Consider the following 72,089-nt stretch of genomic DNA (forward strand, 5'->3'; position numbering starts at 1 on the left):
CATAGAACCAAGGTGGATTGCTATGATAAGGCCATTGAGTGCTTGGATGACAATGGAGAACCCAGAGTCTTACAGGGAAAGAAGAAAGCCACATCAGTTAGGATGGTAACAGCTATGCAGGAAAAGCCTAATCGCATGAAAGGGTGTATGTTATTCAGTGCACATTTATAGTGACAAAGGTAAGGAAGTTGAGGATGCAGATGTGTTGAGAAAGTACCCAGTTCTACAGCAGTTTCAGGATGTATTTCCTGAAGACATTACAGAGTTGCCACCTCATAAGGAAGTATACTTTTCTATTGAGTTAATGTCAGGCGCAGCTTTGGCATCAAAAGCACCTTATAGGATGAGTACACCTGAGTTGGTAGAGTTGAAGCTATAGTTGAAGGAAATGTTGGACAAGGGATACATTAGGCCAAGTGTATCACCTTGGGGCGCACCGGTTTTGTTTTTAAAGAAGAAAGATGGTACTCTCAAATTATGCATGGACTACGGCAGTTGAACAAAGTGACCATCAAGAACGGGTATTTGTTACCGAGGATTGATGACTTGCTTGATTAGTTGAAGGGAGCAGCAGCGTTCTCAAAGATTGATTTGAGATCCGGATATCACCAGGTACGCATCAAAGAGGAGGAAATTTACAAGACAACTTTCTGGACCAGGTATGGGCATTATGAGTTTGTTGTAGTTCCATTTGGTTTGACTAATGCTCCAGCTACATTTATGTGCTTGATGAATAGTGTGTTGTGTCTGTATTTGGATAAGTTTGTTATTGTGTTCATTGATGACATATTGGTATATTCTAAAAATGAGGAAGATCATGTTGAGCATTTAGCAGCAATGTTGAGGTTGTTGAGAGAGCATCAGTTGTATGCTAAGCTCAGCAAGTGCAATTTCTTTTAGACGAAGGTACACTACTTGGGACATGTTGTCTCCAATAAGGGAATTGCAGTAGAACTAGAAAAGGTAAGGGCCATCATGGAGTGGGTAGCTCCCAGGAATGTAGATGACGTGAGATCGTTTATGGGATTGGCGAGTTGTTACAGGAGGTTCATCAGGAACTTCTCACAGATCGTTTATCCTATTACATCATTGCAAAGAAAAGGTAAGAAGTTTGAATGGACAGAGGAATGTGAGGCTAGTTTTCAGCATCTTAAGCAGTTGTTGACACATGCAACAGTTTTAAAGATTGTGGATCTAGACAAAGAGTTTGTATTATGAACCAGATGCTTGCAAGAAAGGACTTGCTAGGTCCTTATGCAGGATGGACAGGTGGTATGCTATGAGTCATGAAAACTAAACGAGCACGACCAGAACTACCCCACATATGATCTTGAGTTGGCATTGGTCATACATGCATTGAATATGTGGAGACACTATCTTCTGGGCAGGAGATTTGTGTTAACGAGTGATCACAGTGGGTTATGGTATCTATTTGACCAACCGAACCTAAATGATAGGCAAGCTTGGTGGTTGGCCATGATTAGTGAGTTCAATTTGGAGATCAGATCTATCAAGGGTAAAGAGAATGGGGTGGCAGATTCTCTTAGCAGGCAGATACAGGTAAATCACTTAGCAACTATGAGCTCCTATGGGACAGACTTACAGGATAGGATCTTGCAGGGAGGTTAGCAGGATGTCAAGTATATGGAGATTATGCACAGGTTGCAGCAGAGTACAAGTACAGGTGAAGGTCCAGGTGCACAGGATGTGGACTATTGCCTTACAGTAGATGGATTGGTTAGGTTCAGAGACAAGATATATGTGCCAGATAGCAGTGAGATCAAGAAGGTGATCTTGAGGGAGTTTCATGTGAAACCTTATTCAGGTCACCCAGGTTATCAAAAGACATTAACTACAGTGAAGAAATTTTATTATTGGTCGAATCTGAAGAAGGATGTAGCAGAGTATGTGGCTAGGTGTTTTGATTGTCAGCGTGTGAAGGCAGAATGTAAGCATCCAGGTGGAATGCTACAGTTGATTGTGATTCCATAATGGAAATGGGAGGTCATTTTCATGGACTTCATCATAGGTTTGCCGAGGACAGTGAGACAGCATGATTCCATCATGGTTATTGTGGACAGGTTGACAAAGGTTGCGCACTTCATTCTAGTGAAGTCTACGTTCTCAACTAGCGATGTAGCACGGGTATTCATGAGAGATGTGATCAGACGACATGGTGTTCCGAAGAAGATCGTTTTAGACAAGGATGCAAAGTTCACTTCCAAATTTTGGAGGGATTTGTTTGCGGTTTTGGGCACAGAGTTGGCCTTCAGTACAGCTTAACATCCGCAGACAGATGGAAAGACAGAATGGGTCAACAGGATATTGGAGGACATGTTGAGGATGTATGTGATGCATCTGTAGCGAAAGTGGGAAGAGTATATTCCACTGGTAGAGTTCGCTTATAACAATGGGTATCATGAATCTTTGAAGATGAGTCTATTTGAGGCATTATATGGGTGGAGTTGCAATACTCCCATCAGTTGGAGTGATCTAGTTAATAGGGTGTTGATTGGACCAGACATGTTGGCAGACATGGAACAGGAGATGCAAGTTATAAAGAAGAATCTAAAGGCATCACAAGATAGGCAGAAGAGCTATGCAGATCGGAACAAGTTGTTCAAGGAGTTCCAGGTTGGGGAACATGTGTACTTACACATCAAACCAAAGAAGAGCTCCTTACGGATTGGATAATGTGCCAAGCTGTCACCACAGTTGTGTGGACCCTTTAGTATTGTTAAGAGGATTGGGCCAGTAGCCTATCGACTTGCATTGCCTCTGACAATGAAATTACATGATTTTTTCCATGTGTCATTACTTAAGAAGTATCTTAAAGATGTTGATCATGTGATTCACTGCTCTGTATTGCAAGTGGAACCAGATGGAGAATTCCATCCGGAGCCTTAGTGTATATTGTAGAAAAAGGTGCTCATGCTCTGGAATCGAGCAATCAAACAAGTTAAAGTGCAATGGAATCACTTTGGGCCTAATGCAGCTACATGGGAGATGGCGGATTAGGTGCGGGCTATGTATCCTTCCTTCTTTTTCGGTTGAGGCAAAGAAGCTTTGGTGTGGTGTTTTGGTATATGTCTTGGTATATGTTTTGGTACATGTTTTGGTGATGTTTGGTATATGTACATATGTATATGGATGTAAATACCGCCATGAGTTGTGTTATAAAGCTCCAATAAGTAGTATGGGTGTCATGTCATTATGATGTTATGTTTGTTATGTTTTCATGTTGGTTTTCTTTTCAGCAGGTTGATCATCGTAAATACCTTAACGAGCTAAGTTATAAAACTTCGTCGGCAATATATTTTTCCTACAGCAATCTTATGGTTATATGTGTTGTTGAACACTGAGGATGGTGTTCCCCCAAGGGGGAGGGTTATGTAACAGCCCTGGTGAAAATTCCATGTAATAAAAGTCAATAAAGGAAATTGGCAAAGGCAATGGCTAAGGCTTTGGAAAGGAAAATGACATTTTTGGCACATTTATTTATGAAAATAATGGAAATTAGGAGAAAAATACTGTGAAAGGTCACAGGTTGCATGTGAGGAGGAAAATGAATGAAAATAATGGAAAATGAAGAAAATAGAGGCCTCATTCATAAAAAGGCTTCTAAGGATCAGTTGGTAACCTTTTGTTAGTTCAGTTTTGAAGCTCTCTCATTATTCTCTCTCTTTCTCATACTCTCGGATACTTAGATTTTTCTTGAAGCACTCTTGGAGGGTGTGGCATACTTGGATTTTGGAGCAAGAAGGCAAAGGAAGAGCAGGAAGGCACAAGAGAACATTGGATCAGCAGCTATAGTGGATTTTGCTTGCAGGTACCGAGTTGTGTGTATGTTTTTCCTCACTAGTTTTGGCATGCATGGCATATGCATGTGGTTTGTTGGTTATGATCTGTCATGGGCATGGAGGATGGCCGGATTGACAGTGGATTTACCTAGCCTTGCCATTTCCTGGATAGCCATGGAGATTGTGGGTTTATTTCCTTATTTTTTTTTGGTTGGTTCTCATGTTTCCTTAGCTTGGGTTGAGTTACTAGTTCCTAGAGCCTTGGTTGGAAAAACACTCTGGAGCCCTGTAACAGCTTGGGTTGAGTTACTAGTCTCGTAGCCTTCGTTGGACAAATGCTCTGGAGGCCTTGGTGGGTTGAGTTACTAGTCTTGGAGTCTTGGTTGGACAAACGCTCTGGAGCCCCGTAAAAGTTGTGGGTTGAGTTACTAGTCCTGAAGCCTTAGTTGGAACAAACACTCTAGAGCCCTGAAAGGCTTGGATAGAGACCAATCTAATGATGGTTTTGTGATGTCCGACCGTGAGGTGGAATCACCATTTTGATGGGTTGAGGTGGAGGGCCTCTAAAAGCCCTGGATGGTTTTGGATTGATGTGTTCTATGAGATCCCACATTTGTGCTTGGAATATGGCACGAGGGTGAATGGATGAAGAGATATTTGGCTCAGCCATTCTACGGTCGGGTGGAACGTGGAAGTCCCATCCCGAGTTTGGATTTTGCATCATCAATATGAGGTTATTTCTCCTTGTATTTCTATGAGTATTATACTGGTTTATATGTGGATCATATGGTTGTGATTTCATTGGTATTTCTGTTGCTATTATGTTGGTTATGTATGTGTTTTATGACAATAGCTATGTATGGCTCTCATCATGTTTTTACTTGTAAATGAATGAATAATGTATCTATGACCTAATGGATGAAATGGCAGTTAATGTGTTGAGGCATCAATACCTTAGCGATTCTCAACTAAGTATGAGACCCCTATGCTTAGATCTGTTATTTAAACTTGTAAACGACATATTCATGATATGTTTGACGAAATTTCTATCATGGCTAGTACGGGTCCATTCAAGGTCTTATTCAAGTAATTGCATTTGTACTTTCATTTCCGGGTTATCTCATTGTTCTGAAGGTGGCTCAATTCTGGGCAGTGGCCTAGGCTCTGGGCCTAAAAAAGTGGCTCAAATCTCGGGGACATTGGCACAGCACTGAGAAAAATAGTCCCTAGACATTGGCATGCCTATAACATGGGAGTGTCCAGATCCTCTTGGCCACTAGCAGGCCTATAGCATGGGAGCGTCTCGGGTCAAGTGGTCCAAAATCTTAGTGGGACCCAAGCGCTGGTTGGCAGAATGGTTGGGATGGTTCCTGAGGGTCCTAATGCTAATGTTCAAGGTTTGTATGGTGTGTTTCCGTCGGTTCCACTTCCTTAACGTGACTTAAGAGGTTGAATCATATCATAGTGGCCTCTCATTGCATGTTTGCCTCGGCTAGTCGATTCTTGCATAGATGTGGGAGGACAGTGTTACACTCTTGCTCCTCGTCAGTCATTTGGCATGGTTCTAGATGTTTGTACAATTTCTCCCTCTCGAACACAAATCACTCTTGCTGAGTTCATGCTCAATGGGAGAATCCTCTGAGATTTTCTTTAAATATGCTATGTTAATTTCTTATAAACACTAGTGGATTTATGTCGCTATTCACCCCACACATATTCTCTAACCATTTACTCATTGGTGTTGTGAGGTTAAATCTCTCCTTATATTAAAATTTGTATTTTACTCCATTGGAATTAGGCTATAATCCACCCACATAGCGTTTGACTATTAAATTGTTCTTCCATAATTTATGTGATCCTTGCATAAATTTAGGTAGAAGTAACAAGTAAATATGCAATAAATTCTTTATATTTTGGCAATTAAATATATTTACCAGGAATTATTCTCCACCATAATTTATGCAATTATTTGGATAAATTTAGATAGGAGTACAAGTAAATATGTTGTACATAAAGATTGTAACAACCCCCAAAAATTTAACACTAATACCATGTTGATTTTCTTTGTTTTAATTTAAAATTTAATTTATCTTTCTTTTAACTTGTGTAGCGAGGGAATACCTCTGGAAACTACCCAAAAATCAACAATTTGTGGCTATAAATGACTTAATTGGTCAACTTGCTTTCTTCTTAACATTATTCAGGACACTCCTTTCCCTATATTGAACAATTGGTTACTCCTTACCTTTTGACCCATCTAAGCCACATGTTTTCTTGGGACCAATAAAGCTACTCAAAGCACCTTCTATCTCAACACCATGAGGGGGACTTCTTTTTGGATATCCAATGGCATTGGATGCAATGAATAGAATCTCCAATTTTTTTATACTAGGTTTGGGAGCTTTCCTTCATGTACAATCCTTCACATGATGAAATAAATCCTAACAAGCAAAACATGAACTAGGTAGATTCAAGTATCTTACCCATTGCACAAATAACATATCCCCATCCATCAATTTAATACAATGGGAGAATTACTTGGTGAGATTGATCTACACACATAGACATAGACTCAATTACTATGTAGAGGGTTATGGGTGACATATAAGAACCCTTCCAAATCTCTTAACAATCTACTTAAGGTTTCATCACTAGAGCATATTAGTCAACTCCATCAAAGGGAGAAATAACCCAATCTAGCATCGTTGGATCAAAAACATCCCTTCAATATTGTGCATAAGAAATCACCCCCTGATTGTGCAAGTCCCCTTAATCAATACTTATGATCAACAAGTTGCAAAGCAAATAGTGAAAGATATCTACATCCAAAGCCAAAATAGGGTCCAAACTATTTTCATTCTTGTTTCTCTAGTGTTGATCTCATTATTTCTAAAAAATCATATTCTAAAGGCATTTTTAAGAGGAAGCAAAGGACCATGCCCTATTTTAAAAGTGCTTACTTTTTCTCATTGAAGACAAGTACTTGATTTAAAATGAAAAGGATGTGAATTCATCTCATATTCCATGTTTGTAATTCAAAATCCCATTGGTCTAGCACCTCACCATGGTTCATACCTTGATCAAGTAACTCTAGGAACATTGGCAGATAATCCTTGTAATTAAATCTCATGATCCTCTAAATTTACTAAAATAATGTCATCTTCTTCATGTTGATGGCTTACAAAATTCTTCAACCCATGATGATAAAGTATCTCTAGGAACATTGGTCAAATAATCCTTGTAATTAAATCTCATGATCCTCTAAATTTACTAAAATAATGTCCTCTTCTTCATGTTGACGGCTTACAAAGTTCTTCAACCCATGATCATCATTGTGGTCAATCATCAAATCTTGGCTTATTTGGAAATGCTATAAATGAGCCTCCAAAACATGCATTTTTGTCTAAACCATTTGAGGGTGTGCAATTGTTTGTTGATCATATTAGGCAACATGATTGATTGTTAGGCAAAACCCATTGTAAAGGACTACTCCTTGGGACACATTATAAACAAGCTAAGGAAAAAGTACAGGGTTAAAAGCCACACCAAATTATCTATGGATCCTATCCACTAGGGATAAGGTCCTAATCCCCAAAGTGAACACACCTTGAATCACCAACTTAGATGAATAGTTTGTTACTAAAGGTAATATATCATTCCTACTAAGGTGGGTCCTAGGATGCAAAGAAGAGTATCAGAATTTGCCATGGTTTCCAAGCCAAGATTTATGACCACCACACCTAGCTCAAGGTTCATAGTTTTTGCAATATGAATCAATACACTCTACATGACAATTGATGTACTATAATTTGTCATAGGTGAGAGACAAATAGAGGTTTTTTTATTAATGGTTACATCAATTATGTTGTTGGGAAGAAAAGGTCAAATTGGGTGCACTCATAAGATAGTTTGAAGAGTTAGCATGGATGAGGATATATTAAATTGTTAATGAAGAGACACTACAAGTATAAATTCACTACTAGAAAATGGAACGTGTCCAATCAGAGTAGCCACTACGTTGCACTTGTTCCCTAACAACTAAGTAAAAAACCATGCTTCCTGTGGAAGAATCATACGAGTGACTACAAAAATGACCCAATGACAATGGGAATGAAAAATGCCTCTAATCCAATAGCAATTTAGGTCATCATAGCCTAATCATTACAGAAAGGGTTTCAAATCCCTTACCATTCACAATTAATGTCTACATATCAAGGTATTACCAAATTAGGTCATCATAGCCTAATCATTACAGAAAGGGTTTCAAATCCCTTACCATTCACAATTAATGTCTACATATCAAGGTATTACCAAATTAGGTCATCATAGCCTAATCATTATAGAAAGGGGTTCAAATATCTTACCATTCACAATTGATGCCTACAAATCAAGTTTATCAGGAATCTTAGCTTTTATGCCTTCATGATCTACATATCTATAAATGGAGGTTTGAGTCCTTTTGAAGGCCACAAAATCTCCACAAATTTTACCAGGGTTGGCAATTTCACACCAAATGTGCTTTTTGCTTTATCAAAAAGCACACACTACCATTTGCTAGTTCAATTCTCACCATTATATGAGGGTTTTGATGATGTTGCATTCAACGTTTTTACTAAAATCAAGAACAATACATTTCACTAAATTTACATATTTTAAAATTGAAGTTTAATGTATTTGTTTATGTTTTGGTAGCGCATACCAAGTAAAAAGCCTTATTGGTTATTTTGCTTCAAACAAGACATATGTTGTATTGAGGTTAATTAAGCTAAAACATTGTATTTAATTACATTCAGAGTAATTTTGTTTTTCATCTAGTAACAAGAAAAACTGTACTTAAATTTATCCAAATACATTTAAAATATTATAAATGTTTCTGTCATCAATAATAATAATAATAATATTATAAATGTTTCTGTAATAATAATAGTAGTACTAATAATAGTAATAGTAATAATAATATTATTAATAATGGTAATAATATTAATAATAGTAATAATAATAATAGTAATAACAGTAATAGTAATAATAGTAGTAATAATAATAATAGTAATAATAGTGGTGGTGATTAAAACTGATACATTGCCATTATTTATATTAAGAACCTATCCAGAAACATTCTCTGCCCAAAGAGTTTTGAGAAAAAAAAAATCCCGCTGTATCTCCATTACCAAATTAAAAAGCTCATATTTTTGGTAGCGTTGTAAATTACATGATTTAACACAAATATATACTCAGAAACCATCCAGAAACATCTGTAACATTATTAATTTCTCTACCCCCAAGGAGCTTTAAGAAAATATACTGTTGTGTCTCCATTACCGGAAAAGCTCATATTTTGCCCCAGCAGAGTTGGCGGACTGCTAAAGATTTTAATCTACTCCTATGCATAGGAGCAAGATTATTGAACGTGCTATGAATATTTATGAACAGACGGTCTGTATCTTTAATATAAGACCATGCTCTGCGTATATGCTACAGCATAGGGTTCTCCCTCGGAGGTTTATGAAAAGTAAAACGCTCATATTTTTAGGTGCCAGTCTATGAAAAGTATATGCACAACTTCAATTCTTTAAGCAAGTTTGCAATATTAGTACATAAATTCCCAATTTAACTTGAAGATGACTCGAACCATAGTTGCAATGGTTAAGACTCAACCCGAACTAAACATTCAAACAAATTCAAACAGTTGATAATTGAGTCACACTTGAAGGGCCATGCTCAACACAATCTACAGGAAATGTGGCTGTACCTAATCCCATAGTCATATAGCAGCACCTTCTCTGCCTCGTCAACAAGTCATTTATTGGTGCTTACTTTTGATAATGATTCGATGCCAGATTTCTCATAGCCCCCTTCCCAATTCTTTCCATCATAGTATTTGAATTCGACATGCTTGATGGTACCAGCGTCAACACAATTAACAGTCACAGCAACCCCATCCGGATTGGATCGTGGGATATAGTATGAAGTTATGCCACAGATCTTGCAGAATATATGTTTTGCTTTATGTGTGCCGAAAGTGTAAGTTGTAAGCCACTCTCTACATTTTTCTTCCAGCTGGAAATTGCAGGCTGGGACAATAAAATGGACATTTCCCCGCATGGAACAATCAGAGCAATTGCATTTCCACGCTACAATGCTAGCAGGTGCCCGTGCTTGCCATCTCACGCGTCCACAATGACAACCGCCCTTATGGAGGACAAGATCATCCATTATCGGCAACTGAGGGTGAGAACCAATCTCCTATTATCTAGTGACAAGCTAATTATGCAATCTTTACGAACTTCTAATGAAGACAGAACGTGTCCTGCATTGTTAACGAGTTAGATCATCTAATTAGCTTTCTTGAGTCTAGCTCTTTCAACAGCAATATCCAGAATTTTGCTGATGCAGTTAATCAAACTTTTTGATTCAATGGCTTTCAATAATGGCAGTGCAAATAAAATCCAGACATTCAGAAATAATCAGATCTAATGCAAATGTGTGTCAATCAAAGAAAAAACCATTATAACCCTTTATATTTATGTGTCTTTCATGCTTCCAAATCACGTCAAATATCCAGGGACTTCAAAAGCATTTGAGGAATCAAAATATTTTGCTAAATCATGGATGCCATTTCATAACTGCTTCCCATATGGCTTTTCAGGATACATTCCTTGAAAGTTTTCTAACAGAATCAAACATTTTGTTCCAGACATGTTTCTACTACTAATCCAATCTTAAAGTATAAATCAATGTTGCACGAAGCGGGAGCGAAGCGGAAGCGCGAAGCGGAAGCGCGGAGCGCGGAAGCGTCATTTTCCAAAAATCTAGGAAGCGAAGCGTCCACGGAAGAGTCTGCTATATATATATATTTTTTTATATTTTTTTGCATTTATAATCAAAACAAACATCCCAAATACCAAATTAATTGTAGAAGACATGAAAACATGCATATTTTTGCATAAATCAAGATAGATATGGCATCCATGATTCCATTGTAGTTACTAGTATGTACAACAATCATCTATATTCTAGCTATTACAAACATACATCAAATTTTTAAGCATATTATAAAACATAAAACATTTAAGCATATTATAAAACATAAAACATAGAGCATATTATGATTTATCTAGCAAGTGAGCAACTGTCAACATTTGTCATGTCCAAAATTCAAATAATAATGTTTACAAAATATGTCACTTGGTCACCGCCAAGCCAAAAAGGTTCAAAATTCAAATTCACAAGTCTACAAGTCTAATGAGTAATCTATGACAAAAAGAAGTAGATTGTGAATATATCTACTAATCTCTCCTCCTTCCACCACGAATAGAACGTGATGGCGGGCCTCCACGTGGTGGCAATGAAGAAGATGGTCCCTGTGTAAGTCGTGGCACTGGAACTGATGAAGAAGAACCCCCTGCCGTTGGTGTTGAACCATGGAACCTAGAAACCAAGGGACCAGATGGGGGTGGGGGTTGTGGCATATCAACACCCGTGTCATCATCCTAGAATCGCTCAAAAAATTCATGCAAAAAAAAAAACACTAGTTAACAAAAAAATTAAAAACATGAATTAGAGAAATGCTTTATAAGGGAAAATTGGAAAATTCATACCACAATGGACATACCTGGATAAGAGAATCCTCTAATTGCTCTAGTCGCAACACTCCATCCTCCAAATTGGGCTCCTCTGGATTCTTGTCCCAAGTCAACAAGTCTTTATTAGACTTTGCATCTTCACAGTAATGGGACAACAATCGCAAGTTGTAATGAACATAAACCAAGCTCTCTGCCCGGTCTAAATTCAACCTGTTCCTTTTAACACTGTGGATGAAAGAATAAGAGCTCCAACACCTCTCTGCAGAAGAAGTGTTTACCACCTGTGATAGCACCCGCAATGCCAAACTCTGTAGAAGTGGAGTAGGCCCTCCATGCATGTTCCACCACTCAAGAGCAGAAAAATGCTCTCGATCTTGAATTGCATGCATGCTCCCAAATGGACCAGTGTTGCTCGTATAGTTGCTCACCTGTCTCCGTACCAATGCAGCCTCCTCATTATCAGGGATTAATCTACTCAATGCAGCCATATATTTTTCGTGAACCTCTTTATCTTGGTGTGGTTTTTTCCTGCTTCCCCCCCCAGGTGCTGGTTTTGAAAGCCATGATGGATGATAGTATTTAGGTGTCAAAACATATGCTAATGCATGCAATGGAACATTTAGCATATCCCATCGGTTTTCCACCTCTTCACGAATATAATTGTACAAGGTGGTATCTCTAGGCTCAACAATGTCTTTAATCTGCCCCAACATGCTATCCATTTGCTCATACACCTCCCCAATTACTAGTCGATCTGAATCTGCAAACTTGATCATGTAATAAATTGGTTTGGTGAATTGCAAAACATATTTAACCTGTGACCAAAAGTAACTGTCAAGAACAGTGTCCTTGACTTCATTAGCACCATCTGTGTCAGTGTTAATTTCATCCCATGTTTCAGCACACACCAGATTAGTTAAAGCTTGTCTCACCCTCACTAGCCGCCTAAAGGTGAGGTAATAACTAGCAAATCTTGTCTTTGCAATTTTAAGCAATTGCAACTTGGAGTAAGTGCCATAGAAGTAGTTTACCCTTGTATGCCCTGTGATGAATTTAATGAGCTGCTTCCCTTTCCTGTAAACCTCAGCAATCCACCCACAATCTTTGTGTTTCACAATATCATGCATCAAAAGGTTCAATGTGTGAACCAGGCACCCAGACCAAAAGATGTGTGGATGAGTACGCTCAATAATTTTTCCTGCTAACTTACAATTTGCTGCATTATCTGTGATCACTTGAACCACATTATTCGGACCAACATCTTTGATTGATTTCAATAGGAGATCTGCAATGTTTTGTGCAGTTGCACTGATGGAGGAGGAGTCATGAGATGCAATAAATACTGCACCACTAGAAGAAACACCAAGAACATTTATCAAATGTTGATTTTTAATATTTGTCCACCCATCTGATACAATGGATACCCCAGAATCCACCCACTCATGTGTAAAACGTGTCAAAGCTCTTTGAACCTTAGCTTTTTCTCTTTCTAATAACACTGTTCTAGCTTTCTCATAGTTGGGGGCCTTGTATCCTTTTGGGGCTTCATTGATGGCCTTTACCATTTCATGCCAATAGGGAGAGCGAAGCACATTGAATGGTACACCGCAAGCACAAAGAAAACGGACTATCTTTCCATCCACATCATCCCTCCCAGCAACATTAAGGAAATCCCCTATTGTTTTTCTACCTCCAGAGGTTGCAAAAGTACCATGAGGAGATGGGCAACTACCAAATTTAGAGGTTGCACTTGATTCAGAATGAGTTTTTTGTTTCTTGTTTTTTCGTTGTGCAGCCATCTCTATTTGGATGTATTTTTGTCTTTGTTCACTTGAAATGTTTGGGCAAATGGTTACCCCCACAGAACCCTTTTTTTCATCACTCTCCAGCACCCCACAAAGATGCCTCCTCAGACGGGTATATGAACCCGTATATGGTTTTCCTCCATGACAACCATGAGGGCACAAAAATTTGTAAGATCCACCACCCTTTCCCCCTTCAAGTTTGGTCACATAGTTCCACAAGGGATTTGATGTACCTTTCCCATCTTGTGCTTCAGTGTCCCCTTCAAGTTCATCCCCTTCCTCTTCAAACCCTTCCTCCTCATCATACATTGGGTCACTACTATTAGGACCAAGTTCATCCCCTTCCTCTTCCCCTCTATTCCTCACCCTTGCCATCATTAAAACCAAAAGTGGAATGATACATAGAAGCCAAAAGAACACCATCTTGGAATATGGATATAGGTGGTGGACAACCTGTAAATAAAGGAACAAGTAGAAACAATGGGAAAGAGTAGGAGAGGGAGGAGAAAAATACAATTTTTTTTTCAAAAAAAAAGGGAGTTTGGGGTTTGAACTTACCTCTTTAGCTCTTGTAGATGAAGTCCTCCAAGCTCTTGCTCCAAGCTCCTCCTCCTTCTCCTAGCTCCTCCTTCTTCACTCCTCCAAGCTCTCCTCTCTTCTCCTCTCCTTTCCTCTCTTCTCTTCTCCTCTCCTCTCTTCTCTTCTCCAACTCTCATAAACTCAAAGTGAGAAAATGAGAAGAGAATGGGGGCTTTATTCTTTTCTAAACTCACCCTAAAGTGACCCTAACCCACCCCCTCATGCTTAGTTAAGTTAAATTTTAAATGAAATTAAAAAAAAAATATGTTATCCGCGGGTTGCGTGCGGGTTGCGCCCGGGTGGCGTGCGGGTGGCGTGCGCTTCCGGGCAGGTTGCGTGGCGCCACCTCTTGCCAGAACCGCATGCCGAAGCGCGATTCCGGGGGCAACGCAACCTCATTGGCAGGAATCGTTTAAAAAACATGGAAGCGCGCAACCTCAATTTCGGAATCGCGATTCCTGTGGAGATTCCGGAACGCTTCCGCACGGGTCGCGGTTCCGGGTTAGGATCCGGGGGGGGGGGGGCGATTCCTGCAACCCTGGTATAAATTTACTTCTGTAGGTGACAAAATGAAATTAGGCTTCTGTTTCAGTTTTCAATCTCAAACTAGCCAGGCATTCCAGTGACATTCCTTTAATTTTTTGTGGAGTGCATAAAGAAGAAAGGAAACCACCAGTGATTTCAGTTATTCCAGGAGCAACATTTATTCCTAAGTTGCTACTGTCTACATCTGTATGATTTTAGTGATCACCATGATTTGTGGATGCAACATATAGCTTGATCACATCCCTCTGCTCATGCCAATTACAAAACCGTGATACTAATGATAGTGCGTGCAGATTGCTAATGCCTTCAGGTGGATACGAACCTATATATGTACCTTTAAAAATGGCTTGAATATCCTTAATAGTATTGAACTAATCAGCTGGGGCCAATCAGAAAATTTTATTATTATAGATGAAGTCCACAAAATGTCCTTCAAAATACTTTAGAGAAGGAAAATAATGGAAAATGATTGGAAAATAAAATTGGTGACAAAGAAAGTAGGTAACATAATGTATTATGGGCCATTTTTAGTTCATAAACAGGGCATACATTGTTTTCTGAAAATGAAATAACTTGGAGAATATATTTGCAACTCAATAGTTTGCTTATAGCATGGACAACCATGTTGCAGGAAACGTGGGGCAGAAGGGCGTTTCTGTACGGAAACGGGTACGAAACACTGAAACGCATTTGGTACGGCCCTGAAACGCGTTTTAGGCCGTACTGTCACGTTTCACGAAACTAAAACGTGGCCTTTTTTTTTTATCTATTCTTACGTTAGCCTAGTGACTTCTAGGTGCTTTCAGATGCCTGTCTAAAGTTATAAAAGTGAACTTTTGCCCTAGTGTTGATATGCAGTTCATGGTAATGTTTATATTCTCCTTTATTTTTCATTTTCATCATTTTACTTAAATTTTTAACATTACCATGAAATGACTCAGGATGTTTGAGAGTGGTTTCGCCCTCATTGGATTTCATATGGAGAAAGTAGAATTTTAGATCTCACTCAAAATCCAGCAGACTTATCTGTTTTTCAGGATTTCAGGATTGGGGGGATTGCAATGTTTCCATTGGATTTTATCATGTACTAGGGTATGGAACTTGTATTTAATCAAGAGAACCAAGCCCTCTATGCAGGGGAGACTCCCAATAATCAAGAGAATGTAGGGTACTAGGGTATGAAACTTGTATTTAATCAAGAGCATTAAGGTCGTTCGACTATGTAGGAGGAGACTCCCAATCAAGCACGAGACAAGAAATTAGAAATTTCTCATGGCTGATTTTGGATATTTCTATTTTCATTATGTGATTATCCATGAGTAAATGTGATGCAAATTTAGATACTTATAGTTTATGCATTGACAATTGACAATTTTATCATAATGTAATAAATTAGAATGTATCATATATGCTTTATGATTGCACATATTTCTTAAATGTCCTAATATATCTATATATATATATATATATATATATATATATATATATTCGCGTTTCCCCGTTTCCAAAATTTGGGGAGGTCGCGTTTCGTATCGCTTCCCGTTTCGGAAACTCGTACCCGTTTCCCCGTTTCGTGCAACCTTGATGGACAGCAACAACCAAGCTTTGTAGCCCCTGTTGCCCCCAAGGGCTAATACTCCAAGAGGCATCCCCACAAGGGTGTTGTGTTGCTGATTGCATGAGTTATTTGCTCATATTCTCCAGGCTTACACAACTTTTTCACCTTCTCCTTCAAATATGTGATTGTGCTAGCTCAGCCATGGTATATTACAACCCGTCCCTGGCACCTTAGATGGCAGATGCACTTATGAATGGTACGTTATGCTTCACTTAATATTCCACTCTGCGATTTGATACTCAGACATGGTGTTATACTTTTCGAGCTAGTCGTAAAAGTGGTAAATACTAAAATGAGATCTAATAACACATCATGGCATTTGCAATTTTATTATTTGCCTCGTTGTACCATAGGGGACATAATTATCCTTTAGAAGTGTCATCATTTCCTGGGTCAGATTTGTACTACTAGGAATCTCGTTGAGGTAGCACATTCTATTGGAATGTGTCACTTTGGAAAGTAATAATGCTAGTATTATGTCGGAAGAAATTGTAATCTTGTGTAAAAGAATTATTCCACATTCACATGGAGTAAAATACACATGTTATCATTTATTGTATAAAGAGGTGAAATTACATTTATTCCATGTATTATTGGGATGTGATTCCTCCACATATCTTGGTATATAATACAAGTAAAGGAGACCCATGAGACATACACGAACATAAAAGAAATATTTTTGTAAAAGGAAAGCATTTGCGGAGGTTCTCTCAAAGTGTGATATTGGATATTTCTTCACATTGGGGTTTTACAATGCATATCTAGCATACTCGTTTTTTCTCTTGTCCCTTTCTTACTTTGATTAAATGTTGTTATTGTATGGATAGGAGGATAGTCTAGTAAAGTTTTGGTGTTTTAATATTGTTGTATGTTTATTCATGTCTCAATATTCTAGCACATTCCACATCCTAACCATACTTAACGCTTTCCATTCCCCCCATTACACTCCATTCTATCGATAAAATGTTATTCCTATTTATGTTTGACTTGTCAATTGTCACCAGAAAAGTTTAATTGAGAAAGCTTTAGTTAAATAAGCCACAAAAGGCTAGAGATGGAGAGCTAATAAAAAGTTAAAAGCCAAAAATCATAAAGCTTGAGCCAAGCCACCTCACTATGAGGCCAATGCCCCTACTCCCATGCTTGCCAATGAAAGAAAATGAACTTGTAAAGAAAAAGGAAAATAAAAGGTGTAGTAAGAAACAGTGTTGAGGAAAGGAAACTCAATGCTAACACTTCCTCTTAAAGGCTTCCATCTAAAATCCTAGCTCTTGAAAACTAGTTGAACTGTAGAAATTTCTAAGTTTAACCCGTTAGAAATTCTTCTTGTACTATCTGATTTATTTCTTCCTACTTGTTCAATTACTTAACAAGTTATTTACCATGTAAATACTGAAAATAAATACAAGTACAGTATCAACACATACAGATCATCAACTGAAAGTAAACAAGCACACAAGTGACACCGTTGTTTTTGGACTAATGTCCCTAGAAAAACCCAATGCGGGAAAACTGATGCAGCTATTCAGAGGGTTTTATTATTATGCAGTTTCAGAATACAACCTGGGTGCCAAAAATGGCTCACCCAACAGAGAATGCCCTCAGCAGTAGTACCTCTCAGTCGAAGACAGATATTCTGGCTAAAACACCAGATGAACAATCCCACAGCAACAATGCAGCTTCTCTTGCTTTGCGTCACTCTGATAGGGACTGCGTCACCTTATTCAGCTCTCCAGCTCTCAATCTGTCCCACGAAATTCTCCTAGTGCTGCCTCTAGGCCCTGTGTCAGCCTCTCTAGCCCAGCGTCAACCTTTCTGGGCTTTGCGTCAACTTCTGGAGCCTCTGCGTCAGCCCGTGGACCCTTTGTGTCTCACATGATGGCCCTCTCTGGCAATGCACAACTCCTCGCTGCCTCTGCGTGGCCTCTAGTTGGTTATGCGTCCCTCTCCCAGCTCTGCAGTGATCCTCCTGGTACTAACTCTGCCTCTCTACTATGTATTCACTGCCCCTCAGCTGCAACTCAGATCACTCACTCAATTTCCTCAACAAACTCTGCCCCAAAAAATCGAGTTCTCGATCTCTCTTGGTGTCTTCTCCAACTGACCCTCAAGCCTCCTCTTATACTTTTCTCGTTTATCCATCAATAGCCGAGATTAAATCTCTAATCAACGGTTAAGATTAGATTTGGCTTGATCCATGACTTTTGGACCATTTTAATCCAGTTTTATATTAATACCCATTAATATTTTATTTTTCTTAAGTTTAGACTCAGGAACTCCATTAAAAATATTAATTATTTTAATATCTCCCAAACCGGTTAGATTTTGCCCAAACCCTTTCGGGGTCTTGGAGATCTCATGTGCTTTAGCCTCTCCACCAATTTTCGTGGCTAGAGCATATTCGATGCTACCCCAAATCAACACTCCCTCTTAGCGAGGATTGTGCTCTAGTAATACTCCTCATTGAGGATCACCCTGATCATCCAGCATCGGTCCTTATGCTGATGTTAGGCCTCCCTGCCCAACATCCTCTGCATTGCTGCATGCTATACCGCTGCCCATGGCCCTGCCACTGCCACTGTTGCATTTGTACAACATCTCCCTCTGCATCCGTGTTGCTGCCCATGGCCCTGCCACTACCACTGTTGCATCTGCACTACATCCCCTCTCATCATGTTGCATCGTGTTGCCCATAGCACTACCACTACTAACCGTTGCACTGCAACTCAATTACTGAGAAGTAAGTAACTGATCCTCCCAACTCTGACATCTCTGTCAGGTTAGAAACACTCCCGATGTTGAAGCTCCCTCTATCGTTGACAAGTGCTCCCTCTACTGACCTCTGCGCTGCTGCAACAACTCCATGCATCTCGCACTGTTGCCTCACGCTGTCTGGGGACTCCTGCACTATAGCACTCTTTGTTGCTTCATCTGCATCCGTCTCTACCCACATCCGCCAGTCTTGCTACTCCTCTTCGAGACTATCATAGCAAGGTATAATCCAAGAGGTTGGGTACCTCAAGGATCATGCCCCTCATCATCTATAGTCCATCTAACTACAACTCGATGTCTCCCCATTTCCTCTCAAGTGGCGCATGAGCACTCATGGCACAGTCATCATCTATCTCCACTTCTTTCTCTGCCCTTGTAGGCGCTGCCTTGGTCTCAGAAGCCTCTCCCTTACTCTTCTTCCTCAGACACTGGTTTGCATAGTGACCCAGTTCCCCACAATGGAAGCATTTGACCTTGGAGAGGTCCTTCTTCTTTCTCTTCTCCAGCTTTCCTGCAGATGCAAGAGCCGCATCTTCTTCCTCCTTTTTTATTCTGGCCCCTTTTCCGCTACTCCCCGCCTTGGTCACCCGTCTAATCTCTTCTTGACGAAGAGCGGCCCATAATTCCTCCCAATCTGGAAGGCTCGTCCTGCCCAGTATGCTCTGGACAAATACCTCCCAATCCTCTGAGACTGTGTTCAATGTGGTCCTCACCATTAGTTCCTGATCTGGCGTGGCCCCTATGGAAGTTAGCTGATCACGGATCTCCTTCAATCCACTGAGGAAAACATCTATCTGCTCTCCCTTTTGCATCTGGTATGACCGCAATTGATTTTCAAGTAACATCTTCCTCTACACGGAAGTATGATGGTACAATTTCTTCAGGGCCTCCCACATATCATTTGTCATGTCCTTATCGGCAATATGCGGCACCACATGATCCTTGATCCCATCAAGGATGATGCACTTTGCCCTGGCCATTGCCTCCTCATACTTCTCATTTTCAGCTGGGTCAACTGGGATCACTATCATTTTCAAGGCGAAGTGCTTGATGCGATACCTGTCTAGAATGGACAAGATCCTGGCCTTCCAGACTATGAAGTTGGAAGCTCCGTCCAATTTATCCTTATCTCTCAGCCCATTCACTGCCATCTTGCTGCTCTTCTTCTGACTCCTCTAAGTCTCTTTACTTCCCTCCTGGAAGTCCTCGGTTCGACTCCCTCTGAGTCTCGATTTCCTTTCTGGAAATCCTTCCTCCTTGGTCTTGCCCTGTTAAGTATTTTTCTGACCACAGTACCCCACCAGCTTCGCTCCGCAAATTATCCACAACCCCCTATACCTCAGCAACCTAAAGAACTAAGCCTCTAGGCTCTGCGGAATCCCATCACCAGCAAAATTCTGCACCTCCTGGCCACAGCGTCAATCCTTCCTGGCTGACAAAGATGACCGGGCACTGCATAGGTCAGGTCTGCTCCTCTCTGTCACTGCGTTGATCATCCTCCTGGCTTGAACTGATAACGCAGGCACTCTGCGTCACCGCTTCCTTGCTGCTTTCTGCTAGGAACAACTTCTGTCACTCGGGACAGCTGTTTTCTGCCGCTACTGCTATGCTCGGTTGATACCTTCAGTTATCCTGTGGTGTGTAACTACGCTCTGATACCATGTTGGAATTTCTAAGTTTAACCCGTTAGAAATTCTTCATGTACTATCTGATTTATTTCTTCCTACTTGTTCAATCACTTAACAAGTTATTTACCATATAAACACTGAAAATAAATACAAGTACAGTATCAACACATACAGATCATCGACTGAAAGTAAACAAGCACACAAGTTACACCATTGTTTTTGGACAAATGTCCCCGGACAAACCGAATGCAGGAAAACTGATGCAGCTAGTCAGAGGGTTTTATTATTATGCAGTTTCAGAATACAACCTGGGTGCCAGAAATGGCTCACCCAACAGAGAATGCCCTCGGCAATAGTACCTCTCAGTCAGAGACAGATATTCCGGCTAAAACACCGGATGAACGATCCCACAACAACAATGTAGCTTTTGCTTCTCTACGTCACTCTGATAGGACTGCGTCACCCTATCCGGCTCTCCAACTCTTAGTCTGTCCCACGAAATGCTCCCAGCACTGCCTCTAGGCCCTGCATCAGCCTCTCTGACCCAGCATCAGCCTCTCTGGCCCAGCATCAGCCTTTCTGGGCTCTGCGTCAGCTTCTGGAGCCTCTGCATTAGCCCCTGGACCCTCTGCGTCTCACACGTTGGCCCTCTCTGGCTCTATGCAGCTCCTGGTTGCCTCTGCGTGGCCTCTAGCTGGCTCTGTGTCCCTCTTCCGGCTTTGCGCTAATCCTCCTGGTACTAACTCTGCCTCTCTACTATGTATTCACTGCCCCTCAGCTGCAACTCAGATCACTCACTCAATTTCCTCAGCAAAACCTGCCCCAGAAAATCGAGTTCTTGATCTCTCTTGGTGTCTTCTTTAACTGACCCTCAAGCCTCCTCTTATACTTTTCTCGTTGGTCCATCAACGGCTGAGATTAAATCTCTAATCAACAGCTAAGATTAGATTTAGCATGATCCATGACTTTTGGACCATTCTAGCCCAGTTTTATATTAATACCCAGTTTTATTTTTCTTAAGTTTAGACTTAGGAACTCCATTAAAAATATTAATTATTTTAATATCTCCCAAACCGGTTAGATTCTGCCCAAACCCTTTCTAGGTCCTTGAGGTCTCATGTGCTTTAGACTCTCCACCAATTTTCGTGGCTAGAGCACATTCAATGCTACCCCAAATCAACATGAACAAAGTTAAAGACTTAGGCATCATTTTATATGACTTGAGGGCCAGCACATGAAATTTTCCCCTCCCCCTTCCATAAATTATTCATCACATTTCCTACCTTTCACTTAGTGACTTAGGAAGTACTCCTAGTCCTAGGATTTGTCACATGTAGAAGGGTTAAGGTTGTTCCCCCATTGTAAAACTTAGGCAAATTCTAAAATTAACTTATGTTATATTGTGCTAGAAAAAATCACTATGTCTACATCGACTAATGACTTGCAAAGGAGTAGAATTCACCACTATAAATGGGTGTCTTGCATTGGAATCCATGTAACATGCCTCAAAATTCATGACATTGCATTGGGATCCATGATGTTTCCTTGGGATTTGTGTCTAATTTAACCATATCTATTAGCATTGGGATCTATGTCATTTTTCTTGGGATCCATGTACTTCATTGGGATACATGACAGTGCGAGTGATGACAAGTATGCTACATCATCACAACTACCACATGGGTCATTCCAAGATAGTGCCCTTGGCCAATTGGACTAGTCACTCATATGTATGATTCGATTTCTCAGTCATGGACCACACGTTGGAGGTTTGTTGAGGTTGTTAAAGGTGGTTATATTTGGTCACAGGAGGTTACAGGTGGTTATGACATTGGTTATCATTAACTACATTATTTTTATTGAGTGCCTAGCTTTTAGGTGCCACATGCTACTCTTCATTTGATCCTCACCTTGGGCGTTCCATGTGTCACATGATGTCACCAGTCTTTGGATGTCTTTTCACTTGGAGATGCCTTCTCCCGCACTTCATGGGGTTGGTTAGATGAGTGCCCTGTTCCTTGGCATTTGGTTGACCATGCATCACACATTTTGAGGGGTTGTTGGCACATTTATGGAGGATACACTTATCTTCATGCCCATTTGGGCCACACATGTGGCATATTGTTACATCATTCACCATTTTGAAGAGGGCGCTCTTGTATTTGAGGTGGATTTGTCACTACACATGGTATTTGCTCATGGATTTGACTTGAGCTCATGGTTTGAGCTAGCACATCATATTGAATCATTGAGAAGACTCTTTATCTATATAAGGAGGGAGCCTCCTCACTTTTCATTTGTTTGAGAATATTGAGAGACTTGATTATTGTGCCTCTATTTAGTATTAAGTATCTATTTTCTTTAAGATGTGTTTCGAGGGTATTGTTTTGCAAGGCTGCTTGTTTCCTTTTTAGGTATGCTGGAGGAAGGAGCTACTATAGGGTCAAGGAAAGGAACCATGCTCCACTGAGAAGGCGATTTGAGGTATAAAATTCTTATTCAATCCCTTGTAATCATATAACCCCTCGTATTTTTGCATTGAGTGTGGACATCTTAGGATTCTCCCCTCTTGCATTAGGATAAGCTCAGAGTTCACATAGTAGTTCTTGGAGAGGATTCTCAGGGACCATTCTCCACCAATTTACACAGGGAGGTGCACATGTATTCCAGAATCCAGATACGAGAGTATCCCTCATTCAAGGAGGCCTATGTTGATGAATCTGCTCAACATTTATGATCTCATGGTTTAGACTTCAACATTATAGCTTGATTGATGTGCCATCAATCAAGAAACCCCTGTAGAGTGCATTCTTATAGTGTTGGACCGTTGCTGACCTTCGCTCTAGGAAGAATGCATTCACTGCAGAGCTGAACTGGAAGAATGCAAAGGGTACATCACCTCCTAATTTGTATGCAAAATTTTGTAAGTGCATTAGACCATTTGCTTGACGGATGAGTTGATAATGGCAAGTTTGAGGAGGTGTGTTTCCAAGAGACTAAAAGGAAGGAATTGATGATTTTTAGCAACTGACTCAGAATTAAAATGCTTTACATCACCAGCATCAATGCTATCTCTTCATCGAATATTCTCAGATTTGACAGCCTGAGCATCCTGGATGTTCAAAAATAGATAATAAAGGGAAATTCTTTTAAATGAGGATGCATCAATCCAATTTCAAGAGTTTTCCAGCCCAGAACAAGAAGTGAGTGCTCCCTTATTTCATCTTGACAAGACCTATCTTGACTGTCCATAGATTGTATCATGAAATTCTGATTAACTGTTTAGCAGAGTACATAATGTGACCAGAGACTGATATACCAAAACAATAAGCACAATATAAATTTGATAAGCCAGCAATATGGAAAAGGAGCACTGTGCTATCACCTGTGTAATCAGGAGCCTCCAATCATTTCTAGGCTAGTTGGAGATGTTTACAACATTAATACAAGGTTTTTTGAGGCATTTTGAGCAAATATCAGTAGCCGAATTGAAAGTAGATGTTCCAAGTTCCAACTAATCCTATGCCAGATATCAAATTGTGTTTAAACTTTAGATACATTCCCTGAAGACCATTTCAGCAGAATTAAACTATTGCAGGGTCTCTATCCATAGTTTGTATGGTGTCAATGTTCAGGTTCTGTCAAATGTTGGTGATTTCAGAACAGCGATACTTCTACCTATACAGAGGTTCTTTCATCACTGTAACAGACTTCTCTTTGAAACAGCAGATTCACAGTTTCCTGAATTGGTGTGGAGGCCTAGAGCGAAGTTAAAGCAAGCAAAAAACATGATATATGTGTGTGTGTACATTATGTGAAGAAAGAGTCTGACTGGGGTTGACCTGTTCATATGATATTTAGGGCCAACTTTTTGAGGCATAAACTTTTCAATAACTGTTGATGGGATTTAGGGCTTGTTACCGATCCAGGGTTGCAAAGGTCTGTGCAACCTACTAGGATGGGCTCACACAGGGTAAGGGCCCACTGTCACCTTGACCCAAACCTCCACTCTTTAGGCCCAACTTCCTCCTAAAAGGCCAAAGAAGGGTTCCCACTCAATACCTCAAGCAATGCAAGTAAAATTAGTGACTTAAATGAGGCCAAATTGTGGGGTGGAGTTAATTTGGTACCATCTTACTGATTTCTATGTAAAAATCTGCAGCAGAAATTTGAAAGAGAGTATGATATTGCAAGGAAACAGTATGATGGAATTTGGAAGGCCTTGGATGATGAGGCACTGGATGTTGTAGAAAAAAATCAATATCTTGAAACTAACAAGCAGATTGTTGCACCCAAACATTAGATTTTGAACTTACGACAAATGGTGATGTATCCAGTTCCACCTCTATACAGGAAAAAGGACATGATCATATGCATAAAGAAAACATCAGTATTCAAGTCAACTGTCGTAAATCTTACATGGTGGACTTCACTAGTCTTGTAAATGACTATGGTGATTGCTGTGATGAAGAAGGGAATAGGTCTGTGCCTGTAGCAGAATTGCCCTATGAAGTGCAAGCTGAGAGAATTGTCCTTCTAGCTGCCAACAGTCATTAAAAAATGGTGCCCATGCTTTGTAGGTGAACAGGTATGCATTACAAAGTCCAAGGAGATATCTAGTGCAAATCTTTAGCATTAAAAATATGATACAGACTCAACATTTAATAATAAAGTGGATGGTGAAGAGGTTTTCTCAGATTCTGTATGGTTGGAGAACAGATGTCACAAACTCACTCATGATAATACTTGCTCTGATCTGCATCTTGAATGCAAACAACATAATAACAAAGAATTCTTGCTAAGTATCAATGATCTTCTTGCATTCAAACCTGGAAATAACTGTGCTGAAGAGTAGCCATTTACACTGCTTCCAGAAAGCTTAGGTGACTCCCTAAACCTGGATTTGGGTATGGCACATGGTTCGGATCAATTGATTAATGAAAATTTTGACGAGTTCCAGATTGCCAGTAAAAACAACCAACAGAGCTGAGTTTATGTCCTCTCTCAATATGAGATAGTTATTGAGGATGAAAGTGACATCTTTTGGTTTGGACAATGCCGGTATTCACATTGAGAACAAAGGATCTAGTATCCATGTTTGGGTTCAGCAGAAAGATAATGGTCACCTGAAAATTTTAAGCAAAAACTGTTGATTTTTTAGTAGAAGGATAGACTACAACAATTTTCAATCTGATAACTACTTCCAATGATACAATTTTTACTTCTTTAGAGCATTCCAATCATCAAGCAGTTAGACTTAGAAAATTTCAACCATTAGCTTGAAGAAATTTCAACCCCCACTCCGGTTATCAGTTTTCCTTATCACTCCATGCATTTCGTTTTAAATCCAAGCATGATAAAAATTCTAAAATCTGGAAATGACAATAATTTTCTTAAAACACAAATTTAGAGATTTCACAACTACTGAAATTGCAGAAATAAAACACAACAAAATTATGACAGCCACACACAGAAAATAACACAGTGATTTTTGGTCAATGTGACCCTGGAAAAACCCCCTACAACTGATCTGATATTCACTCTATAAGTGTCATCAGTTAAAGATTTATTAAACTAAAGGTATTACAGACTCATGTGCTGGTGTGTGTATTCTGTGTTATTGAAACAACAGATCGATCAGATTGCCAATACACAGAAAATGAAATGGAAAGACAGCAGAGAAATACAGTAAGCAACACAAAGACACAAACAGTTTTAATAAGGAGTTCACCCTATTCTCCAGGGCTATGTCTCCGGTCCAGCTTCAGTGGTGGCCTTGTTTTATTGTGTCTTTCAGCAGAGAAATTACAATACAGGGACTCAATATGAGTTCTCCTGAAGCAGATTTTGCTTGGCAGGGTGGTTCTTGGATTCCCCAAGCCACTCGGAGTACACAGACTCTTCTTCTTCCTACCAGCTCTGTGACCCTTGGTCTACAGTGGAAAGAGTCGAATGTGATGCTCAGTATGGATAGATTCCTCTATGGGAAGGCTTGAATCTTCAAGCTCTCTGGTGTTCGACGTTGCCTGTCGTCAGCTCGGCCCTCTGTCTCTTCTGCTTGGCTTTATTGTTCTCTATGTTTAGTCCTCTCAGGGTTCACTGTTCACTGTCTCTCTTGGTCACTTGGACTCATTTCAATTCGGATTCCAAATCAACTCTTACTGGTTCAATTGTCTCTGTTCATGGCTTTAGCCATTCGATCCCTATGCCTGTTCGGTTCCTCTTCCGCCTGTGTCGATTCACCTTCTGCAGCTGTGCTTGGAGTTCCCTGCGTTCGGCGTCATCATGAACGCTCAGGGAGTGGCCACTTGTCCTCCTCTAAATGGTGCCAGCATGCTTCGTCGGTTCGTTTCTTCAGTTACGCCGTGGATGCGTTCTTCCTCCACCGTGGTGGTCAAACGGATTCCAAATCCCTTTAGAACGCGGCTTAATTCCCTGTTGATTCCGCTTCTTTCCATCGGGTGCAATCTCAGCCGTCCAATCTGGGCCCTCCAGATCCGACGCCATACGCACGTTTTGTGTGGTTGACTTGCTCGACCGATAGCGCGCGATCAACGACGGTTTTCTCTCACCTCCGCCTGCCACGCATCGATCGGTGTATGGAATCGCTCCACTCCTGTCCAAAACCTCTTACCGTTCAAGGGCACCCCAATCAAAACCACTGGTTTCCAGAGCGCGGGTCTCGCCTTTGTACTTTAGCGCTTTTACCTTTTCCCGCCCGTGGTCCTCTGGTTCCCCCCGCAACCAGGTGCTCGAGTTTTCCCATTTTGGCCCTGTTCGCTTAGCGATGCGCGATTAGTGCTAATCGCGCATCAAAAACCTCGCCCTTTCTCCATTTCGGGGCTCCCAGGGGCTACTTTGGCCTCCTGTGCAGTCTCCATGGGCCTCGATCAGCGCGCTTTGACCGAGGTCCTCATCGTTCCACGTCAGCTACCATGGCCACTGGTTCAGAGTGTTTTTGATACTGTTTAGGATTTCATTAGAGATTTGTTCGAACTGATTCAGTCATGGTTCTTGAAAGTCTTTCTATGGATCCAATTTGAATCACAGCCTCCCTACTGAAAAAGCTTTTGGACCACCAAAAGTTGGTTTTTAAGCATTGACTAAGTGAGGATACTACTTCTTCACTTGTCCAATCTCAATCCACTTTGCGTTGCTCAGCTTTGAACCTTTGAGCCCAATCCTGAGGTATTCAACTTCTCCCCTGTGCATTGTCCTCACCTTCCTGTCTAGCACTGTGTCTTCCTGCAACTCATTGAGGTATTTAGGTAGCAGGTCATCAATAGAAGGAAATTGACTTTGCTCTTCAGGGTCCTCAATCATTGAAGGTTCAAACAATCTCAAGCAATCTGCATTTACGACTGAGTAGATGTGCATGAAAGTTGGCAGATCAAGGCGAAATGCATTTTCACCAATCTTCTCAAGTATCCTGAAAGGTCCATACCTGATAGGCTTTAGCTTTTTACCTTCACCTTGCATCCTATCCTTGCTGATATACAGCCAGACTTGGTCTCCAACTTGAAAACTATGCTCCATCCGATGCTTATCATGCCTAGCCTTATACTTGGCCTGGGTCTTTTCCAGCTATCCCTGTACTGCCTGATGGATCTCCTGGATCTGTTCAATGAACCTGGTTGCCTTATCCACATCACTGTGCCCATCAACTATGGTATCTTTACCAAAGACAAAATCCAAAGGAGACCTTGGTGTGAAACCCAAGCAGGTCTCAAAAGGAGATCTCCGTGTAGAAGAGTGTTTGGCTCTGTTGTAAGCATGCTGCACATAATACAAGTGTTCATCCCAGAGCTTAGGATGTTTACTGCAATATCCTCTCAGTAACTGGATCACAATCCTGTTTACTACTTCTGTCTGGCCATCTGTTTGTGGATGAAAAGTTGTGCTTTTCTTTAACTTGGTGTCCATCAGTTCCCACAGACTAGACCAGAACTTCCCAACAAATCGGGTGTCTCGACCAGATAGAATGGAAGTGGGTAATCCGAAATGAACCCATACATGTTCAAAGAACAATTTTGCAGTCTGTTCAGCTGTGACTTGTTTACTACAAGGTATCAAAACGCACATTTTGCTGAACCTATCTACAACAATGTATAGATAATCATGACCTTTCCTAGATTTAGGCAGTCCTACAAAATCCATGGAAATGCTTTCCCAAGGGTGAGAAGGAACTGGCAATGGAGTGTACAAGCCTAGTTTTCTATTGCTGGGCTTGCTTTTAGCACACATGGCACACCCTCTTACATATCTAGAAACTGTCTCATTCATTTTCGACCAATAGCAGAATCTTTGCAGTTGTGCAACTGTTTTGCTTACCCCAAAGTGACCTGATATCAAAGAAGTGTGTGCTTCCCTAATTATCTTTATCCTCTCAGTTTGTGGAATGCAGAGTTTCCCACAATGGTATAAGAGTCGGTCCTTTATATGATAGTCCAATTCTTCTACTCTTTTGCCTTGACTCAAAGTTGCATATACATCTTTAAAATCCATATCCTGAGCATATTGTTCTATGTAGCTTTCATGTAGTACAGAATTATGCTTAAGTATGGTAGATGCATTCATAATGGTTCTAGATAACATATCTGCAACCTTGTTATGTATGCCCTTTTTATATCTGATGACTAAGTGAAATTGTTGTAGAAAACCCATCCACCTGTAATGTCTTGATTGTTGCAACTTAGTTTGGGAGTGTAGATATTGGAGTGGCTGGTGATCAGTATGTATTACTGTCTCTTTGCCCATTAAGTAATGTTTCCACTTTTTCACACTCTGAACTAATGCATACAATTCTTTATCATATGTAGGATAGTTAACTACTGCAGGATTAAAAGTCTCAGAATGATAGCATATGGGTTTGTCGTGCTGTGTCAACACTGCTCCCATGGCATAGTCACTGGCATCAGTTTGGATCTCAAATGGTCTTTGCAAATCTGGCAGTGCTAGTATAGGTGTTGTACTTATTTTGTCTTTCAAGGTGTCGAAGGCTTTCTGATGTTTGCCTCCCCACTGAAACACCTTATTCAATCCTATTAAAGCATGTAAGGGAGCTGCAATCGTGGAGAAGTTAGAGATGAACTTCCTCCAATATTGTGCTGCTCCTAAGAAGCTTCTCACTTCTGTAGCAGACCTGGGTTTAGGTTAGTTTATAATGACTGCCACTTAGAGGGATCTATTTTCAATTCACCTCCCCCTACTATGTGACCCAAGTAGTTTAGAGATGTTTTGCCAAATTCACATTTTGGGAGTTTAACATAAAGTTTTTCTCTTTTCAAAACATCTAATGTCTGCTTAACATGCTTTAAATGTTCTTCCCATGTTTTACTAAAAATCATAATGTCATCCAGATACACAATAACAAAATCATCAAGAAAAGGTCTGAGTACATCATTCATTAATCTCATGAAAGTAGCAGGAGCATTAGTTAAGCCAAAAGGCATAACTAGCCATTCATACAATCCCTGCTTTGTTTTGAAAGCAATCTTCCATGCATCTTGCTCTGCAACTCTGACCTGATGGTATCCATTGTGCAAATCCAGCTTGGTGAAATAAACAGCTTCTTTTAATTGATCTAAGAGATCATCTATGCGAGGAAGGGGATAACGATTCTTGATTGTTATCTTATTCAGTGCTCGGTAATCAATGCACATTCTCCACGAGCCATCTTTCTTTCTCACCAAAACGATTGGTGACCCACATGGTGATGTGCTAGGCCTGATGAAGCCCTTCTCGAGCAACTCCTGCACCTGCTTCTTGATTTCAGCATTCTCTAAAGCAGACAACCTGTACATCCCAATGTTAGGCAATGGAACATCTTGCTGCAAAATAATATCATGTACTATTCCCTTTTTGGGTGGCAGACCTTTAGGTTCCTGAAACAAGACATCATACTCTGAAACAACCTTTTCTATATCAGCTTGTTGTTCAGCATTACAGCCCTCAAATACATTGGTTTTATCAGGTTTCTTTTCCTTTACAACCATCAGTAAGAATTGTTTGCATGAATTAATCATTCTTTTCATCTGTCCTGAGTTTATGAGAGTATAATTATTCTTGAGCTTATGAGCTCTTACAAAGTATTTGATTCCATCTTTAACCAATAGATACTTGTTCTCAGCTCTATAGAAAATAGCCTTTCTATCGTACAAGTAAGGACTTCCTAAAACAATTCCACATATATCCAAAGGAATTATGTCTAACTCAACCTCATCTACAAATGTTGACCCAAAAGAAAACTTGAGTTTGCACTGTCTAGTCACTTGTAGTTGTGCTTTATCATTCAACCATCCTAATGGGTATGGTTTCTTGTGAGGTGTAGTTGCTAATCCCAATTTCTTTACAATTGCTTCAGAAATCAAATTTACTTGAGAGCCACTATCAAACAAAGTATCAATCTTTTGATTTTTGGAAATAACTCGAATATGGAAAATCTCATGTCTTTTTCTCTCATTTTCTTCATCAATAACAGATTGAGCAGAATTACTAGTAGATGCTTCAAAATTCTTACCTTTTATACCTGTGACTGCTATGGTTGTTTCATCTCCCGAGTCTAACCCAAAATCTCTCTAAATAGTTGTAGCCGTCTCCTTCTTCTTGCCCTCGGACTTCTTAGGTCTCAACTCTGGATGCAAAATCCAACAATGCTCATCATCATGCCCCTCCTTTTTACAGTGAGTGCATGAAGCTTTGGTTTTCTGTGCAGTGTTAGCCTTCCTTGCTTTCCACTTCTGTTTTCTTTTCTCCTTGCTCTTGCTTACAGTGGGTTGGGATGGTCCCCCAACTTCTGGATTGCCATTCTTTCCTCTAGCCTCTAGATGAGTAGCTTGTACAGATACCTCATCTATACTAGTGGGATTAAACATGAGGATGGTATGCCTCATGTAGCTGTGTAGACCACCAATGTACTTCAAAAGAGTCTCTGGTGAGTCTAGTGAGATACCCAACGTCAATGCTCTCTTTCTGAACTCTTGAGTATACCCTTGTACACTTTGCCCCTTCAACTGCCGAAGAGTTTGCCAACTCATCATGGCCTGCTGCATGTAGGCCAATGGATAGAACTGTTTCCTGATTGCAGAAACGAAGTCACTCCAGATAGAGATGGTCTTACCATGGCTTTTCATATCAACTTGGGTTCTACCTTCCCACCAAACCAAGGCAGTGCCTCCTAGGCGTAGGCTTGCCAGCTGAATCTTACTTTTGTCTAAGTTTATGTTTTGTACCCTACAATACACATCAATTTGTCTAATCCAATTGTCCAATTTTTCAGCATTTAGCTCTCCATCATATATAGGCAAATCAAATTTAACATCTAACTTAATCAAAGATGCTTTCTTATCATGTACAGGGCTATTAGGAGGTGTGAGAAAGTTTTCCTCTTTCCCTTTTCCTTTGGAGTTGTCATGGAAGTGAGACTCATCTTCTTCTTTCTCTTGCTTAGAGCCTAATGCATCTTCCACCTTTTGCTTTCTAAAGTCTCGGTACATTTCTTCAACCATGGACTTCATAGCTAGGAAACTCTCTATGAATTGAGGGTCTGGCCCCATAGAACTTTCTTCTGACATGGTCTTTTGAGGATAGACTCTCCCAATTTCAGGATTAGTTTCCACCAACTCTCCTTCTCCTAATTTGAGCTTTGATCTTGTGAGCATTCACAGCTATACCAACACAAGCTTGTCTAACCTTACAACCTTGAGCTCTGATACCACTTGATCTGATATTCACTCTATGAGTGCCATCAGTTAAAGATTTATTAAACTAAAGGTATTACAGACTCATGTGCTGGTGTGTGTATTCTGTGTTATTGAAACAACAGATCGATCAGATTGCCAATACATAGAAAATGAAATGGAAAGACAGCAGAGAAATACAGTAAGCAACCCAAAGACACAAACAGTTTTAATAAGGAGTTCACCCTATTCTCCAAGGCTACATCTTTGGTCCAGCTTCAGTGGTGGCCTTGTTTTATTGTGTCTTTCAGCAAAGAAATTACAATACAGGGACTCAATATGAGTTTTCCTGAAGCAGATTTTGCTTGGCAGGGTGGTTCTTGGATTCCCCAAGCCACTCGGAGTACACAGACTCTTCTCCTTTCTACCAGCGCTGTGACCCTTGGTCTACAGTGGAAAGAGCCGAATGTGATGTTTAGTCTGGACAGATTCCTCTATGGGAAGGCTTGAATCTTCAAGCTCTCTGGTGCTCGACGCTGCCTGTGGTCAGCTTGGCCCTCTGTCTCTTCTACTTGGCTTTACTGTTCTCTGTGTTCAGTCCTCCTCTCAGGGTTCATTGTTCACTGTCTCTCTTGGTCGCTTGGACTCTTCTCAATTCGGATTCCAAATCAACTCTTACTGGTTCGACTATCTCTGTTCATGGCTTTAGCCATTCGATCCCTATGCCTGTTCGGTTCCTCTTCCGCCTGTGTCGATTCACCTTCTGCAGCTGCGCTTGGAGTTCCCTGCATTCGACGTCATCATGAACGCTCAGGGAGTGGCCACTTGTCCTCCTCTAAATGGTGCCAGCATGCTTCGTCGGTTCGTTTCTTCAGTTACGCCGTGGATGCGTTCTTCCTCCACCGTGGCAGTCAAACGGATTCCAAATCCCTTTAGAACGCGGCTTAATTCCCTGTTGATTCCGCTTCTTTCCATCGGGCGCAATCTCAACCGTCCGATCTGGGCCCTCCAGATCCGACGCCATACGCACGTTTCGCGCGGTTGACTTGCTTGACCGATAGTGCGTGATCAACGGCGGTTTTCTCTCACCTCTGCCTGCCATGCGTCGATCGGTGTATGGAATCACTCCGCTCCTGTCCAAAACCTCTTACCGTTCAAGGGCGCCCCGATCAAAACCATCGGTTTCCAGAGCATGGGTCCCGCCTTTGTACTTTAGCGCTTTTACCTTTTCCCGCCCGCGGTCCTCCAGTTCCCCCACGCAACCAGGTGCTCGAGCTTTCCCATTTTGGCCCTGTTCACTTAGCGATGCGCGATTAGCACTAATCGCGCATCAAAAACCTCACCCTTTCTCCATTCTGGGGCTCCCAGGGGCTACTTTGGCCTCCTGCGCGGTCTCCATGGGCCTCGGTCAGCGCGCTTTGACCGAGGTCCTCGTCGTTCCACGTCGGCTACCATGGCCACTAGTTCAGGGTGTTTTTGATACTATTTTGGATTTCATTAGAGATTTGTTCGACCTGATTCAGTCATGGTTCTTGACAATCTTTCTATGGATCCAATTCGGATCAAAAACTCTTGGGGAAAACCAGTTTGAGAGCTCTTCTTTATTTTTGAAAATGCTTTTACAGAGAAACTAAAATACATAGCAAAAATTCCAGCAACCACAAATTACAACTTATCTCGATTTCCGTGCTTGAATTCCACCTCGAAAATCATGCCAATCAGCAAACAGCGAAAACAAAAAAAAATTACAACAATAAAACAGCATTAAATGTTGTACGGTCAGACTCGAAAAACGTGCCCAAAACTTGTCCCTCTTCCTCGATTTCTATGTCTTTCTCCTGCTGTACGGTTTTTCCTTGGGATGCGTGCCAATAAATGTTGCCGCCCAGATTTGCTGAAATGTCTTCTTGTTGCTCTCCTTCACTTCCTCACTGCTCAGAAATTTTCTCCTTACTCTCTCTTCTCTTTCTCTCAAATGCTAATGAAAGAATGAATTGATCTTTTCCTCTTCTCTTCTCATTTTATTCTCTAAATGACCTTTTGAGTTACCCTAAGATCTAATGACTGAGATTCATTTAAATCTAGGGATGAGAATAAATGTGCATTTAATTCTCACTTTCTATTTTTTAACTCACCCACTTAGCCTTTTATTTCCATAGTCACTTTTTCACTTTCTAATTCTTCATTCACTTTGATAAAGTCACCTTTAAATTAGAATGTAACTTTACCACTTATAAAGTCACTTTTAAATTAGAATGTAACTTTATCACTTATAAAGTCACTTCTAAATTAAATTGACTTGACCACTTATAAAATCACTTTAGGAGAAAAATAAAAAATAAATTTGGACACTTTTCCCCAGGCCAAAGATCAAAGCCTTAGGGAACCACTTGTCCTCTGGTACCCAAATTTTAACACTCCCTCTTACTGAGGAAAGTGTTCCTCACCACTCCCATCTTGTCTTTGAAGTAGACATGCTTGCCTCGTGGTAAGGCTTTGGTGAAAATGTCCGCTACCTGCTCATTTGTGGAAATGTACTCAAGCTTGACAACTCCCTTTTGGACATAGTCTCTAATGAAGTGATAATTGATCTCAATATGCTTTGAACTGTCATGAAAAACTGGATTCTCCATGAGTTTTATGCAACTCTGATTATCACAGTAAATTACTGAAGGCCTCAATGCCTAACCAAATAGACCAAACAACATCTCGCGAAGCCATATGACCTCACAACTAGCCAAACTAGCAGCCATATACTCTGCCTCAGCTGAACTCAATGCAACTGATTGTTGTTTTCGGTTGATCCACGACACAATTGCCGAACCCAACCCAAAACAACACTAGGAAGTACTCTTCCTATCTAAAGCACAACCTTCTCGACCTGAATCCGTGTACCCTGCCAGTCTCACTCCATCACCTTGTCTATAATCTAGACCAAAATCCATTGTCCCCTGCAAGTAACGAAGAATGTGTTTTGCAACGACCCAGTGCACTCTCCTGGGCTCACACATGAACTGACTCATAGTGTTAACTGCAAAACATATATTTGGTCGAGTGTTGACCAAATACATCAAACAACCAATCAACTGTCTGTGTAGAGTATGATCCACCAACTCGGAATCAGAAGCGTGAAGCTTCTTCCAGTTAGTAATCACAGGTGTAGACATGGGTTTGCAATCCTCCATGTGAAATCTGCTAAGAATATCCACAATGTACTTCTCTTGTCCCAGGAAGAAATGCCCCTCCTCCTGCCACACCTCCAATCCCAGAAAATAATGCATCAAGCCGATATCTTTCATCTCAAACTCTGAAGCAAGATCTCTCTTGCAGCCCTCAATGAGTCTCTCTGCACCAGTGATGATCAAGTCATCAACATACAACACCAGAATGAGAGGCTCCTCACCCACCACAATGAAGTATAGGTTCGGATCAGCCTCACTCTTTGTGAAACCCAACTGCTGCATGTATCAATCCTAGAGTACCAAGCTCTAGGAGCTTGCTTCATGCCATAAAGTGCCTTTTTCAATCTGCATACATGGGACTCCTTCCCATGCATCTCAAAGCCCTGCGGCTGCTCAATATAAACCTCCTCTTGAATGAAGCCATTAAGAAATGCGATCTTCACGCCCATCTGGTGAATCTTCCAACCCATCTCTGCTGCAATCGATATAATGGAGTGAATAAATGTATACCGAGCTATGGGAGCGAAGGTCTCCTCATAGTCAACTCCTTCTACTTGTGAGAACCCTCTCGCCACAAATCGAGCTTTGAACTTCTCGATGTTGTCATCTGCAGCATGCTTTATCTTGTAGAGCCATCTGGAAGTAACAACTAATTTACCTTCAGGCCTCGGCACTAACTCCCAAACACCATTCTTCATAATAGAAGAATACTCCTCCATCATGGCCTCTCTCCAGACCTGTTGGCTAGCTGCCTCCTCATAACTAGAAGGCTCGGAGTCAACAATGCTTGTTACCAATGCCATGTAACTACAGAACCGCTCAGGTGGTTTACTCTCTCTAACCTGTCTCTTTGGCCCAGCAACTGATGTGGCCTCGCGCAAGGTATCTTGAAGCCACTTGGGCTTCCTCTTCCTTGAGCATATTTCTCCCACTAGAGTGAAAGAATCCTCATCATCATCAAAAGCCTGAACTCCTGAAGGCCTGCCCACTGACCTCATGCTTGAATCTGTGCCTGTAGATGCTGAAGTATCGTGCAAACTGTCCATTAGTGGACTACACTGTGAACTGCTCTATGGATTGCCCTGCATGCTGCCTGAAGAAACACCCACCTGACTCTGAGAGCCACTGCTCATTGATGGACCTAACACTGTAATCGATGTACCTCCTGATGTCTGACCACTAGATCCCTGTGACTAACTCAACTGCTCCTGAGGGTCTGGTGACTTTGGATACTCTAACTCCCGTGACCTCTTGAAAGCACTCTCCTCCTCGAACTTCACATCCCGCCTGACAACCACTTTCCTCTGCGCAGGAATATAAATCCGATAAGCTTTCGAGATCTTGCTATAACCCACAAAGATGCCCTTGTATGTAGTAGGTTCTAGCTTGGTCGTGTTCTCATTGGGGACATAGGAATATGTAAGGCACCCAAAGATACGAAAGTGCCCAACATCAGGCTTCTTCCCAGAAAAAGCCTCCTCCGGAGTCACATTCCCCAAGGCACGATGTGGACCCCTGTTCTGCAAGTACACAGCAGTGTTGTAGGCCTTTGCCCACAAAAATAAAAGTAACCCCTGATCATGAAGCATGGATTTGGCAGCCCCTGCAATGGATTTGTTCTTCCTCTCTGCAACCCCATTCTGCTGGGGGTAGTAAGGAACTGTGAACTCCCTCCTAATGCCTGCCTCAACACAAAAATCAACAAACTCACTAAGGATATACTCCCCTCCATTGTTCGACCTGAGGACCTTGATCTTCCTACCTGTCTAGGTCCCAACAAGAGCTTTGAACTCTTGAAACCGCTTGTAGGCCTCACTCTTGGTCTTCAAGAAATAAATCCAGGTCTTCCTGGAGTGGTCATCAATGAATAAAACATAGTACTCATAGCCACTCAATGATACATGAGACATCCAACCACTCACATCGGTATGTATCAAGTCAAGGATCCCGGTCGCTCTGCTGTCACTGCTGGGAAAAGGGGATCTGGCAAACTTCCCCATAGCACATTCTCTGCATACATCAAGGTGATCAGAACTGAAATCTGGTACACTAGTGGTGATCTCCCTCAATGTACTTAAGGCCCCATGATACATGTGCCCCATCCTACAGTGCCAAATCTCACACAACTCTGAACTGCTAGATCTGTTGTCGGTCCTGTCTCGGGTGCTGCTACTCAATGCCATTAGGGGCTGGAATGAGAACTTGTACACCTTGGCATGGCGCACACCAATCTCTCTAGCTAAAGAAGCTAGAGTTCCCCTAGGATATATAACCACCTGCACTCTCCTAAACAACACATTATACCTTCTGTCCTCAAGTGCTGAGACGGATATCAGGTTCTTCTTCATTCCAGGCACATATAGAACATCTGACACTTTCAAGGGAGGTTTGGGTCCCCTATCAAATGTCAATGTCCCCACACCGACTGCTCTAACAATGTTGTCATCACCAAGTACTACCTCCATATTAGTATCACCCTCTAAAAGCTCTGAGAAGTACTCTCTGACTCCTGTCATGTGGCGGGAAGCGCCACTGTCAACATACCAAATGCTAGAAGATGCTCTGCTAGTAGCGGGGAATGCACACTCCCTCTGAACCTGTATGGCAGGTGATCCTGCACTAGTGGCCTCACGAGCTATGAACCCAAACTCCCGATCAAATCTCTCTGAGAAGCTCTCTATCTCTGCAGAAGCTGCCATGGGTTTGTCTTTCTCTTTCTTGTTCTTCTTCTCCAGACACACAACAGCATAGTGTCCCAACTTTTGATAATTCCAACGTTTGACTTTGGAATAGTCCTTCTCCTTGTTCTGTTGTTTGCCTTTACCTTTGCTTTTGCCTCCATTGTTGGAAGCTTGCTTCTTTGCTCTGTCCTTCTTGCCCCTTGCTAACAATGTCACATTGTCATCCTCCTCCACCTGTTTGGCTGCCCCAAGATGGTTCTTTCTTATCTCATTCTGAATGCAATCATCCCACAACCTCTCCCAATTGGGAAGGTTTTCCCGTGCAACAATGCCATCCACAAAATTCTCCCAAGTCTTGCGAAGACCATTCAAAGCAATCCTCACCAACTCAGTGGGTGCAATGATCTCACCTATGGCTGCCAACTCATTTCTCATTGAAATGATCTTTGTGAGGTATGTTGTAGCACTGTCAGTCTTATCCATTTTAATGGCCTTCAGTTTCTCCTTTAGGACCATTTTCTGTTTTCATTTGAGCTATGGTAAAGACTCATCAAGTTTGTCCACATCTCATCTGCATAAGTCTTTCCTTTTTATTAAACTCTGCCAACTATACAGGGTCAACAGGCACTACTACTGGGTTTTATGTGGTATTTACCATAATTCCCCAGACTTCTGCTTCCTCAAAGATGCTCTGGATTCTTTCCTTCCATGCACTATAATTGTTTTGCCCATCCAACCTGTCTTCAACTCTCAAACCCAAAGACATGTTTCATTATCCTACCAAACTGAAATTTTCAAATCTGTGGTAAAGGTTTCTGTTTTCTATGCAAAAATCAGCGTGTTGTAAGTTTCATTTTGTTGTCCCAAACTGCACTTTTCAGCCAACCAAGCTCTGATACCATAAAGAAATTTCAACCCCCACTCCGGTTATCAGTTTTCCTTATCACTCCATGCATTTAGTTTTAAATCCAAGCATGATAAAAATTCTAAAATCTGGAAATGACAATAATTTTCTGAAAACACAAATTTAGAGATTTCACAACTGCTGAAATTGCAGAAATAAAACACAGCAAAATTATGACAGCGACACACAGAAAATAACAATGATTTTTGGTCAATGTGACTCTGGAAAACCCCCCTACAACTCTTGGGGAAAACCAATTTGAGAGCTCTTCTTTATTTCTGAAAATGCTTTTACAGAGAAATTGAAATACACAGTAAAAATTCCAGCAACCACAAATTACAACTTATCTTGATTTCCGTGCTTGAACTCCACCTCGAAGATCGTGCCAATCAACAAATAGCAAAAACAGAAATTTTTACAGCAACAAAACGAAATTAAATGTTGTACGGTCAGCCTTGAAAAACGTGCCCAAAACTTGCGTCCCTCTTCCTCGATTTTTGTGCTTTTCTCCTACTATACGGTTTTTCCTTTGGATGCATGCCAATAAATGTTGCTGCCTAGATTTGCTGAAATGTCTTCTTGTTGCTCTTCTTCACTTCCTCACTGCTCAGAAATTTTCTCCTTGCTCTCTCTTCTCTTTCTCTCAAATGCTCATGAAATAATGAATTGATATTTTCCTCTTTTCTCTTTTTATTCTCTAAATGACCTTTTGTGTTACCCTAAGATTTAATGGCTAAATTTCATTTAAATCTAGGGATGAGAATAAATGTGCATTTAATTCTCACTTTCTATTTTTTAATTCACCCACTTAAATAAAGACCCACTTAGCATTTTATTTCCGTAGTCACCTTTTCACTTTCTAATTCTTCATTCACTTTAATAAAGTCACCTTAAAATTAGAATGTAACTTTACCACTTATAAAGTCACTTTTAAATTAGAATGTAACTTTACCACTTATAAAGTCACTTTTAAATTAAACTGACTTGACCACTTATAAAGTCACTTTAGGAGAAAAGTAAAAAATAAATTTGGACACTTTTCCCTAGGCCAAAGATCGAAGCCTTAGGGAACCACTAGTCCTCTAGTACCCAAATTTTAACATAACTTCAGTAGAGCGATAGAGATCACAGTAAAAACAATGAAATAAGAGACACCAAAATTTCTTGGGACAAAACCCCACAGGGGGAAAAACTGGTAATATTTCCTTATGAGAGAGAGCTCAATTCATCCAAATCGTACATCAGAGTATTCTAGTCAAAGGTCAACCATTGACCACATTAAATGCCAAATCAAAATCAGTCAAAAGGAGAGAAAAGTCAATGATCTGCGCACTGATCAAAGTCTATACAAGGGGCTGAATTTCGGCCTGAGGCTGCTGGTCAAAGGGCCGAAATTTGGCCCTCCAATTCCACAAAAAGGTTCGGTCAAACCTCAGTCAATGCCAGAAACTGATCCAAAACTCGGTCAACAAAACCATCAAACATCCTAAGAATATTCGTCCTCCAAGGCAGTCAAAGATTTGATCAACCCGTAGCAGAATAGTCCAATTCAACGTTGGTCAAATCAGAGTGGAGAAAAGTCAAACTTCACCGGTCAACAGATGTCTTCTTCCCTTGCAAGTATGCGCAGATTGCTTGCTAGAACAGGTTGAATGATTGATGTGATGTCCAAATGAGGAGAACCTTTTGTAAATATATAGCATTCAATTCAAGGGGTTTTGACCAAGGGTCAAACCCCTTCATGAGGTGGGGCCGACCTGACAAGATGGGACCAACTTGGACAGCTAAAAGACAAATTATTTTCCTTTGACTTTGATAATGAAAATACCGGCCACAACTACAATTTTCCAACACTCCCTCTTAGACAGGGAGGTACTTTTCATTCTCTCTATCAGATGTACAAATCTCATCATAGGGAAAGGATGATAGCATCAAGCTTGTCCGATAAGCCAAAACCAATGGCTTCAAGGTCAAAACCAAACTGACCATGGGATCAATCAATATCGTTCATGAGGCCAAACTCTCCAACCATATGAAATGGTTTCTCAGTCAAGCACAATGACTCAAGGGAGTAATCAAGATCAAACTCTCTGACCATACCAATGGTCTCCTGATCAAACCCAATGACCTAAGAGAGTACACAGGGTCCATCTCCCCAACCATAAACAAAGGTCTCTCGGTCAAGCTCAATGACCTAAGGGAGGAATCCCTATCTCAATATCAAACTCCCTGACTATATAGTCTCTCGGTCCATGACCCAAGGGAGGAATCCTGATCTCGATGTCAAAAGAGTCAATCTCCTCGACCATATGGTCTCTCAGTCAAATACAATGACCCAAGGGAGAGTACTCAAAATCAGTGTCCCCGACCAAGCCTATTGGTCTCTCGATCAAACACAATGACCTAAGGGAGCACTCCAAGCCTCAAAACCAACCTCCCCAACCATAAGGTTTCTCAGTCAAACTCAATGACCCAAGGGAGTAACCAGAACAATCTTCCCAACCATAAACCATGGTTTCTCAGCCAAGCCCAAGGAAGATTCATGATGCTATACAATCAATGCTCTATCTCTCTCCAAGAGGAATTCTCAGCCACTCCAAACTTCTCATAGAAGCAAGCAAACTTCATTCGGGATAGTGCCTTTGTCAAAACATCAACAACCTACTCATCAATAGTATTTGAGCCTCACAACTCTTCTTTGGACAACATCCTGAATATAGTGATACTTGATCTCAATGTGCTTCAACCTGTCATGAAAAAGCAAATTCTCAAAAAGCTTCACACGACTTTGATTGTCACAATATATCACAGTCGATTCCAACACCTAATCAAACAAACCAGCAAATGAATTTTGAAGCCAAACTGCTTCACAACGTGCTAAACAATCAGTTGTATACCCAGCTTCAATCATGCTAAGTGCAACAGAGGTCTGCATCATACTCATCAATGATATCCAGAAATGCTCTTCTTGTCTTCAAAATATCCAGCCCAATTAGAATCTGCAAATCCATGCAGTCCATAGTTCAACGAGCCAATCAATAGGATCAACCAAGTCAGACTCAAAGTCTCACTGCTTCTTCAAATTTGTCATCATGGGAGTGTCCAAGGACTTGCAGTCCATCACGCCATATTTCATAAGGATCTCAACAAGGATTTCACCAATCTTCTGATCCAATGCATTAGACCCAGATCCTTCATTTAAAATTCATCTCCCTCTTACACAGGATAAAGAGGTCCTCGGTCATTGTCTGAAACATGTCGTCAACAGATAGTAGAAAAATCAAGAGCTCATCTTCAACATCTTTGTAGTATAGATTAGTATCAGCATCGCTCTTTAACAAATATCAATTCAAGCTCGAGGTGCCTGACTTCATAGTCTTCTCCCTCTTACTGAGGTAATCCTTTGCTTTGTACTTCTAGCAATCTTCATCTTGGAAGTCACAACTGACTTCTTTTTGACATAGATCAAGAAACAAGCTTCAATTTAGTTGATCTGTCTGCTCCCTCTGAGTCCAGAGCTCATCCAATACAATATCTCTCAACACGAGTCTTCTTGTCACAAGCTTTACTTTGTTCTTCCAATCTTTTCATCTATTGCCACAACCTTGGCAGCCTTCATTAAGTACCTGCAATCCTTGTTAGGAAGCCATGGAAGAACAAATACAACCAAGCAAGATATGCAAAGATAAGAGACTTATAAAAAAATAGTAATAGTAATAAACAAGAGAGATATCAAATACTTATCTTTTGAGAACATGTCGGCTCCCTCTTGATCTTAGCCTTCTTGCATCCAACTTGCAAGTCAACCTTGTCCACATCATCATCAATATGTCATTCTTTCCTTGCAAGAGCTAGGGATTCTTCTTTCAGCGAAAGCGTCCAATCCTAGGGTTTTTTCCATAAACCCTTCATCCAAGACTTTTTAACTTGCTAGGGTTTTCAAACCCTAGATTCTCACTTTCATATTCAAATATTAAGACCTTAGAATACTTCATAGCTAAGAGTCTAAGACTCTCAATCTTCCAAACCCTAGAATTTTTACCTTGCAAGTATTATATTTTGACATCTGCAAGATCATAGAGTCTCAATTCTTCAGCAAATAAAGATGTCATGATCAGGGATCTTCCAATGAGAGGTCTTTATCAAGACAGACCCATTATCACATAATCTTGGCTTAAACATGGTTTGATCTCCTTAACCTGAGTAGTTTATACTTCATCGAGTTCAGCACATGTCTTACTTTTCTTAAGAGGACTTCAGCCTTCAACCTTGAAGAGGAACTCGGCCTCTACTCGTTTCAACAAGCATAAGTTTCATGTCAGCAAATGGTGTTTTTGCAATTTATGCAACATTTTCAAGCATCCAAATTTGATCAATAATCTGATTTGGGATTGCTACACATCTTTCAATGGAGTAAGACATAACAGAGTTTGCATCTTTAGCACTTTATACACAGGCTATTGAAATCAGCCCAAATCATTCTTGAATACATCATACCACCCATCATTAGATGTATGCACAACTGTCCTTCATATATAATTTTTGTAAGGTATGACATTGACACAATCTTCAGATTGGGTCATACTAGTAAATCATTAGTTCCAAACAAAAATATTATGATGCAAGTATCAGACTCGTATTTCGTCCTTCCTGACAGAGCTCTTTCCCAATCAAGGGTTATACATATCTCATATCCAAGGAGTTCAAGGAGGCAACAAACTTCAAATTAGCTTTAAAAATAATTATCCTGCTTCAGAAGGACAGATTAGTTATGCCATATATATAGGTCACATATTTCTTATGTTAAAATTGGCAACTAGGGCCAAACTCCATGTGGGTCATCTTATTTATGGCAGCTGATATTTTTCTTGGATCCCTCTCATCAAGAGGTGTAGGAGTGAAGGAGTGATCTAAAGATCATCCGATTCCAATAAGTATTCATAGAGTTATGAATTTATTTGTGTTATAAGACAATTTGTCAAGGTCGGCCAGCAACCAAATAAACCCCACATGTGCTCAACGTTTTAGTATAAATAGAGGTGGCCTTCAAGTCATTTCAACACACACTTGGGATCTTTTCCTCTCTCTACTTGTCTTTGGGTTTTAGTAGGAGGAGAGATCCTAAGGGATAACGCTGCCCTGATCCAGAGGGCAAAAAGGCGAAATTGCCAGAAAAGCCGGAACTGCTGAAAAAGCCAGAACTGTTGAAAAAACCAGAACTGCCAAAAAAGTCGGAAAAGCTGAAACTGCCAGAAAAGCTGGAACTGCCGGAAAAGCTAGAAAAGTCAGAACTACCAGAAAAGTTGGAAAAGCTGAAAAAGCTGGAACTGTCAGAAAAGCCGGAACTGTCGGAAAAGCCGAAAAAGCTGGAACTGTCGGAAAAGCCGGAACTGCCGGAAAAGCCGGAACTGCAGAAAAAGCCGGAACTGCTGTTAAAGCCAAACTGCCGGAACAGCCGGAGCATCTGTCTCCGAAGGAGAGTAGCATGCAAGGGACAACTAACTAACATTGGGACAGTTGTATGGTACTTAGCAGCAAATACACCAAGCATGCAATATTACAGCTAGCATGCAAGGGACAACTAGCATGCAACAGCAAGCATGCTAAGGACAACAAGCATGCTAGGGACAACAAGCAAGCAAGGGACAACAAGCAAGCAAGGTGCAACCAACACATAGGTCAGGATGGCAACATGGTGCAGCAATGGCACATAATGCAGTACAGTGATGGGTACAGTCATGATTAATGAAGCGTGATGAGATGCAGCATAGTGATGATGGGTGCAGCATGGTGCAGCGCGGTGAGGTGTAGCATGATGATGAAATGCAGCTCAACGATAGGTGAAGGAGTCACCTTGGAGAATCAGTTGAAGCAACATGTCTTCAACTGATCTCATGTATCATCTTCTTAGAGATGATCTATGCTCTTATCTAGATAAGTCAAAGTGTTGACTTCTATTGTAAACATACTATCTCTCTCTCTCTCTCTCTCTCTCTCTCTCTCTCTCTGTTGAACTATTGAAGAACATATAAGAAGAATTGATCAAGGGTTTCCCCACATTGGGGTTTTTCCCTGGCTAGCGCCACATCTTGTGTCCTCTTGTCTTGGCTTGTCTTCTGCGATTTATGTTTATGTTCTATCTGCAGTTTACTTTAATGCTGATGTGATTGCTAATCTGGAAAAGATATGGAGCTAACTGTGAAAATTGAAATAAATTGCTCTAAGCATAGAACATACCTAAAATTAACATGGTATCAGAGCTGAGGTGAAGGCAATGCCCAAGCAAGAGTGAAAGAGCAATCACCGAAGACAGTTGGGAAAAAAAGGATCAATGGATTCCTCATCCCTCTTCAAATTCACCAAGGGTGAAGTCGAAGCAGAGAAGCGCAGTGGAATATGGCCTACCTAAAGATCACTTCATTGGAAGACCGGATCTCAGGGTGGAAGGAAAGGCAGATAACTAGTTCGGCCAGTATGAGAATGAGTGTCCAAATGGCAGGGACACATCACTTGATGATGATAACAATCATTCCAGGGACATCTTCAATGATCAAAGGAATGATAGGTAATGCAGGTCATCAAGGAAATGGCCTACTCTTCAAAGAAAGCAAGGAACCCCGGGTATGAAGAATCAAATGTTGTTTCTGATAAGATAAAGAAGCGTTATCTTGTATTGGCCCTCTACTTCAGATTCTTTGGGAATCTGGCTTATTGATTGTAGTGCTTCAAGGAACTTCATCGGATAGATGGGTGTATTCTCTAATTTTGTAGAGATGGAAACAATCGTGGGATTATACTTGGAGTCGATGCCACCTACGAGGGTAACTTGATTCATTTACAAAATCTCTTTTATGTACCTGATCGCAAGAAGAACCTGGTGTCCATCTCGGAAATGGAAGTCAAAGGTTTTAGGGTGGCATTCATCGATGGAAAGGTACGTGTTAAAAAAAATAGAATTTTCAAAGATGCTTTTTCTCATGGGTTCTAGGTTGGCAATTTGTATCAAGTTGTAGGATGGTCCATTGGGGATCATGTCAATTGAAATATCGCATCTATAACACTAGAGGTCTACCTATGGGGCCCTACCCGATGTGAGTCAGATGGTGATAGGGATGTCTGAATTCAAGTAGAGTATGATGGTACATGTTTGAGATGTACCGAAGGAAAATTTTATAAGGGGACCATTCCCCTCATGCAACAGGTCCACAGGTTTGGAACAACCCGAGGAGTTTGAGATTCATGATCAGGAATCTCATGTATACAAGTGGAAGAAATCCCTCTATGGCTTGAAGCAAAACACCCTGGGCATAGTATGAGAGGATTGATAGCTATCTGATGAAACTGAGATTCACTAGGAGTGAAACTGATCCAAACCATTACCCGAAGGTTGTGGATGATAAACCTCTCATACCGGCACCTTTTGAGGACGACCTATTTCTAATAGGTGCAGACCCTCTCATTTGCAGAAGTAAGAGGGAGTTGGATTCCGAATGTGGAATGATAAACTGCAAGCCTGTGACTACCTCGAGGATCTTAACTTTCAAAAGTTATATGGTAGTGATGTCGGACCAGATTTGGGAAATGCCTCTGAGTTTCATAAACTCATTTGCGTTGATGTTCTTGGTGAACTTCCCTCTGGATATATGTTTTGCAATTAGCATGATGAGCTCATATTTGGTTGAGCCTCACTGGATTGGTGCCAAGAATCTTCTGAGATATCTTCGGGGCACAATCTCTCATGGATTGAGATACACTGCCGGAAATATGAAACTGCATGATTATTCGAATGCTAACTGGGTAGGCAGTGTGGAGGATCACTAGAGCACTTCTCAGTGCTGGTTCTCTTTGGATTTTGCTTCGATATCATGGATGAGCAGGAAGCAGAAGTCGGTTGCTATAAGCACCGCCGAGACCGAATACATAACTACAAGTATGATCTCGTGTGAAGCTGCATGGTTGCAGAAGCTCTTAAGTGAGATGTTTGTACACATGATGAATACCACTGTGATTCTCTGTGACAACCAGAGGTGGGATTTGATTATTGAGGAATCCCGTATTCGATGATTGCTCCAACAGATAGACATCAGATACTACCTTATCTGGGATATGGTAAGTCGATGAGCAAGGAGGCTCCATCACATTGAGACTGATGTACAGGTCGCAGATATTTTGTCAAAACCCCAGGGAAAGGTCAAATCTGTGACTTTCCCGAACGACTTGGAGTAATTGAGAGACCTTCTTATAAGGGTCCTAAATGTTGTATGCATTGAGCTTTGGGAGCTCTAAGAAGCTTGGGGTACTTACGGGAGCAACATACGACCACAGGGCGACTCACCCTCCCCTGGTGGTGCACTATGTACAAGATGACAGGTTCAACCTTCCCCTGTGATACCCCGTGGCGACTATGGAACAGGATGATTAGTTCTCCTGTGGGTCGGGATGATTAGTTCTCCCGTGGCAACTGTGGAACAGGATGATTAGTTCTCCTGTGGGTCGGGATGATTAGTTCTCCCATGGCAACTGTGGAACAGGATGATTAGTTCTCCTGTGGGCCGGGATGATTAGTTCTCCCATGGCAACTGTGGAACAAGATGATTAGTTCTCCTGTGGGCCGGGATGATTAGTTCTCCCATGGCAACTGTGGAACAAGATGATTAGTTCTCCTATGGGTTGGGATGATTAGTTCTCCCATGGAAACTGTGGAACAGGATGATTAGTTCTCTTGTAGGCCAGGATGATTAGTTCTCCGTGGCATCCACTGGACAGGATGATTCGTTCTCCTGTGGACAGGATGATTAGTTCTCTTGTCGAGGCATCCTACCCATGCAGTCTGGGACTCATGGGAAGTACCTCTCATTTGATCAATGAGCAGGGAAATGAGGATAGGGACCATAGTAGTTCTATCAATGGACGCATCATTGTATCTACCATACTCCCTATGCTAGGATGACCTCCATTGATTTGGGATCAATGAAACTAATCTGGGATCAGTATGAGTGGTTTGAGACACTCTCTTGTGACATTGATCTGGGATCAGTATGAGTGGTTTGAGACACTCTCTTGTGATATTGATCTGGGATCAATATAACTGACTTTGGGTCAGTAAGAGTGATGTGACACACTCTCTTCAGATGAAACTGACTTCGGGTCAATGGAGAATGGTATGAGACATTCTCGATCAATTCTTCTTTTTCATGGTTCAGCAGAGCAGAGCTCAGTAGATCAAAGTAGAGCAGAGCAGAGCAGGGCACTGATGGCAGAGATAGTACAGTTGGACAAATGGATCAACGAATGGAGTTCTCCCTAATTGAGAGGGAGTGTTAAAATTGGCAACTAGGGCTAAACTCCATGTGGGTCATCTTATTTATGGCAGCTGATATTTTTCTTGGATCCCTCTCATCGAGAGGTGTAGGATTGATCTAAAGATTATCCGATTATGATAAGTATTCATGGAGTTATGAATTTATTTTTGTTATAAGACAATTCATCAAGGTCGGCCAGTAACCAAATAAACCCTACATGTGCTCAACGTTTTAGTATAAATAGAGGTGGCCTTCAAATCATTTCAACACACACTTGGGATCTCTTCCTCTCTCTACTTGTCTTTGGGTTTTAGTAGGAGGAAAGATCCTAAAGGATAACGCTGCCCTGATCCAGAGGGCAAAAAACCGACACTGCCAAAATTGTCGGAACTGCCAAAAAAGCTGGAAAAGTTGAAACTGTCGAAACTGTCAGAAATGTCGGAACTGCCAGAAAAGTCGAAACTGCCAGAACTGCCGGAAAAGCTGGAACTACCAGAAAAGCTGGAATTACCAGAAAAGCTGGAAAAGCTAGAAAAGTCGAAAAAGTTGGAACTGCCAGAAAAGCCAGAACTGCCGGAAAAGCCGAAATCGCTAGAAAAGCCGAAAAAGCCGAAAAAGCCGACATTGCCGAAACTGTCGGGAACTGCCGGAACTACCGAGAACAGCCAGAACTGCCGGAACTGCCGAGAATAGCCAGAACTACCAGAACTGTCGGGAACTGCCGGAACAGCCGGAGCATCTATCTCTGAAGGAGAGCAGCATGCAAGGGACAATTAACTAACATTGGGACAGTTGTATGGTACTTAGCAGCAAATACACCAAGCATGCAATGTTATAGCTAGCATGCAAGGGACAACTAGCATGCAACAACAAGCATGCTAAGGACAACAAGCATGCTAGGGACAACAAGCAAGCAAGGGACAACAAGCAAGCACGATGCAACCAACACATAGGTCAGGATGGCAACATGGTGCAACAATGGCACATAATGCAGTACAGTGATGGGTATAGTCATGATTAATGAAGCGTAATAAGATGCAGCATAGTGATGATGGGTGCAGCATGGTGCAGCGCGGTGAGGTGCAGCATGATGACGAAATGCAGCTCAACGATAGGTGAAGGAGTCACCTTGGAGAATCAGTTGAAGCAACATGTCTTCAACTGATCTCATGTATCATCTTCTTAGAGATGATATATGCTCTTATCTAGATAAGTCAAAGTGTTGACATCTATTGTAAACATACTATCTCTCTCTCTCTCTCTCTGTTGAACTATTGAAGAACATATACGAAGAATTGATCAAGGGTTTCCCCACATTGGGGTTTTTCCCTGACTAGTGCCACATCTTGTGTCCTCTTGTCTTGGCTTGTCTTCTGCGATTTATGTTTATGTTCTATCTGCAGTTTACTTTAATGCTGATATGATTGCTAATCTGGAAAAGGTATGGAGCTAACTATGAAAATTGAAATAAATTGCTCTAAGCATAGAACATACCTAAAATTAACATCTTGTGACTTTGCCATGCCAGGTTTCAAACTATTATCACCCCCCTTCTTGACTTTGCCATCCCAGATTTCAAACTATTATCACCCCCCTTTTTAAAATATTAATTTGACTTCAAGCTCTTGATCTCTTATGCATCCTATCACTGAATCTTGAAGAAGAAGGTATTCATAGCTAATTCCTCCAAGACTAATGTAGGGAATCAGATAGGATCTTTGTTACAAACCCATAATCATTCTAATCTGAAAAATTTTGATTCATTGTTACTCACATAATACAGGGGTGAGTTACAAGTTGCAAATAATGTTTTTTCATCCTTCAGGGACTACTGAGATTAGTCCTTTCATAGAGATCAAACCATACTTTTATATTTGATCTTCTTTGACAAGGCTATACAAAAACTTTGATACATACCTTGCATTTTTGCAAACTTCAATGGTCTCCTTGAGTATCAGGCTTTATATTAGTCATAGAACAGATCTACAACACTTCAAAATGTTAGTCCTTTTTAAACTTGACTTAAGTACAGTGCCCTCCATCGTAGATGACATGATCCGAGCTTCATAGAGCTTAAGTGAACTTCGGCCTTTCATAAAAAGTTGAATCAAAGGCTTAATAGGCCTCTTCCTTTGCACATAATTTGTTTGATGGATCCTCTTTAAAGCACAAATTATCCATAGGAATATGTCATACAATTTGATGACAGATCAAGCCATAAATCAAGCTTCCTTTTCATTCTCTGTCACAGTTTGAGATTCTTGGATCTCCTGATATTATTTCAGCCTTATCATAGATCTTCAATGCATCACAACCTTTTTATACTTTATCCAATTCTCTTGTCATAATTTGAAGGCTCATATTCCACTGACAATTTTGAGAGGCATACTGATCTCCACATTAAGAGATTGTCAAAAAGAAAACATCCTTAAGAATTTCAACAAGGGGTTTTTGTTGAATGGTGTTGTCATTGATGCCAACATCGGGTCTTGAACGCTCTTAATATTTGTCTGATTTACATTAATTAAAGCTCCAAATGACTAAAAACCCTAGATGCCCTTGAAGCTCCAAATAGCCCCGTACTTGTTGAAGATTTTTGAAGACAAAGATCAATGCATTTGCCTCCGTTACCATTGTCAATTGAAGCTCCTCGTTGTGCCGATTCAAATGGTATATTGCACACCATGGGATTCCTCACGGGTTGAAAGATATGCTTGTTCAAATTTAAAAATCCCCATCATGTGGTCAAAACCCCAAAGTGAGGTGACATGGCAGCTTGTCATTGGTGCATGGGCTTAGAAGAAAGATATTAAGGTGGAAGGGATAATTCTTATGATCAAAAGCCCCAACATATGATAGTATGACACATATCAAAAAAAGGACCCTCTTTAAAGAACTAAATATTTGTTGAAAAAGGTTAAGGTTAGCCCATGAAGATGTATTAAATATATGGACCAAAAGTTGGAGGAAATTTATTTGGTCCAAAAAGTAGAGGGTATCATAATTTATATTTCAAATTAATTTTTGGTCTCCCGCCAAAAATTATTTCAAGTTAGATTCTTAAAGAAATTTGACCCCAACAAATTTAAAAATTTGTTTTTCCTCCTTTGGTAAGTTGGCTTTCTAATCAATCTCAGGGGAAGGCTCCAAGCCACATGCCACAGTACAAGGGTAGCCATAATAAGGGAAGCCCACACTCGGGTGTATAAATGTAGGAGGGAGTAATCGTGGTATATGAGTTACCCCAGCCTTTGGTTTTACACCCTTCTTCATAAGCCTTTTTCCTTTTATTGCTTTTTCTTTGTCATTGCTCAGGGCTCCAGGGGATGAGAGCATGACATGTTGGATATAGCAGTGGGGAAGTTCATCGCCCACTAGGGGTTGGGACAATCATGGGTTCCTAAATGATGTAAGGGGCCAATGTGAGGGACCCTAGAAACCAGGGTGATGGTCATGATGAAACGGGTAGAACTCATGTTTGGCTTTTGCCCATGTGCTAAATTTGTATGTCTCGGCCATCTTTTGCATTTTATGGTATATTTCCTGTTGAGAGTGACCAAATTATGCTTTTTCTTTTCTTTTAGGTACATCAACCTCTAGAGCATCGTTCCAGGCCTGACCCAAAGTATGGACAAGAGGAAGGGGAGGTTAACTCCTTGTGGACCTAGATGGGAAATATGGTGAATGGGGTTATAATTAGCATTGGGGAGTTGATGTATATCGTGTCAGGAAGCAGTACCACGCAACCAAAATTGAGGTTTCCCATGTAGTGCCACCCCTAAAGCTAATAGCCAATAAAGGAGATCCCATGGGACTAGGATACAAGGCTAACCATCAAATTGGACAAAGGATACAAGAGCACAAACCAATCCCACTCTTTCTGTCGAATCCCCCCACCAATCCATGCCCAAGAGTGTTCATGATAAGTAAACAAAAATACCCAACCAAATAATGAAAAGCCATACCTTCGAGGTTGGAAGGCCCACCTTCAAACATATGATCACGGAAAATGGGCGAGGGAGCATATGGCTAGCTCAGGTTGCAGAGATAGTGGCACATCAAGCTATTTGGTGGCTTCAAGGGGCTGTTGGCTGTTAGCTGAGGACCATATAGGGGAAAAAAATTCTCTTATGTATGGATACCACCCACGAATGGTGGATAACAGGGACTTCACCATATTGCCCTTTAGCAATGAGAAAGCTACTTCAACATCACTGCTCTTAGGGTCTTCACACTCAACCCTCTTATCACTAATCAAATCAATGAACTAGGACTTCAAGTATTTTCCCACTAAACATCTCCTTGTTGTTCATAGGATGAAAGAACTTAGGGCTACTTGAATAACCTCCCACATTCAATGTTCTAAAGGATTCCACAAATCAACCCACCAATAATGAACTCACTAAACTAGGATATCACCAAATATGCCCTCTTGCTATCTCTTGGCTGCTCCAAGAATGACACACCTAGGGCTTATATAAACTGCCCTCACAATGTCCTTCTTGATCCACCAAGATGATAATACTTAGCGCTTACTAGGCCAACCCAATGAACAATGACTTGTTACAAAAAAAATCACAATAATTAGGGCGCACTTAGCAGCCCACACAATAATGATTTTATCAAATCACAGTTTCTAGGGCATCTACACTTGTTGTCCCAAACCCTTAAGAACGGCTCTCCTCATTTAGAAATTCAACTAACATAAGAGCAAAAACTTACCTCCTTTGGGAACTCGGCACAATTCCTACGGATCAACGGTTATGGTCAAAAACTTGACTTAATCTTTTCAACCAAAATCATAGTCCTCTGCAACCCCAAAGTTCAGATCTCCTATGGCCACCTCAATCACACATATCCTAGTGATCACCTTCCTTGCTGGCCCCAGGTCTTCTACGCAGAACTTCGGCCCCTTGTCTATGCCTTACCACTAGCCTTGCAGCCTCATGTCCATCATTATATAGGGTCTCGGTTCTCCTAAAACTTCAGAAAATGTCACAACCAGATGCACAGAGATGATCCATAATTCGAAAGCCCAAAACTTATGAACAGACCTACTCAAGCTCGGCTATGAGAAAAGATAACAAGCTCATCCTCTCCCTCCTAACTAACTCAGTTCCTTGAGGTTTACAGCTTCTTTGTGCTTCAACTCTTGATGAATTGCATTTGTGGATTGTCTTCTTCTTGTAGGCCTACTTGGCCTCCATAAGGACTATATTTCTATGAGATTCTTTGATCAAGATGATCCCTTTCTCAAGGTTCTATTAAGAACAATCCCTCCATGAGTATGACTAGGTTACAAAACCTAGCTTACTCGTTGAGAACTTGATCCTTCTTGACAAAAGTCTTCTGAAAAAGTTGCATTGGAATGGAGGTAATGTCACTTGTTATAGAGTTAATGCCATTGTAGATGTGTTGATGCTCCGTATACACGATCATTATAATAAGCCACTATAACGTGTCATAACAAATGTACTGTAGAGATCGAGCCACAAGAATATATCTTCAAGGGATGCGAGCAACATATAAGAGATATAAATCATAGAATGCCTGGTCATAGAGTCATATGAACCTCAAGTCATCACTGTCTCACTGTTTCATGATAAGTCATAGTATACAAGCCACGGGAACCTCAGTTTGCAAGCCATAGATGACAACCACAAGAGTGTAGTTAAGAGGAATGTGAACTTCAAATCATAAATGCAGTTGTAACAAAAGAAGCATGAGTCCACAGAGATGCTATTCGAACCACTATAATATGTAGCGAGCCATTGAACTAGAACCAACAGAATGTGATCTCCAAAAGTTCCTCTTCTCACCTTAAGCTCTAATACCATGTTGGAAAATTAAGGTATTTGTAGTATTATGTTGATTCTCCTTTACTTGATAATTACTTGTGATATTTGTTGGCTCTTTATTATTTAATTTTACTTCTTCATCAAGCAATTACCAAAACATGAAGATCACAAAGACATAAAGAACACAAGATATAGGCTCCAGGCTAGGGCAAAACCCACAATTGGGGAAACCCGAACAATCCTCTTCTTATAGAATCATATCAAAATGATACCTTCAAGACCCAATGACCAAGACCATCTCTAACCACCAAATCAACCCTCCATTCTCTGTCAAGATTCATCTTTAATAAGATAGCTTGATCTGTCACAAGATCCCTTCTCCCACAGTGATTCTTTGTCCTTCCTGTAGCTTGTCTTTTATGGATCTTACAACCCTTCAACAACTCGCATATCATAGAGGAAGTTTGCCATAGGCTATCTTTAGCCTCATGGATGTTAAAATAATTTTCTTTCTTTCTTTCTTAGATACTACAACTCATATTTCAAATGTACTACAGTCATTCTTCATGGAGGAAGTTTGCCATAACTCGTATTGTTTTTACAAAATTATGATCACAGGAAACTAGTATCTACTCCATAGAAAAACTCGCACTTACACTTTTGTCTTCATCCACAAACTTGCCACAAAACTCACATATCTTTCCACTGAATACCACTGAACTTACTTTTGTTTTGGAGGAGTATTCATGCCTATAAATAGTTGTTCTCATGGATGAACAGACACGTCCCTTTAAGTGAGCCGACTTGACCATTTGCAAGGTCAACCATCGCAGAACCCGCATTTATACTTCTATCTTCATCCACAAACTTGCCACAAATTTCACATATCTTTCCACAGAAATACCATCGAACTTACTTATGTTTTGGAGGAGGATTCACGCCTATAAATAGTTGTCCTCATGGATGAACAAACACGTCCCTTTGAGTGAGCCGACTTGACCATCTAGAGGGCCGACTTGGTCTTATGGAGGTCAATTTGACTCTTTTTGACTAAACAAAAAAACTTTTTCCTTTTTCTTACAAAGAGTCCAAATGAACTTTGACTCAAATTTAATTCTTTGACTTAATCAAAACCTAGAAGCATGAAGAACATGCTTAACCTAGACTTGAGCATGAAACCCATGCTTAAATAAAACTATTTTTCTTCTTTTACATAAAAATACAAATTGATACAAGTACAAAGATAAATATGAAGACCAAACCCAGTTACTTTTCCAACATAGTGAATACTTTGGAGGAATTTCTTCCTACATATGTCCTAAAAACACTAGGTCTAGTGTAAGCCCTAATTAGGTCTCTCAAGTATAGCGAAAGCTTATTTGAAGTGGTAAATCATCTTGCAAAGTTTCTTGAGAGGTCCTATCTCTCCTTTGGAACCCTGACTCTAGGCATACCTATCCTCATTGCAAATGTCTCAAGCCCTAGGTTTTGATTTCCATCCTAGGTCTTTCTCAGAGAACTTTTCTTTCATTAAGCCTTAATTGAGCTTCTCCTTGAATGGGCTTAGTGGAATCACTTCAAGTAGATCATTGATCATTCCTTTTTCAAGTGATTCTTATCCTACCGGGACTCCACCCATTGGTGAAAGTCCATAAAGAGCAAGGGGCATTGATTGAGGTGACAATGGGTCTTTGTCCCATTGTTGTTACTTGGTCTAGTAGTTGTCCTATAAGTTCCCCTAGGGCCCTGCTAGATTGTGCGGCAATAGGTATCAACAGGGGTTATTTGGACCTCCAATGAGATGAACCTTAACCTCAATGAGTAGCCTCCTTAAGTCTCAGGTATCATTGTGTGTGTGCTCCAAAACTGCAATTTTGTTTCCCTAACAACAGTCTTGCTGTTATTTATTGACGTCAGAACACTTCTCTAACTTAAATCTCTAAGGAGGTTTCTTTTGTAGAAATATGTTTTAACAAATCAAATTAAATTAATAATGAGTGTCTATCCAATGAGTCATAAATAATAAACCAAGTAATGACAAAAATAAAGCGTTCATAAGACCTTTGCACAACATCATAAGAGCTCATCATCCCCATAATGGACTATAATGACAAAATTTAAAAGCACCATTACTGTAAATGAAAATCTAATTAATAATCCAATTTCAAATTGCTCAATTTCATGTCTTCAATCTGATTCATATGCCGGCATATAAAGTATCTGTTAGTGAAAAATGTTAGCACCATGCCCTATTAACTCAACATTCATATAATTCTCAAACACTCATTCTTCAAAATATGATGTTCATTTGATTCCTTTAAAAAAAAAAATATGTAGCTGCTCAATGTACTTCCAAAATTAGGTGACACGTGTAATAAAAGGAAATGAACATACCATAGCACTAAGGAAGGCTGAAAATATGAGCTTTGATGACGCAGTTTGGTAAAATTTAATTCAACAAAATGAATAAAGTTAAGTGAAGGTCATGTAGGTTTAAAAGAAGGAAACAAATAACCATCATCATTTGTCTAAACCAAACTCGGGAGATGTCATTTAGTTCTGTGCACTTTGTTTTTTTCAACAGGTAATCCACAACAGGTGCGCATTAAAGCAAAATATACCCAGTAGCCTGTGAATTGATTCATCGGTTGTCTATTAGTATTGTTGTTCAAATCATTTTTCCAAAAAAAAAATATCTGGGATCTCTGTGAATTTAGATCAAGGACGTAAAAAAAAAAATAACGCTGGAGAACTCACCCTGAAACATCAAATCAAATCGGAATCAGGATTTTTATTCCATGTAAGAGGTTCTCTGTTGCGAATGAGATTATGATCCCAGTGATAGAAATGAGTTATTTTTGTTTTCTAAGGGTTTGTACTCATGCCAGTGTTTGATGGCCCTAAAAATTTCGCGTGACCTCCTGCCTACCGTTCTATCTGTATGGGTGGGCCTCGAATTATCCAATAAAATTACTCTCGGCTTAGTTGTGCCTGGGAGAGATAGGTGCGGATCTCTCGGGCATGAATACGATTATTGGTTTCTCATTATCTTTTTATGTCCCTTTTTTATTTCACTTAGATCATGATTATAAAAGCATTTTACAGCGTTATATTGACCTGGTTTCTTTTAGTTATTTTTGTGTTTTGTTCTTTTGGGTTAAGTTTTTAATTTTTTTATTATCTAATATTTTTCTAATTAATTTAATAACTAAAAAATACAATAAATAAATTTGTTCAACCCTCATTATTTAAAAGGATGGTTTGGAGTATGTCTTAGAACTGCTTATGTTTGACTAAGAGTTCGTCTTTCTCAGATGTAAGGAAACAAGTTAACGGCCCAAGACAACGTAAGGAAACAAGTTAACGGCCTAAGACCCAAAGACATCTGGCAGGTATGAAAGTTTGTCCCTTTATTGACCACCAACGAGTTATTCTAGGTAGCATGGTTTTCCTTCAATAACGGTGATGAGTCAGTTTGCATTCGCGGATAGTAGCTAGAGATGATTGTCCTCACTACGTCTTCCTCAGACGTAAGGAAACAGGTAACGACCCAAGACCAAGAGGCATTTGACAACCCCCGTGGCGTGGTTTTCCTTGAATAATGAGTCAGTGTTCGCGAATAGTAACCAGAGATGGTTGTTCTCACTGTTGATTTGATAATAAAATTATAATAAGTTTTCCGGCCTTTAAAAAAAATTACTTAAAAAAAACGAATAATAAAATTATGTTTTAAATAAAAATTAATCCAAGTAAAATAGATTTTTTTAAATTTAAAGTTAAAAACTTAAAAAAAAACTTAATTGATTAGAGATGTTTAATGGAAAAAATCTTATAAATGTGTTGGAATCGCTTTTCATTCTTTTACAATTATTCCACAAAGTGAAAGTAATGCAATTCTCTTTCGCATAAATGTTGGAATAGGAATAACAATAAAAAACACTTAAATATAGTCCTAGTAAAATAACCAATTAATAAATGATTTTTAACTAAATGAAATATACAATATGAGGACAATCACCCTAAATATTTCAAACAACTTTTGTCTAAACAAAACCAAAAAAAAATAAAAGTTTATATTCCCAACAAAACCAAAAAAGGTTAAAAGTTTATATTCCCAACACATTTATGTGGACCGTAACAACTTGAGAGATGAGAGATTTGTTTGACTTTGCCTTAAAAAAAAATGGAATACTAACGAAGAAAATAAAAAAAATACACTTTTCTTTATTACCTCCAATCTCTTCAAATAAGGTGTAATTGTGCAATTTTTTCCTTTATGGGAGAATGAGGCCTCTAAATCATCAATTACAATTTCATGAATCTTTGATAATAACGAAAAAAATAAAGTGATTTTCCAACTAACATTGGTCTACATATAAGAAATAGATAAAGTTAATCATAAATAAATAAAAAGTGGATAAAGAAAATTGTGTTAGTTTTTTAGAAAATATATTATTAAATAGTCAAAGCATTTACCAAAACTTTTAGAAACTCAATAATTGAGAGACTAGATGTGATGTGTTTATATGATCAACTAACTCAATTTTACATTAAATTTTCTCTAAAGTATGGATGTGGGTATAAAAAAAGCAAAAAAGAAAAGAATATCCTATATAAGTTAATAATAATAAATAAAAAGTGGATAAAGAAAATTGCGTTAGTTTTCTAGAAAATATATTATTAAATAGTCAAAGCATTTTATCAAAACTTTTAGAAATTCAATAATCGAGAGACTAGATGTGATGTGTTTATATGATCAGCTAACTCAATTTTACATTAAATGTTCTCTCAAGTGTGGATGTGGGTATAAAAAAAAGAAAGGCAAAAAAAAAGAATATCTTGTATATATGCTTTAGCAAAAACATTATACTTTGAGAAATAATTTTCTAAATAATATTTTGTGAATATGAAGGTTGATGTAGATCATTTCGAGAAGAATGAAGTGTCATGTAATTGTGTGTGTCAATTGATATGACGTTCAATGTATATTTTATATATATAATGATTAATTAAATAATGATTAATTAAATAATAATTAGTTATTGAAGATACAATAATAATTAGTTATTGAAGATACATGTCCCAAGAGACATGATTATTTATGAAGGGGCACCTTGTTTAGTATATAAGCAAGGCTCTCATTTGTAACATCATATATCATATCTCTTATACATCAAACATTCTTATATAAAAATATTACTTTGTCCTATGATAGGCATTCTTATATTCCAAATTTTTTAAATATTTCGTTGTGTATATGAACCTTTTTTGTTACAGTGGTATTAGAGTTATTTGACCCTCTTGTTGCTTAACCACTGCATAGAGTGAGTTTGGTTTGTATTTTGGCCATCAACTCATCGTCAAGTTCATTATCGTTGTGATTAAGGCTTTTAGCCACAAAAAGTTTGTTTGAAGACTATCCATTCTATTGTCAGGCCTTTGGAAATTAAATAATAAATAAAAAAAAATAAAAAAAAATGGGAAATTAAAAAAAAAAAAGTTAAAGAAAAAAACAAAACAAAGGTGTGTGTAAAGAAATAAAAGAAAAAAATTATTAATTAATAAGAAAAAAATCAAACACAACTACCACCTGACGACCGCATAGCCACCGTCTAAATCATTTGGTTGAACTGTACTCGTACAATTGACCCATTGGCAAATTAAAAACGCCTAAGGGTCCATACAACATGCCAATTTATTGTATCAATATAGTTTTGTATGATTCTGCTCCCACACAACTTATTTTGTACAACATTAGTACCATTTATCCAAACACACCTTACCATACCATGCTACATTATCATGTGAATTATAGTTGGTTGTCAGATCAATTGTACAATCTGTGCAACAGCACAATTGAGTTACCCAATCCATATAGTCAATTTAAAAAATCAAGGATTGAAAGAGGGGGAGGGATTCTTCTAAAGGCCTAAGGAAAACTAGAAATCAAGTATGCTTGGGGGCTTGGGCATAAATAAAACAACCTAGCAGAGATGTATGGGTTGTATGATGGCCTCCAAATAACTAAGAAGATAAATGTCTCCTCAATCGTGATTATTGGAGATTCGCTTATAACTATCTAGCACCTCCTCAAAGGATTTGATTCTGCAAATAATCAATCCTCTCTTCTCCTTCGATGAATAAGAGACATGTTGGAGACCTTCTCTTCTAAAGATTATTTCCACATCCTTAGAGGGCAGAACAAGGAGGCAGATATTTAAGCAAATAGGGCATGTCAACTAGAGCTGGGCAATTGGAATTAAACGGCATTTCAGAGTGGAGGGTTATCCCATGAAGTTGGTAAATTCATTAGTGTGTCCCTCCCTAAAAGGTTGTGAACAATTTGAATAAGGCTCAAATAGGCAGACACCATGAGTTTCCTCGTATTCTCCACATGGCTCTTCGCACCTCTCTCATTACCAACAAAATGTCCAGCAGTAGATGTCGTTTTGGCGTCATGCATCGAGAGATGAAAGATAGGCAACATCATGCACTCACGCCAGTTGAGGTAATGGTAGATGAAAGGACAGATCCCAGTTAGTTTCAATCCAACTCCCACGATGTGGCTTTCATTCCACTGATGGTCAGATAGTGTGAATTCAAGAATAGCAGGAATGTTAAAAATCCTAGAGTGTAGGAAGCTCCTTTCTCTAATAAGGAATTCATGGTCGGAAAAGTTAGTTGGAATTATCCTCCAACGAACTGAATTTTTGAGAAGGGGATCCATGGAGATAAATCAGTCCATACAGAGAGCATTAAACATAGCCTCAAGGGAGTTCAGGAGTCAAGTATCCAAAATTTTTAGGGTTGGGTTGATTTTCTGGGGTGGAGTGCCCTCAGTCCCTCCAGGACAAATAACTTTGTTCCTAAGATCTCAATTCTCTACTTCTCTTTGGCATTGTACAGTCCAAATCTCAAATTGGTGGTTGGATCACTTTTACCAGTAGTAGTGGAAGTTGTCATCATCTATGGAAATCACTTGAAATCATGCAAACATCCTTTTGTCCTCGACATCGTGAAAGGCCTACAATTTTAGGATTCCTCCTTACTATCAGCGACAACTCCAGACTCTCTTTCAACTCAAAGAGCTAATTATGCATTCGTGGACCTCCCTGGTTGAGCTTGTAGCCATCTGAGGAAAGATGGAATTGCTCCTCATCAGTGTGACAGTCAACCTTCACCTAAGCTCAGTCTTTGAGCACTTCACCACTAGATAGACAACATTGTGTGGTAGGGACGATGCTTTAATTACTTGAATGCCATGGCGAACCAAGACACGCCTTCCTTTGGCTCTAAGGGCTTATTTCAGTTCCCTTTATGTCCTCATCCCCCTATCAGAGGAAAAGAGGAAATTAGAGAAGTCAATAATAAAGTGATTCAATAGTATGACCATATTCTCTTACTCCATGAAGAACTTCAACAGCAGGAAGAAAAAATAAGCCAATTAGAAGAAGAAAAGGATTGATTTTGATGCCATTATGTTGATCTACATGCTCAGAGAAATGTGGATGTGGAGCATAACACAACTAGTAGTGCACCAGAGGGACCCTCAAATAAAATGTCAAATGACCCTCCAAGTTAATCCATGACTACACATTGCAAACGTGTCCTGGTATACGAACTATTTCATCAAATTTATAGTTGTTGCAATTTTTGCCTTATGTATGAAAGAGGTAAGCAAGCCAAATTATTTTTTGAATCTCCTTCAAAAATACATTTTGAAGTGGTAACATCTCTGTTAAGAAACCAAGTGTAGGGTAGATTAGTCTTGATTCCTCTTAACTTGATAATTATTTGTGAATCTTAGATTTCTTCTTATTGTTTGTTATGTCTTCTTCATCAAACAATTATACAAATATTCAATCTTCCAAGAAAATAAAGAGACAAGAGACACCAAAATTAGGTTGCAAGCAATCTTTCTCTTATAAAATCAGGTCAAAATGAGATATCCAAGAACAAGACCAAAATTGCCACCAAAAATTCAAATCCAACCCTCCTCCATGTCATCTCTAAGAGTCAAAGTCAAAATAGGTCAAACCTGGTCTATATCTAGTCATCTTCCTGAAATTTTGGTCCTGTTCTAGTCAACATCCTGAAATTTTGGGTTTGCAACAAAGGGGTCAACTATAGGTTTGTAGTTGCCTCAGAAAAATCGTGCTCATTCACAGAATCTATCTTCCACATGTTAGAGTATCTCTCCTTTAATTTGGTGTTCTTCTTCTTTATTAGGTGCATAAAGTACTTTATATGATGATACTTTATTATACTTCAAATGGGTCAAATTGTCCTTTATATATAGTTTTCTAGGAGGTCGAATAGGTGTCACTCTAGAGGGTCAGGCTGACTTGTCCCAAGGAGTACTAACTTGCTCATTTGGTGGACTTATGACTTAACACAAAAATTATTTTTCCTTTTCTTATAAATGTCCAAATGGGACATGACTCAAATATATTTTTCTTTGACTCATAATAAATTCTTTTTTGCTCTTTTTTATTCCATAAGCATAAAGAACATGCTTTGACCAAATATAATAATAATAATGAATATGATAAATACATCAATGATAAAATTACATTACATTATGAAGATCGAAATTAGGTACAATTTCAACACTCCCTCTTAACTAGGGAGGTATTCATAATGACTCAACATGATATTCTCAAGTTGAAATATTCATATAAGAAAGGATCTGGATTGATAAGCATCAATGATGATAGCATCATCATAACCAACATTGTCAAACTACGAAGGCCTTGACAAGTACGCTCTATCTCTCCACTAGATCAAAGAACAATGTTGGGAGGCATTAATTTGGACACCACTACCTCTCAAGGCACATACCCCACCTAGGTGTTCCAAAGGTATGACCTTACAGGACCATTTCCTAATCTCAAGGAAAAATTCGTCCTCCAGACCATTCTTTTTCTATTCCATGTATTCAACTTAGGATATTAATCCTAATAAACCACAATACATGACTCAAGAATGTACATCCTTGATGCTTATGCAATCCACCATTCTCCCTACCTGTGTTCATGCACTAGGCTTACGACAATTAATTGTGGCCATAATACATGACACACGGAGAACATGGTGTACTCAACCAGGGAGGAGATACCCACAAGTTCAAGCTTGTGTCGGAAGTTATCATCCATTACATAAGCTAGATGTTCATCAATGGAGATATATTGTAGCTTCACAACTCCATTTTGCACCATACTTTCGAATCATAAAGCATTCCAACCTTCCTGGTTATCTAACAATATTTATATAGCTTTAATTAATCGAATCCAACTTGTCATCTTGAACATATCACGGAGCCAAACTGCTTCACATCTGATTGTACAAACTTCCATACCATCTTCCTTCATAGTGCAATAAAATATTGCTTCATGTTCTTCTAAGAAACCATACTAGTTTCCCAACCATCAATAGTATCTCTATCAATATCAGTATTGTCAACCCAATTGATGTGTTCTTGAATCGAATATATTAGGGAACCAATTAGCTTCCAGTACAATAATATCAAAATTCTTGAACTTCTTTCCTTAGTTATATGATCTGTCCTTCTAAAGAATTTTGATCACTACTTTTTTTGGGTTTTCTACCAAACTTTAAGTTGTATTGCATCCATCCAAGATCTTACAGCTCTCTCTTTCCATCTGAGGTAAGTGAACTTCTTCTTTTATTAAGTCTTACTTTCATTCTACCATCAAATTCACTTATTTGATGCATACTTCAAACTTATTTCTCCTTCTTCATTTAGTCTATTAAGATTCATAAAAATATTAATGCTTTGCTACGTTTTTCCAATTCTTCCATCTGCTAATAAAGTTTAGATATATCTTTTTTTTAACCAGCAAACTTTATTAGAAAACTATGAAATAACAAAAGGAAAAGTGCATAGACAAAATAACAAATTAAGGAGATGTAGAGTACTTATATTTTTTAGGAAGGCAAGCTCCCTCTTAAACTTGGACCTTTTTCACCAACCTTGTCCTTATATAAACATGTTGTTATTTATGTCATCTTCAACAACTATTTCTTCTTCTTACAACAGAAACGATTAGTTGGGATTTTGTTTCTAGGGTTTTCTAATTCAAACCTTTGCTAGGGTTTACAAACCCTAGAGACTTTAAAGTCTTCAAGACCTGCCATTTAAGAACTGCAAATTCTACAAGCATACTAATGAGTTAGTTGCAAAACCCTATAGATGTTATTGACAAGCCTTCTATGCATGAGATTCCATTCCTTAATCATAAAAACCTAGTCTTCATATGCAAGGAGAGAATTCAAATGCTATATGAACGAGTTCTAATATATCTATAAAAATTCATTTATAATATGCTATTATCTTTCAAGAGAGCATAAGGTTGTTAGCTTGATCATGAATTAGAAACTTAGTATCACAGGGCATTGGTTGCAAATAAATTTTATGCATATCTCGTTTAAGTTTATCTATCCAACCTTTCAGTCTTTCTATCACAGGGATCCGATCCTTTTGCAACAGAGATGAATTTCTTTTTCTTCAACATCTTCCTCCAACAAAGATACCTCATACTTTTAGCCATTGAACCACAAATATTTCTACTTTCAATGTCCTTTGTCTTGGCTCACAAAGTTTGCACAAACATAGTCTATAGAGGAGGCTCAATCTCGCATAAACTTCAAACTCTTTTTAGACTTCACAGATAGGTCAGCTTCATTGATGTAATTCGTCTTTCTTTTATGTATAGGAAGGATATCAAGGTTATTTCACAAACTTATGCCACAAAAGTCATCATTACGCTCTCTTGCATTATGCCAAAGTGTTACAAGTAACATAATTCCTTAGGTTTTGATGCTTGCCACATAGAGAATTTAAATGCCATGGATGGATCGAACCTTTTGTCATAGGAGTAAACTCTCTTTTCCACATAGATATATCTCAGAAATTTCAACATTTTGTTACAAATGCAGACTTCAAAATTTCAAACCTCTTGTCACAAGAGTAAATCATAGTCTTCGATCTTTATGATACACATGATTCAGACTAGAATTAGACCATAGTCTAGCACACAATATTAATTGCAGATTTTGACTCTTTGCACAGGGTACGAGTTTCAAAGGTTTCGATCTTCTAGAACAAAGATGGATCACATGAAATAATTTTATTTTTCAAGAAATTGGATCATAAACTTCCTCCACAAATATAGGATCACCTTTGTGTCATCATAGATGCCTTGAATCTATCCTTAGATGTCACGTCCTCAAAGGAAGAGTTCCTTAGAAAAAATTCGCATTCCTCATAAATACATTGTCTTAGACAATTCATATTCCACAGAGATATATAGCTTTATTACAGAGATTTAAACTTCTTCTTTGGCGTTCTAATATTATTTGAGAAGGGGTGCATGGTGAGCCCTGGTATTGCACCAAGAGTGTTTCCATTCCCAATGACTCCTCAACTCTATTTATCAACCTAGGGTCCATACAAACTTCGAGGTGACAGTGTTATATACACAATAGATGGGATTCTATTCATGCCACCCTCAACTAGGACATTTGATCAATAGTGCTCCAAGACCATTCTTCCTACTGAATTAGAAGGAAAACTAACTAATGAAGGTGCAATTTAGAAGCTAGCTCTAATGATAAAAAGGAAAATGCTTTTTGAACTTCAACTTGTAAATGTTATTGAATCAATTCATGAAAAGATAAGAGCTACACTACTTGTAGAAAGGGAGATACATTATCTTGCAATCAACCATCTAGCTACCAAATCTACTTGCAGACAGGAAGCTAACCTACCAAATCATAACTCAAGATTCCATGCATCATCTATCTAGCTCACACTTGCATATAAATCAATGTTCTATTTGTGCTAAATCTGTGATAAAGAAACTAATGCTATTCTATTTTGCAGTGAAGGAAAAGGATGGTTGGAGTGGCCTAGGTGTTTCCCTTGATCATGGAGTCATAGTTGGGGGTCAACCTACTTCTAAACTAAGTCAAAATTGCATAAAAGGTCAAAACAGGTGGTGAAACAAGTTGTTATAGATATGCTACAGGGAGCCCTATAATGCTACAGGAGGGTTTCCAAGAAGGTTTAGGAGGTAGGAATGATGGGTTCAAGGGATGGAAAGGTGGATGGAGGTTGGGGTAGATGGATGAAAGGTGTCCAACACCCCTAGCCAAGCTCAGAGCCTTTGGAAGGCCTGTTTTGCACTAGGAGAGTTGCTCATGGTGATCTAAGGGAATGATCTCAAGAACAAAACTTTGAAGACATAATTTTGGATTCATCAAAGAGGGTGAGGAAGTCCAAGATGGAGATGGTGAAAGTCCCCTTTCCTGCAAATCCAAACAACCCTGCAACATCACATGCATATACCCTTTTATCATTGACAAAATGAAACAACTAATAGTGGAAAAGATGAGTTGAATTTAAATGCCATCTAATCTATGCCAAAAACTCTAATCTAGTCAATAAATCAACTCCTAAGCTACAATAAGCACATGCAAAGCAAGATGACTAACATAGACCTTCTTTTAATAAATCATAAACATATTATTTTTGGACTGTGATTGTAGATCCTTCCATTCATGCTCCCATGGGAGAGATGAGATAGATGTTGCAATCACAAGTTTTTTGACGGGTTATATTTTATGCAAAAAACTAATAACCACTCTAAAATAAAAAGAAATACCAACACATAAGAGGGACCTAAGCCACTGGGGTTGGGCCCAAACTTAAGAGCCTCAACCCTCTAGAACTAATTCAGTGATTAAACAATAAGAAACTTCTCATTATCATTGCATCAATGTCAAATACATCACATAAACAGTAAAAAATAGCAGTGTTAAGTGCTTGAGCTTGATAGCTTCCTAGTTGAAAACAAAGCTTGAACCCTAATGAGCTCTTTTGCATGTTTATTTATACAAGAGGGTAGCTACTAGAAGCTCCCTAGAAAATAGGAATGTGTGTCTCCCAAAACTCAAGAAGGGTGGATCTTGATCTTCTTTAATTGCACTTGCTTGGATGCCAATGACCTCGTCTTGCTTGGCTACTAATGACCTTGTCTTGCTTGGCTACCAATGAAATTGAGCTGATGAGAGAGAGTGTGGTGATCTTGGTTGATTGAAGGAGTTAAGGAGGTGGACAACCTCCTAGAATCTCTCCCTGCTGCCTTCTCTAAACTCCCGCATGGAAATCATCTAAAAAGTTATCCATTTCCTGCAATTAAACCATATTAGGTCACATGACATAGAAAAACATATTTTATCCCTCTCACTAAGCATAATATAACAAAAATTGTAAATAAATGTGAGAAAGAGATAGTTCTAAAGTTGGAGGATGACATTATGACCCTTATGATGTACCTATTGATGAACCTCATCATCACCCCCCTACTAAAATTGTTGCTCATCCTCTAAGAAACTCAATCATCTATGCCCATTTATTTCATCACCCTGGTGGCCTCCCTAACATCCCAAGGTTCCTCATATGGTGTGCCTTCTTGTGGATAGAAACCTACATTCTTTTCTATCTTTGTCCTTCTGCTCCTTTGCTTCATTTCTTCCTTCTTGTAGGCCTAGCAGCAAGGGTGGACTGAGCTTGAGTCTTATCCAATTAAATTTTAATATTTTCATGATTCTTTTGTACAGGGGTGTCCTCTCCAATGCATTCCTCATCGTTTTAGGAGAGTGGTATTCTCTGATCTGGAGACTATGGGGTAAGGCTTTGCATCTCCTCTGACAGGCTTGCTGGCTTTCTGTTCTCAACAACCTGAGTGTGTCTTCAAAATGTGAGATGGCTTGTTCCTAGGTGACAAGGTATCTAGGTGCTAGGTTAGCATCAGTGGAGATGATGCTATGATTGCTAATGATATCCTTGGGCTCATTAGCTCTGCTCTGATATATAATGGTTCATTTTCTTCCTTTACCATGACTCTCTTTACTTCCTCAGATCTTGCCTCCTCATGAGTCATCTAGGATGTTAAGGCCTTCAGCTGTGTATCCCACAATTTTTCATTGTGATCCCAAATACTCATATTAGTCAAAGTGAGGTTATGAATGTAAAAATCAACCAATTTCACTCTATCCTCCATGCTAGCTTGGTTGAAAAATTCAATGAACTGTTTGTAAACTTGAAATGGCATGGACCCATGTTGCGCTGATGTTCTGATTTGGAATTGTAGCCACTTCTTACATATCCATTTGGGCACATCACTCCCATCATTCAGATCAGTATCATTAGGGCTCATCAAACCCTAATTCAGTTGCTACATGTCCTATACAAGTCACCATTTTGAATGCCTCCTTCCCTGAGAGTTTCTTGGCCCGAAGCCCTCCATATATGCCTCCTTGAGGGACTAACGCAGCCTTGGACAGGGGTAAGTGTGCTTTAGTGCTGGTAGGCCCATGTCAAGGTGCTCTGCGGAGCACCTAGGCCCACTTTGACTTACGTTGGGCGAGATTGAGCGAAATTCACATAGGGTTCTGGGAATATTCTTAGCTTCTAGAGCCATCTAGAAGATTCTCACACTTATCATCTCCTATGAGCTCAAAATTGGATATGGAATGAGTTAAGTAACCTCCTATCCTCTCATCCCTTCCTCCATGGAAACTAACTCTAAGTTTGGAAGGCCATTCAATACTCTCATTTATGACCAAACCTTCTCCATTTGCTTATAAATTGAGCACTCATCTAAGTGATCAGGGGTTGGACTTTGAGAGTTTGTAAGGAGATACTGTTGGTGTGAGAATTGAGAGTATAAGCAAGTGTTGTTATGATGTTGGAGTGCTGTGTAACTGATGTGATGTTGGTTGGAACCCAAGTTGGAAGAGTGACAATGGATCAAACTTCATGGTTGTAATTCTTCCTTCTACTTAATAAAGTTGTTTACACCTTTTTCCATATGCTTATCTTGCCATATGATGTTTATATGTGTGAATGTATCTGATTCCATTTACTTATAGTCGATAGATCTCTTGTTTTAATTGGTTCTCTGTCTTCTGTTTATGCCTGCATGTACTTGTTGAGCGAGTTAAGTTCAAGAAGGAGCGACGGGAGCCATACAAAGGAGACAAAAGGAAAGCGAAAGAACAAGTAGATCCTTTGATTCCCTTTTTCTTATTTACCATCTATATAAAAAGGATAAGTGTAATAAATCTGTTATTCTAGGTATAGCTACCTACCTAGGGGATTAGTATTTATCCATAGATGCAAAATTCCTCATAACAAATTGGCGACCATACTAGGGAACGATCATTGTTCTGGGTAGTTTACCTTCATGCTAGTACACTCTAGTAGACCTTACTTGCTTCCATTGATCTTCTTTCAGCCTTTTGAAGTGTTTTTTTGGTGAAAATTGTGCTTGTAAGCCCCTAGGATGGCCTCTCTAACACCAGTGCAGGCTTGGTCTAGAGACAGAGCACTGCAAAGCACCCTTGGCTTGAGGACAATGCTCTGAAGTGCATTGTCTCCCATTTAGACCTGCGTTGATCCACCTTAGGTCAAATTTCCACCTTTGGATTGGGTTTTTTCCAAAATTTCCTTCTGTTTCTGCTTGTTGAATGATCAATGAATGTTATGTCTCTGAAATCAAAATTGTATTTCCTTTGCTAGCCCTACTTTGGCTTTGATTGATTAATATTTCTTAAATGATTTCTTTGTCATTATCGATTCATTGTCAAAGTTAGTTTATGGTCGATTAATCTTTGTTAAAAAGAAAGTGTCGTAAAAGTATTCTTTTCTTTTGAAAACAGAACTGTTGTAAAGTCTTTGTTCTTGCAAAAAGATTGATTGATTGTATGTGCATTAGTTTCCTTTTGTTCATCACAACATTAAGGGAATTGAAAATAAAAACTTGCATTGTGCATTAAAAGAGTTTGTGTGTGCTCATAGGAATAGTTTAGGGAAATTGCATTAGATGTGTTATTTGTTCTTTGATTACAAGAATATGATTGCTCTATCCCTACTAGCTAAGGTTTTCATTGTCAAAATTGAATGAAAAGGATGCTTATCATATTAGTTGCATTCTAAGAATTGAAAATACATCACATGGTGAACCTTGAAAGGCAAATTCTTAATCAAGATCAACTTAAAATTAACATCAATTAACCTAATGGAGCATTGTCACCTAACACAAAACATTTAGAGGTTCTAGGCTAGAGACGTGTTCCGACGTCGTAAAACATAGCAGTTGTCGCTAACTTGTCTGCGATACATTTCGAGTGTGATACCTCATTCCATGTACGTGAGTATATCGTAGCTCGTCCACGTACCTTCAGGTATATAGGGCGGTGTTACAGTACATAAAGTATATGGGAATGCTCTCACTGTGCGGTTTCGCATTAGACATCGCTAATACGGATTGGGCCTCCACGTACTTTTGGGTGTATATAGGAGGACAACACTAGGTTTCTATCCATCCTTAGGTAACTGAGTCGGCCGCCTTGTACATTGTGATACACCGAACACAACATTCGGGGAGATTGCCTACTCGTACTTCTCGGTTCGCCAGGAGGTATTCTGTAGTTCACAGTTGCTTGGTAATCCTTTTTCCTAGATCATCCCTCTTTTGCTTTGTTATGTTATTTTGATAAAAACAAAATTAATTGACCGCGGATAACATCCTCCACGCTCGCTCCTTAGTTGATCTTAGGTTGAGACATATGGCGACAAATCCGGAGTCCACCGACCAAGGAATTGCTTTTGATGGGAATCCTAGTCCTTTTCCTCCTTTTGGAAATATTGGTGCTCCCTATATGGCTACATTATCCCTTCCCGGATTTACCATTGCCTTGCCAGTATGGTTTTTTTCAACCTCCTTGGTTCAAAATGTCATGATTTCTCCACAATCGAGTACTCCTCCAACTGGACAAAATCAAACTCCGGTTGATCCCAAAGCTGACCCTTTGCCTTCTTCGTCGGTTGTTTCTTCCTCCCCTTCTTCCTCTTCACTCGGTAAAAGTATTGATACTAGTAGCTAGTTGGCTAAGAAGAAGAAGAAAGGGAAGAAGAAGAAGAAGAAGAAGCCAATTCAGCATGGGGGAAACCAAGCAACCATTGCTTCGAATGCAACTTCTAATGAGAAACCATCCCATAAGCCTCACAAAGTTCGATATCCATGCAAACTTTGTACAGGAGACCATCTTCTTCGAAATTTTCTTGATATTCCTCAGATCTTAGAAGAATGGTCTTCTCGTTCACATCATCCTGTGTCATCAACTTCTCAAGATCATGCTGGTGACACACCATCAAATAGTGGTAGTAAAATTCATGGAAAGAAGGGTAAAGTTAAGTTTCCTTGTAGGTTATGTGAAGGGAATCACCCCATTCACCTTTGTCCCTATCTGGATGAAGCCAAAAAAGTGTTGGATAACCGTCCTACTTCTTCGCAGCAACTTCCATCTAGTTACAAGAGACTCTCCCTTAATCCTTCACTAGTTGATAAAGTGACTGACCTAAATCAATCGTCGGTCAAACACACTCTCTCTGAATGTGAATCCCATGAATCTATACCTGACCAATCACAGGTCGAGGAAACAGTTGACCCAATTTCACCTTCAGTTAATCGTACCTTTCCCATAGAGAGTGAGTATGATACCACTCAGGTTCTTTTTGTTTCTTCATATTCCAATGAGCTTGGGGGCAACCCTCTTGTTTCATCAAGATAGGAGGAAAATCCTCCCATTCTCGTAACTCAAGGGGATAATAATCTCGTTCTTATGGTACCCCCTCCAAGTAGTCTAGTCACTTCCTTTGATTGGAATCAACTAGCAGGATGTCATCTTCCTTCTTATGTTCCTTTCCAGATCATAGTATAGGTTTGTAATATGATTGTACCTGGCACTATTATAGATGAAGGTGCATCTATGAGTATCCTTTCCTCCACTACTTGGCAAGTGCTCGGTTCACCGCCACTTGTGCCTATTACCCAAAATCTGTTGGATTTTAACAGAGGAACCAGTCAACCATTAGGGATTCTTCCTTAGTTGCCTATTACTTTGGGAGGAAAAATTGTTTATCTCAATGTGATGGTAGTCTGAGGCCCTTTAGATTACAATTTACTTCTTGGGCGCGACTATGTTTATGACATGGGAGCTATTATTTCAACACTCTTTCGAGTGATGTGTTTCTCGCATGAAGGTAGAATTGTCACCGTTGACCAACTTTCATTTCCCGGTCCAAATATGGCTTCCAGTGAGCCATCTTCCCTAAATGGTCCT

The 72,089-nt window shown here is 39.7% G+C and overlaps 2 protein-coding genes across 4 annotated transcripts; both read right to left on the reverse strand.

The window, feature by feature from the left end:
• Positions 1-9,028: 9,028 nt before the first annotated feature.
• LOC149235342 (uncharacterized) lies at positions 9,029-56,888 on the reverse strand. Of its 3 annotated transcripts, XM_089461366.1 has the most exons (3): positions 56,634-56,888; positions 56,392-56,505; positions 9,029-10,107 (listed from the first exon to the last, which is right to left on the reverse strand). In XM_089461366.1, the coding sequence occupies exon 3, from the start codon at positions 10,011-10,013 to the stop codon at positions 9,597-9,599; it is 417 nt and encodes a 138-aa protein (XP_089317492.1). In that variant the 5' UTR covers positions 10,014-10,107; positions 56,392-56,505; positions 56,634-56,888; the 3' UTR covers positions 9,029-9,596. The 3 variants fall into 3 exon arrangements, with proteins under 3 accessions (XP_089317492.1, XP_089317491.1, XP_089317493.1); XM_089461365.1 differs by lacking the exon at positions 56,392-56,505; XM_089461367.1 differs by lacking the exon at positions 56,634-56,888 and having other exon boundaries at positions 56,271-56,403.
• Positions 10,938-13,182, reverse strand: LOC149235343 (uncharacterized). Its single transcript, XM_089368521.1, has 2 exons — positions 11,413-13,182; positions 10,938-11,290 (listed from the first exon to the last, which is right to left on the reverse strand). Exons 1-2 carry the CDS (start codon positions 13,180-13,182, stop codon positions 11,087-11,089), a joined length of 1,974 nt encoding a protein of 657 aa, XP_089224647.1. The 3' UTR covers positions 10,938-11,086.
• Positions 56,889-72,089: the final 15,201 nt, after the last annotated feature.

This window comes from Pinus tabuliformis, chromosome 8 (assembly GCF_031772625.1).
Source record: "Pinus tabuliformis cultivar Carrire ecotype Pingquan chromosome 8, CPIR1, whole genome shotgun sequence".
In the NCBI taxonomy this organism is placed as follows: Eukaryota; Viridiplantae; Streptophyta; class Pinopsida; order Pinales; family Pinaceae; genus Pinus; species Pinus tabuliformis.

Excerpts from the sequence above, each read along its gene's own strand:
- LOC149235342 (XM_089461365.1), bottom strand. The coding sequence starts at position 10,013 with ATGGATGATCTTGTCCTCCATAAGGGCGGTTGTCATTGTGGACGCGTG.
- LOC149235343 (XM_089368521.1), bottom strand. The coding sequence starts at position 13,182 with ATGGCTGCACAACGAAAAAACAAGAAACAAAAAACTCATTCTGAATCA. Across the intron at positions 11,291-11,412 it reads TAGAGGATTCTCTTATCCAG|GATGATGACACGGGTGTTGA; the intron begins GTATGTCCATTG and ends GAGCGATTCTAG.